This window comes from Nicotiana tabacum, chromosome 8, assembly GCF_000715075.1.
Source record: "Nicotiana tabacum cultivar K326 chromosome 8, ASM71507v2, whole genome shotgun sequence".
NCBI classification, from domain to species: domain Eukaryota; kingdom Viridiplantae; phylum Streptophyta; class Magnoliopsida; order Solanales; family Solanaceae; genus Nicotiana; species Nicotiana tabacum.
In genome coordinates, this window is record NC_134087.1 from 178,135,774 (window position 1) to 178,207,862 (window position 72,089).

General features: G+C 40.0%; 2 protein-coding genes across 3 annotated transcripts; both read left to right on the forward strand.

Annotated features, from left to right (window-relative positions):
* The first annotated feature begins 1,927 nt into the window (after positions 1-1,927).
* LOC107771009 (NAC domain-containing protein JA2) lies at positions 1,928-9,830 on the forward strand. Of its 2 annotated transcripts, none has more exons than XM_016590333.1 (3): positions 1,928-2,212; positions 8,013-8,302; positions 8,832-9,830. In XM_016590333.1, the coding sequence occupies exons 1-3, from the start codon at positions 2,032-2,034 to the stop codon at positions 9,444-9,446; spliced, it is 1,086 nt and encodes a 361-aa protein (XP_016445819.1). In that variant the 5' UTR covers positions 1,928-2,031; the 3' UTR covers positions 9,447-9,830. The 2 variants fall into 2 exon arrangements, with proteins under 2 accessions (XP_016445819.1, XP_016445820.1); XM_016590334.1 differs by having other exon boundaries at positions 8,034-8,302.
* Positions 9,831-10,821: 991 nt separating this feature from the next.
* On the forward strand, positions 10,822-36,417 carry LOC142163420 (uncharacterized). Its single transcript, XM_075220703.1, has 2 exons — positions 10,822-10,890; positions 35,722-36,417. Exons 1-2 carry the CDS (start codon positions 10,822-10,824, stop codon positions 36,415-36,417), a joined length of 765 nt encoding a protein of 254 aa, XP_075076804.1.
* Positions 36,418-72,089: the final 35,672 nt, after the last annotated feature.

Consider the following 72,089-nt stretch of genomic DNA (forward strand, 5'->3'; position numbering starts at 1 on the left):
TCTCTATAACGGATGTGTAATTAATACTGAGGAATATTCTTCATTGAATGTCATCTGGTGGTAAATATTTGTTTGACCTCATTGACAATATTCCTTTCGGGGTCTACACAATGCCAACCGAAGTTGTTGCCCTCGATCTTGGTTTCCACTTGCTTCGTCTTCCGTCTGTCCTCGATTCCACATGTCACTCTGTCATTCGAGTATTTATTGTGAACTGATTTTACCCTATACAATGACAATGCAAATTCAATTCAAATAAGCTCAAACTGGATCGAATTTTTAAGTTCGGTTTTGCATTAATTAGCTTGGATTTTGACTTTTTGGTTTTGAGCCTATAAGTTGAGCTGCTTTTTTTTTTTCCTATGAAAATGGATATCCAAATGAAATATTCATATTACGTTGCTTAACAATTTTTTATTCTCACCACAATTATCCAAATAAAGCATTCATACAAATAATGAAATATTATCAAGAAAATACAACACCAACACTAATAAGGCCGGTGAGAATTAACAATAGTAAAACCTTGTCAAAAAAGATAGTACTCTAACAATTACTTAGTATTAGTATTGAATATATGAGCTAATGTTATATGTATGGTATTAGACTTATTAGTATCAAACATATCTATAATGGACTAATGCCTAATGAATAGCACCAAATATAAGGTATAAATATTTTGAATTTTCAAATACCAAATCCAATGTTCGATCCAAATTACACAAATAAATTCAATTCGTAATCTGAAAATTCAAATTAAAAATTTAATAAATTTCGGATTTGTCCAAACTTTGGCAACCCAACCGACGATGGAAAAAATCGAATAAGAAAATAAAATAATAGAAGCAAAACCCGACAAGCCAAATACACAAAAGACAAAATGAAAGAAATACACAAAAGAAATATGTCAAAAAGAAGGACCAAAGTGCCTTTTTAAAAAGAATGCAAACGTGTCATCCATAGATGACATATTTACAAGACTTTTCTTCTACACTCGCTTTCGCATCCCAATTATTATAAAAACGGTATCACCCAACTCCAAAAAACGCTAGCCCCCTTTCTCTTCTCCACGTATTTGCACGTGTCCCACACTCCATCCTCCTTCTTTGCCTACAAACTCCCAAAAAAAAGATTTAATTCAAAATACTTAAAAAGAATTTGAGAAAGTTGCTATAAAAGAAAAAAGATGTCCATAATGTATAAAATTTCAAGATCAGAATTAAAGCATCTTTTGCATCGTTAAAAATTGTGATGGGATAAATAAAATACTTGCAATTAGAAATGTATCTCGAAGAAATATTATGAGTTCGCCTGAACTCATAGTTTCGGCTCAAATTCTTTATATTTGTCCGAAAATTCAATAAATATATATAAATAATAAAATTTGAACACATTCAATTACATAAAATGTGAGAGAATTTAGAATCTAAACTCAAAAATTTAAATTTTGAATTCGCTTTTGCTTTCGATCTTAACTCAAAAATTTTAAATTCCACGTGAATTCAGATTATTTAAACTTTATGATAGATATCGAATATTGGACATCAAATGAAAAAAAAAAAATCCTTCACTTTTTTCTCTTATTTTTCTTCCAAACAGTGGTTTTAATCTCAGGTGAAAACTGCAGACAAAAAAACAAAGATTCAATCTTCTAGAAATTACGTGAGAGAGTGCCACGTTGTAGGGGACCTCAAATGACTTATTGAGGTATTTTTTTTTAACTCTTTTGCTTGGGTTCATGCATTTGCTCCAAGTCTTTACTGCTTAGATAAGGTCGGCTGCTAAATGCCTAACTTTCTCTACGTGTCACATTTTGGAACTGTCAAGACTTTATTGGGGTCCTTAGAAAAGGACAACCGTACTTATCTCTATTCTACTTTCGTCCATATATAAATCCCCAACATTTCTCGTTCTCAAAAGAAAAAGAAGTTTAGAGAATTAGTTTTATTATTCTCACCATATTGATTTCCTCGGTTATTCTCTAAGCTTCTTAATTTCTTTTACTGAAAAAGAAAAATCTAAATTTTGAAGATGGGTGTTCAAGAAAAAGATCCTCTTTTGCAATTAAGTTTGCCACCAGGGTTTCGTTTTTATCCTACTGACGAAGAGCTTTTAGTTCAATATTTATGCAAGAAAGTTGCAGGACATGACTTCTCTATGCAAATCATTGGGGATATTGATTTGTACAAATTTGACCCTTGGGTTCTTCCAAGTAAATTTCTAATTTATACAATCTACTCCTTTTTCAATGAACATGTTTAAAGGGCACTATCTTGCTTTTAATTTTGTGTTAAAGCATCCTGTCTTCAAAGTATCTTGCATTCACTTCAGTTTATAAAGTATCTTGTGTTCAAGCCGGATCCAGCAGGATCCGGGTTGTGATCTAGACAACCCATCTAATACAAGAATTGGCAGGATCCGGGGTGTGATCTAGGCAGCCCATCTAATACAAGAATTGACGATTATTTTTAATGTTCAAACCCGTGACCTATAACAATTTTATTGTTTCATTGAACATGTTTAATTAATTAAAATGAAATTTAACAAAAGAAGGATAGACTCTATAAAAGATTACGATCTTAAATATACCATGATATTATTGTTAATTGTTGATTTTGATGATGTCCATCTCATTGAAGAAGTATTAGGCATGTGCCTAATAAGAGTTTTCTTTGGTTTGGTAGCCAACCTTGTTGACTTGGTTTGGTTGGTAGCCAACCTTGTTGAATTAGTTTGGTTTGGTAGCCAACCTTGTTGAATTTCTTTGGTTTGGTAGCCAACTTTGTTGAATTGTGAAAAGTGTGTGTAAATTGTCAAATATGGTAGGCTTTAGAGAGTGAAACTTTGGCTATAAAAGGAGAGCTTCAACTCTCATTTCTTCACACCAACAAAGAGAGAAAGAAAGAGTAAGGTTTCACAGACAAGGTATAAGAAAATAGTCTGTGAGGAAAATAGAGAGTGAGCGATATTGTAGTGAGGTGGGAATATCAAAAGAGGGTTATTTCTTTTGAGTGTTGTAGTGGTCTTTGGAGTATTTACCTCCGACCTACAAAGTTGTAAAATTCCTTACTATAGTGATATCAGTTGCTCCTCTCGGGGTCGTGGTTTTTTTTCCCTTATTCAGAAGGGTTTTCCACGTAAAAATTTTGGTGTCATTGTTACTCTTTTATTCTTGTTAATTACCGTATCTCGGTGCTACATTATTATTCCGCTTTATTACCGTGAATATTATTTTGGTAAGGGGTTTATTCCCAACAACTGGTATCAGAGCACAGGTTCTGCTCGTTCACTGAAATACTATTCACTGTCGGTAGTACTATACTTGGTGAAAAATAAAAATGTCTGGAGTAAAGTACGAGGTAGCAAAATTCAATGGAGATAACGGTTTCTCAACATGGCAAAGAAGGATGAGAGATCTGCTCATCCAACAAGGATTACACAAGGTTCTAGATGTTGATTCCAAAAAGCCTGATACCATGAAAGCTGAGGATTGGGCTGACTTGGATGAAAGAGCTGCTAGTGCAATCAGGTTGCACTTATCAGATGATGTGGTAAATAACATCATTGATGAAGACACTGCACGTGGAATTTGGACAAGGTTGGAAAGCCTATACATGTCCAAAACGCTGACAAATAAATTGTACCTGAAGAAGCAGTTATACGCCCTACACATGAGTGAAGGTACGAATTTTTTGTCACATTTAAATGTGTTTAACGGACTAATCACACAGCTTGCCAACCTCGGAGTGAAAATCGAGGAAGAAGATAAAGCCATCTTGCTATTGAACTCGTTGCCATCTTCGTACGATAATTTGGCAACAACCATCCTGCACGGTAAGACTACTATTGAGTTGAAAGATGTCACATCGGCTCTTCTACTCAATGAGAAGATGAGAAAGAAGCCTGAAAATCAAGGACAGGCTCTCATCACAGAAGGTAGAGGCAGGAGTTATCAAAGGAGTTCGAACAACTATGGTAGATCCGGAGCTCGTGGGAAGTCAAAGAACCGATCCAAATCAAGAGTCAGAAATTGCTACAACTGTAATCAACCAGGTCACTTCAAAAGAGATTGCCCAAATCCAAGGAAGGGCAAAGGTGAAACCAGTGGCCAGAAGAATGACGACAACACAGCCGCCATGGTGCAAAATAATGATAATGTTGTCCTCTTTATAAATGAGGAAGAGGAATGCATGCACCTGTCAGGTTCAGAGTCGGAATGGGTGGTTGACACAGCGGCATCTCACCATGCCACACCGGTAAGAGATCTTTTTTGCAGATATGTAGCAGGTGATTTCGGCACAGTGAAAATGGGTAACACAAGTTACTCAAAGATTGCGGGGATTGGTGACATTTGTATCAAGACAAATGTCGGATGCACATTGGTTCTAAAGGATGTGCGGCATGTACCTGATTTGCGGATGAACTTGATCTCTGGAATTGCTTTAGACCGAGATGGATACGAGAGTTATTTTGCAAATCAAAAGTGGAGACTCACTAAGGGATCATTGGTGATTGCAAAGGGAGTTGCTCGTGGCACGTTGTACAGGACAAATGCAGAAATATGCCAAGGTGAATTGAACGCGGCACAGGATGAGATTTCTGTAGATTTATGGCACAAAAGAATGGGTCATATGAGCGAGAAAGGATTGCAGATTCTTGCCAAGAAATCACTCATTTCTTATGCCAAAGGTACAACTGTAAAACCTTGTGACTACTGTTTATTTGGTAAGCAGCATAGAGTCTCATTTCAGACATCGTCTGAAAGAAAATTGAATATACTTGATTTAGTATATTCTGATGTTTGCGGCCCAATGGAAATTGAATCAATGGGCGGTAACAAATATTTTGTTACTTTTATTGATGATGCTTCACGAAAATTATGGGTTTATATTTTGAAAACCAAAGATCAGGTGTTTCAAGTTTTCCAGAAGTTTCATGCTCTAGTAGAAAGGGAGACGGGTCGAAAGCTAAAACGTCTCCGAAGTGACAATGGAGGTGAGTACACTTCAAGGGAATTTGAAGAGTATTGTTCAAGTCATGGGATCAGACATGAAAAGACAGTTCCTGGAACCCCACAGCACAATGGCGTAGCCGAGAGGATGAACCGCACCATTGTGGAGAAGGTGAGAAGCATGCTCAGAATGGCTAAACTGCCTAAGTCATTCTGGGGTGAAGCAGTTCAGACAGCCTGTTACCTGATCAATAGGAGTCCATCAGTTCCGTTGGCGTTTGAAATCCCAGAGAGAGTCTGGACCAACAAGGAGGTGTCCTACTCGCATCTGAAGGTGTTCGGTTGCAGAGCTTTTGCACATGTACCAAAAGAGCAGAGAACAAAGCTGGATGATAAATCTATTCTCTGCATATTTATCGGATATGGAGATGAAGAGTTCGGGTACAGACTGTGGGATCCTGTAAAGAAGAAGGTCATCAGAAGTAGAGATGTAGTCTTCCGAGAAAGTGAAGTTGGAACTGCTGCTGATATGTCAGAAAAGGCGAAGAATGGTATAATTCCTAACTTTGTTACTATTCCTTCTACTTCTAACAATCCCACAAGTGCAGAAAGTACGACCGACGAGGTTGCCGAGCAGGGGGAGCAACCTGGTGAGGTTATTGAGCAGGGGGAGCAACTTGATAAAGGTGTCGAGGAAGTGGAGCACCCCACTCAGGGAGAAGAACAACCTCAACCTCTGAGGAGATCAGAGAGGCCAAGGGTAGAGTCACGCAGGTACCCTTCCACAGAGTATGTCCTCATCAGTGATGAGGGGGAGCCAGAAAGTCTTAAGGAGGTGTTGTCCCATCCAGAAAAGAACCAGTGGATGAAAGCTATGCAAGAAGAGATGGAATCTCTCCAGAAAAATGGCACATACAAGCTGGTTGAACTTCCAAAGGGTAAAAGACCACTCAAATGCAAATGGGTCTTTAAACTCAAGAAAGATGGAGATGGCAAGCTGGTCAGATACAAAGCTCGATTGGTGGTTAAAGGCTTCGAACAGAAGAAAGGTATTGATTTTGACGAAATTTTCTCCCCCGTTGTTAAAATGACTTCTATTCGAACAATTTTGAGCTTAGCAGCTAGCCTAGATCTTGAAGTGGAGCAGTTGGATGTGAAAACTGCATTTCTTCATGGAGATTTGGAAGAGGAGATTTATATGGAGCAACCAGAAGGATTTGAAGTAGCTGGAAAGAAACACATGGTGTGCAAATTGAATAAGAGTCTTTATGGATTGAAGCAGGCACCAAGGCAGTGGTACATGAAGTTTGATTCATTCATGAAAAGTCAAACATACCTAAAGACCTATTCTGATCCATGTGTATACTTCAAAAGATTTTCTGAGAATAACTTTATTATATTGTTGTTGTATGTGGATGACATGTTAATTGTAGGAAAAGACAAGGGGTTGATAGCAAAGTTGAAAGGAGATCTGTCCAAGTCATTTGATATGAAGGACTTGGGCCCAGCACAACAAATTCTAGGGATGAAGATAGTTCGAGAGAGAACAAGTAGAAAGTTGTGGCTATCTCAGGAGAAGTACATTGAACGTGTACTAGAACGCTTCAACATGAAGAATGCTAAGCCAGTCAGCACACCTCTTGCTGGTCATCTAAAGTTGAGTAAGAAGATGTGTCCTACAACAGTGGAGGAGAAAGGGAACATGGCTAAAGTTCCTTATGCTTCAGCAGTCGGAAGCTTGATGTATGCAATGGTATGTACTAGACCTGATATTGCTCACGCAGTTGGTGTTGTCAGCAGGTTTCTTGAAAATCCTGGAAAGGAACATTGGGAAGCAGTCAAGTGGATACTCAGGTACCTGAGAGGTACCACGGGAGATTGTTTGTGCTTTGGAGGATCTGATCCAATCTTGAAGGGCTATACAGATGCTGATATGGCAGGTGATATTGACAACAGAAAATCTACTACTGGATATTTATTTACATTTTCAGGGGGAGCTATATCATGGCAGTCTAAGTTGCAGAAGTGCGTTGCACTTTCAACAACTGAAGCAGAGTACATTGCCGCTACAGAAACTGGCAAGGAGATGATATGGCTCAAGCGATTCCTTCAAGAGCTTGGATTGCATCAGAAGGAGTATGTCGTCTATTGTGACAGTCAAAGTGCAATAGACCTTAGCAAGAACTCTATGTACCATGCAAGGACCAAACACATTGATGTGAGATATCATTGGATTCGAGAAATGGTAGATGATGAATCTCTAAAAGTCTTGAAGATTTCTACAAGTGAGAATCCCGCAGATATGCTGACCAAGGTGGTACCAAGGAACAAGTTCGAGCTATGCAAAGAACTTGTCGGCATGCATTCAAACTAGAAGACAGTGCTACCTCCTCTGGATGAATGAGACTGGAGGGGAGATTGATGATGTCCATCTCATTGAAGAAGTATTAGGCATGTGCCTAATAAGAGTTTTCTTTGGTTTGGTAGCCAACCTTGTTGACTTGGTTTGGTTGGTAGCCAACCTTGTTGAATTAGTTTGGTTTGGTAGCCAACCTTGTTGAATTTCTTTGGTTTGGTAGCCAACTTTGTTGAATTGTGAAAAGTGTGTGTAAATTGTCAAATATGGTAGGCTTTAGAGAGTGAAACTTTGGCTATAAAAGGAGAGCTTCAACTCTCATTTCTTCACACCAACAAAGAGAGAAAGAAAGAGTAAGGTTTCACAGACAAGGTATAAGAAAATAGTCTGTGAGGAAAATAGAGAGTGAGCGATATTGTAGTGAGGTGGGAATATCAAAAGAGGGTTATTTCTTTTGAGTGTTGTAGTGGTCTTTGGAGTATTTACCTCCGACCTACAAAGTTGTAAAATTCCTTACTATAGTGATATCAGTTGCTCCTCTCGGGGTCGTGGTTTTTTTTCCCTTATTCAGAAGGGTTTTCCACGTAAAAATTTTGGTGTCATTGTTACTCTTTTATTCTTGTTAATTACCGTATCTCGGTGCTACATTATTATTCCGCTTTATTACCGTGAATATTATTTTGGTAAGGGGTTTATTCCCAACAGATTTCTTATTGATTTGTACAGGTAAGGCCCTATTTGGTGAAAAAGAATGGTATTTTTTTAGTCCAAGAGATAGGAAGTATCCAAATGGATCTCGACCAAATAGAGTAGCTGGAACTGGTTATTGGAAAGCAACTGGAACTGATAAGGTCATAACATCACAAGGAAGAAAAGTTGGAATTAAGAAAGCACTTGTGTTTTATGTGGGTAAAGCACCAAAAGGAACTAAGACCAATTGGATTATGCATGAATATAGACTCTTTGAACCTTCAAGGAAAAATGGAAGTACAAAGGTAAATTCACATATCCCTTTTTTTTTTTGAATAATAAAAAGAAATTTGTGCCTTTAGACCTTTGAATATTGAATTGTGCGCTTAAACAAGTTAATTACTCATGTATTATGATGAATGGACTATTACCCTTTTTTTTAAAAGGAAAATGATAATGTATAGCCGTTCTCAAACTAATAGTCATTTTGTATGTATATATACATTCTATATGTTATATATAAAATTATACAAATTTTATATATTTTTTCGGATACAAATGTAAATAGTTTTTGGTGCGGGCTAAAAGTGGATAAAGTCCATGTTTTAAAGGTAGTATGGTTCCAAGAGTAGTTTAAATATAACACAATTTCCCTATAAAAGGATAGAAGATATGTGTTTTATTAGTTGAAGGTTCAATGTGCTTATTCAAATATCGCAAGGGTCAAATTAGAATTTACAAATAATTGGAGAACCAAAGTGCAACTATATATCCTTTTTAGGTCAAGTATCTTTAGGCATTTGTTAATGAGTTTTTGTTATGTATATTTTTCAGCTAGATGAATGGGTCCTCTGTCGAATTTATAAGAAGAATTCAAGTGGACAAAAGCCTCATATGTCCGGTTTGAACAGCAAAGAATACAGCCATGGTTCTTCAACTTCATCGTCGTCCCAATTCGATGATATGCTCGATTCGTTACCTGAGATGGACCACAAGTTTTCTAACTTGCCGAGATTGAACTCACTCAAGAATTTCCAACAAGGCGAAAAGTTTAATCTTGAACGCCTGGATTCTGCCAACTTTGATTGGGCAATCCTTGCGGGGCTCAAACCAATGCCAGAATTGGGCCCCGCAAATCAAGCTCCAGGCGTTCAACCTCAACCTCAGGGGCATGTTAACAACCACATACACAACCATAACAACAACAACAACTATATGAATTTTCTAAATGATGGGTATGTCCAGCCTACGAATATCCGAGGTAATGCCAAGGTAGAAAGAGTGAATCTGGATGAAGAAGTTGAAAGCGGGATTAGAAATCAAGGGATTGATAAATCAGGATTCTTCCAACAGAATATAAATGGATTTTCTCAAACCTATACGAATACTGTCGACCAGTTTGGGATTCAGTGTCCTAACCAGACATTAAATCTGGGATTCAGGCAGTAGATATTGAAAAGTAAAAAGATTGTAATTTGTCATAGCAAAAGATATGGAAAAGGATGAAATATGTATGCCTGTGGGTATGTCAGAAATATGGAATTTTTAGTGCTGTTTACTGATCAGTTGTGACACTGAATTCCAAGAAGAGGATGGAGAACCCTAGAGGCAGAGTGTATTCATTCCTTTGGGGGCAATGGCAAAGAGAAATTCACCTAGGTTCTGTTTTTGAGCGACTTCACATATTCGATACTGTACACACACAAAATATATAGGGGAATGTACATTCTTATAGGAATTGGGCTTATAGTTTGTACGATACATTTCCAGATGTAGTTGTATTCTGTAGTTCTTTCATTTATGTAGCAAGTCAATACATAGAAGTTACTTTTACGCGTTGTTTGTCCAATGCTCATGTCTTAGGATAATAACAAACAAAGCTATGATAAATAGAACTCAATATAATAAAAAGACGGAAAATGGTCAAATTTGTTTATGTACTGTTTGAAATTGTTCAGTTTCGCTTCCGTTGCACTATTAAGCATTTGTGCTTAGTCAAATGCTTAGTAAATCGTTTCCTATTTCCCCTAAGTGCTTCATGAGTTCGAATTTTCGAATTAAAGAAGGTGTAAATTTACTTCTCAATTTTTGACTATAATTTATTAATAACTTCATACCAGAGCGTTTTAGGGGTTCAAAGATACAAACAAATTGTTTCCTCACACCGATTAACATTTGACCAACAGAGGACAAACTAGCTCAATTTCAAATATGACCGAGGCAAATTGGCCTTTTCCCCATAAAAAACTTAACTCTATAATGTTTCGCGTGATTATTGATGGTTGTACGAGACAATGTTTCGCATGATTAATATTTGTACAGTCAACTCTGTTTATAATAGTCTTATTTGTTTCGATATATATATATTTTGACTTTTATAGCGAATGATTGTTATACACCTATAATCACATTTGACGTTTATATTGGAATATATAGTTAAGTTTATAAGATATGGGACCTAAATCTACATAGTAGAAGTTGGGGGTGTGTTAGAGTTATTTTAGTTACTTAGTAACTAATTGTTAATTAAGAGGTGTATATAGTCGGCAGTCTTGTACTCAATTAGCTCATTGAGCTATTCTTCAATTCCAGAATTCTCTTCTCCAAGCTTCCTCTACTAACATGGTATCAAAGCTGTGGAGAACGATTCATGGATGCAAATGCTCAATTCAGTAAAATCTCTTACTAATATCTCCTAAATTGATGTTCATAGTTGTGTTCTTCATTTCCCAGCAGATCGATAAAATTTCTACAAAATTAGCTCGATTTTGTCACTGTTTTTTCTTTGATTGTACGATTTGACTAAGTTTAAAGTCACGCGTCAATGGCGGAGATGACGAAGATCGATTATACTCATCCTTTGTTCCTGCAACCTTCTGACACCCCTGGACTGGTATTGATTCCAATTCAACTTACAGGATCTGAAAATACGTCCTGTGGAGTAGATTTATGTGTTGTCACGACCCGGAATTTCCACCGTCGGGATCGTGATGGCGCCTACTCGTGAAAGCTAGGCAAACCAACGGATACATTGTAACGCATTAATGATTAACCCAAACAACAATAAATAGTAAATAAAGCAAAGCAGATATAAAATGCGAAAGTTTTATAACAGCTCAAGTTCTAAAATAAGGCTACCCAACGATCTGGTGTCACAATTTCACGAACATCTACGAATTTCTATAAACACTAGTTTAGAAAGAAAAAAAAAGATACAACTGTTCTCAAAATGAAATGAGACAGGAAATCTAAAACATAATGAAGGGGACTCCAGGGTCTGCGAACGCCAGCAGATCTACGTCGGGTCTCATGTGGACTGAAGGCAGCCACCCAAACTCTACTCACGAGGTCCGTCACCGTAATCTACATAAAAAGTGTAGAGTGCAGTATCAATACAACCGACCCCATGTACTGGTAAGTGTCGAGCCTAACCTCGGCGAAGTAGTGACGAGGCTAGGACACGACAACCATATAAACCTGTAGAGTTAAATCATATACGAGATTTTATTGACGAAATTTTCAATGAAAGCTCAGATGGGGTAAGTGTGAAGAGTCACTATTGCCCTACTTTTCTTATTTCTTAGAAGAATGGCCCCGGTATACTCCTAAAAAGGGGATCCTCGCTCTACCGAATCGAAAGAATGACTTCTTCTATTTTTTGATATTTTAGCCTAACTTATTGATTATTAATTAAGAGACTTAGTGAATTTATTTAGTAACAAAAACCCCTCTTGGCGAAAAGTCAAGAAATCCTCCTAGTTTTCCATTGCATTGAGGAACGTGATGTCCTACGGTCAAGTCAAACAGAATCTTTGTTAGAAATATTATCACATAAGTATTTGTAAATGAAGAAAGGATTTTAGATTGTTGAAAGAAGAACCCTAAGGCTAGAGTGAGAAGAGTTATGACCCGATAGCTCTACGCCTACGGTTCCTTGTTAGGGGTTCATATAACATCTAAAACTAAAGAGTTTTATAACAGATTGAACAGATAAAGACGGAAAATGAAACATGCTGAGGGGAATATCAAATTCTGACAGTAATAAAGTAGAGAAGCAAAGTAAATATCAACTTTGAACCAACAGAAATGATAGCACGGTAACAAGTATACGACATCACCCTTCGTGCTTTTACTCTCGTCCTCACCATAGAAATCAACAGAAGCGTCACGGCATCACCCTTCGTGCTTTAACTCTCGCATAACCATGACACGAAATCACACTTCATGCATTAACACTCACAGAAATATGGCACGGCATCACCCTTCGTGCATTAACACTCACTGAATATGGCACGACATCACCCTTCATGCATTTACACTCTCACAATATCGTGCACGACATCACTCTTCGTGCTTTACACTCTTCCTCACCCAAACAATAAAAACAATAACATCCCGGCAAAGGAATCAGCTATAGCCAATCTCGTTTCAACATTTAACTTCACAAAATAAGTATCAACTTGAGTCAATACTCAACAATGATCAAATACCAAGAAAATGTCATAGGACTTGTCCAACTTGGATTATCATCAATTTAAACATGAACAGTACATAACAAGAGTCACAACAGTCATAGTATAAGACTCACTTGCATGCTCGACACCAACGTATAGATACTCGTCACCACACCTATACGTCGTACTTAACACTAACACGTAGCAAATAAGACACAACACCTACACGTAGCAAATAAGACACAACACCTATTCTCTTAAGCTAAGGTTAGACCAAACACTTACCTTGATCCCACGACCAAAAATCAAGCCTCAATTACCGCTTTTCCTTTGATTTCAACTTCCAAACTGCCCAAATCTATGCATAATTAACTAATTAATATCAATTAACGCTAAATAAACCAATTCTAATGCATGAGATATATTTCCCAATGTTTTTTCCAAAAGTCAAAAATCAACCCCAGGCTCGCTTGGTCAAAACTCAAAGTTCGAACAAAAATCCGACTACCCATTCACCCACGAACCCAAATTTGCAATTAGTTTTGAAATCCGACCTCAATTTGAGGTCCAAATCTCCAAATTTCGAAATTTCTAAATTCTACCCAAGAACACACAATTTCCCATGAAAAACCCTAAATTTTGAGATGAAATCATGTAAAAAGATGAAATTGATTGAAGAAAATGAGTTAGAAATTATTTACCTATGATATGGGGAAGAACTCTCCTTTGAAAAATCGCCTATGGGAGCTTAGGGGTTGAAAATTTGAGAAATGAGTTCAAAATCCCATCCAAGTCCCAACTTAACTGCTGCAGATGTTGCAATTGCGACTGGGGCTTTGCATTTGCGAGGCTCAGAAATGCGAGAAAGGCATCACAATTGCGAACCTTCCACATTTCTGCTGCAATCGCAAATGCGACCTTTTGGTCGCAAATGCGAAGTCCCCCTGCCTTGTTCCCTTCGCAAATGCGAACATGCCCAGGCCCAGCTTTCTTTGCATTTGTGATGGAAGCCTCGCGATTTCCAAGCCTTCAAAGCTCGCAAATGCGAAGCCTGATCTCGCAATTGCGAGATCAGAGGCCTGCAACTCTGCTGAAGCATACCAACAAATTCCCTAAGTTCAAAATCACTCCGTAGCCTATCCAAAACTCACCTGAGCCCTCGGGGATCCAAACCAAACATGCACACAAGTCTAAAAATATCATACGAACTTATTCATACGATCAAATCGCCATAATAACATCATAAACAACGAATTTAACACCAAAAATCATGAAATTCTCAAGATAGTTCAAAATTTCTATTTTCTCGACCAAGGATCCGAATTATTTCAAATCTCTTCCATTTTTCACAGATACGACTTAAATACTATATCAAACCTATATCGGATCCGGAACCAAAATACGGGCTCGATACCAATGAGATTGCACACTATTTCATTTCCAAAATTCTTATATTTTACATCAAATAATTTTCTTCAAAAAATCCATATCTCGGGCTAGGGACCTCGGAATTCGATTCTGGGCATACTCCCAAGTCCCATATTATACTACGGACCCTACAGGACTTCAGAATTTGGATTCGAATTCTAAAACATAAGATGACCCTTTGGGTCATCATATTCTCCACCTCTAAAATAACCGTTCGTTCTCGAACGGACATAGAAAAGTTCCCGAGTTGGAGAAAAGATGGTGATATCGGCTCCGCATATCGGACTCGGACTCCCAGGTAGTTGCCTCAACAGGCTGACCTCTCCACTGAACACGAACCGAAGGATAACTCTTCGATCTCAACTGACGAACCTGCCGGTCTAGGATAGCTACAGGATCCTCCTCATAGGTAAAAACTCTGTCCAACTGGACAGTGCTGAAGTCTAACACGTGGGATGGATCGCCATGATACTTCTGAAGCATGGACACATGAAACACTAGATGCACTGCTGATAAACCTGGTGGCAACGCAAGCTCGTAAGCCAACTCCCCCACTCTCCGAAGAATCTCAAAAGGCCCAATGAACCTAAGCCTTAACTTGCCCTTCTTCCCAAATCTCATCACGCCCTTCATAGGCGACACCCGAAGCAATACTCGCTCTCCGACCATGAATGCCACATCACGAACCTTAAGGTTGGCATAACTCTTTTGCCTGGATTGAACTGTACAAAGTCTATCCTGAATGATCTTAACCTTATCCAAGGCGTCCTGCACTAAATCTGTACCCAACAATCGAGCCTCTCCCAGTTCAAACCATCCAATCGACGACCGACACCGTCTACCATATAATACCTCATAGGGAGCCATCTGGATGCTCGACTGATGACTATTGCTGTAGGCAAACTCCGCTAATGGCAAGAACTAATCCCAAGAACCTCCAAAGTCAATAATACATGCGCGGAGCATATCCTCCAAAATCTAAATAGTACGCTCGGACTGTCCTTCCATCTGAGGATGAAATGTTGTGCTCAGCTCGACCCGCGTACCTAACTCACGCTGAACTGCCCTCCAAAAATGCGAGGTAAACTGCGTACCCCGATCGAAAATGATAGACACGGGCATACTATGAAGAAGAACAATCTCCCGGATGTAGATTTCAGCTAATCACTCTGAAGAATAGGAAATTGCCACAGGAATGAAATGTACTGACTTGGTCAACCTATCCAGAATAACCCATACGACATCGAACTTTTTCTGAGTCCGTGGGAGTCAAACAACAAAATCCATAGTGATACATTCCCACTTCCACTTAGGATCTCAATCTTCTAGAACAGACTACCAGGTCTCTGATGCTCGTACTTTACCTGCTAACAATTCAAACACCGGGCCACATATGCAACATTATCCTTCTTCATCCTCCTCTACCAATAATGATGCCGCAAGTCCTGATACATCTTAGCGGCTCCCGGATGAATAGAGTACTGGGAACTATGGGTCTCCTCTAGAATTAAATCACGAAGTCCATCCACATTAGGCATATAAATACGACCCTGCATCCGCAAAACTCCATCATCTCCCACTGTAACCTGCTTGGCACCTCCGTGCAACACTGTGTCTCTAAGGACAAGCAAATGAGGATCATCATATTGCCGATCTCTGATACGCTCAAATAATGAAGAACGGGCGACTGTGCATGCCAGAACATGGCTGGGCTTAGAAACATCCAACCTCACGAAATGATTGGCTAAAGCCTGAACATCCAAAGCAAGCGGTCTCTCACCGACTGGAATATATGCAAGGCTGCCCATACTAGCTGACTTCCTACTTAAAGCATCATCCACTACATTGGCCTTTCCAAGATGATACAAGATGGTGATATCATAGTCTTTCAATAGCTCCAATCACCTTCTCTACCTCAAATTTAGCTCCTTTTGCTTGAACAAGTATTGGAAACTCTTGTGATCCGTGAACACCTCACACGACACACCATATAAATAATGCCTACAAATCTTCAGCGCGTGAACAATGGCTGCTAGCTCCAAATCATGAACTGGATAATTCTTCTCGTGGATCTTCAATTGTCGCAAAGAATATGCAATAACCTTGACATTCTACATCAACACCGCATCAAGTCCAATACAAGATGCATCACAATATACTATATATGGCCCTGAACCTGTGGCAATACCAACACCGGCGCCGTAGTCAAAGTAGCCTTGAGCTTTTGAAAGCTTGCCTTACACTCATCCAACTACCTGAACCGGGCACCCTTCTAGGTCAACCTGGTCATCGGGGCTGCTATAGATGAAAACCCCTCCACAAACCGACGGTAATAACCCGCCAAACCCAAGAAACTCCGGATCTTTGTAGCTGATTGTCACGCCCCAAAATCCGAGGAGTGCGACCGGCGCTCAATCGAGTAAACCTGACTGAGCAAGCCTGTTAGGTTTCATACTACCCGAATTCGTCTTTGAATAAAGAGGAAATGTACACCATTAATCAAATTCTATAAACATGTCATTAACAAGTCCATTTCATTTCCATTAACAACTTCGTTCACAATTTTGAAGATATTACAAGTTTTATACATCATTGCCAAACATCAATATTTCTACTTTAATTTCAATACCCGACACTACCCACAACCTGTCTATGAAGCCTCTAAATACAATTGAAGAATAATATGGAAATGCCGGCAACAAGGCTCCGTCTATACCTCAAATACAAAGTATATGATAAACAGATGAAACAGAACCCCGAAACAAAGTGGGCTCACCAAGTCAGCTGAAAGGATGATGCGGCACTAGCTGCGACCATATCTGCCTGCTATAGAAACACTTACATCCATTTAAAGATGTAGCGCCCCCGGCAAAAGGGGCGTTAGTGCCATCGATTATGTATAACTAAACACCATCTCATTAGAAAGAATAACCATACAAGAGTAAAAGAAATCATAAGGACAACAAAGCTTCAAATAAGCATCACATCAATAATATAAGAGGTTCACATAGTTTTCACATAATTTCTGAAATTTTTGGTTGGGGCATTCCTTATCGTTGCATCATCATCCACATTACCACAGTTTCCTTGAGCGGAGTCCAATCATGTTCCGATCGGCTAAGCCGTCTTACCAAGGCGTTACTCTTATTTCATTTTCACTTTTCAGTTTCAATTATCAATACAGTACCGCCATATGTGTATAACATGGCGTCCGATCACGGCCCGGCCGATCGGCTAAGCCGTCTTACCAAGACGTTACTCTTATTTCATTCTCACTTCTCAGTTTCAATTGTCATTGCATTACCACCATGTGTGTATAACATGGTGTCCGATCACGACCCGATCAGCTAAGCCGTCTTACAAGATGTTACCCTTTTCCGTTAATCATCTCACTTCAATCTTTGGATTCACATGAATTAGTTTCTCGGCACTTGGGGCCACAATTACCACATTCCATAACTCACATTTCACATTTTTCCCATTTTCAACATTTATCTTGCCATTTAGGATCATAGGCACATACAAAAGTAATTTAAGTTATAAACATAGAGAGAAATTCATCTAGTTCGGCATATTAATCACAACGTAACCTTGACTTGACATTTAGGCATTTAGCATATAGCTCATGTTTTTCCACACATCCTCAATTTACAAAGAATAACACACTAAACACATAGAGAAGTATCTTCCACATACATTTTCACAACATCAATTCATTTGACATAACAAGTACCACATCAATCGAATTTCGGGTTTACAATATTTGCACGGGCACCATGGGAGCTCAATTTCTAAGAAGAGGGGGTTTTAGACATACATACCTTGTTTAAGCATTCCTTAAGTTACTACGACGTTCCAGAAATTCTATCAATCCCAATCTATTTGAGACATAACAAAATTGAACACAAATTACGAAGGTATTCATGGTTTCAGCTCATTTGAGCATTTTATTAAATACTAGTTGAGCATCTTGATTTCAATCTCTTTTACAAGATTTACTTCATTCCCCAACCTAATCTTTACTTATTTATGTTCAAAAATCTTCCCACAAATTCCTAATTTGTACATGCATGTATACATAATACTATTACACCCAAAAATTATACCTTAATAACCCATCCTACAATCTCTACAACACTAACACAACCTAGGTTAGACACCTATGGCTTCCAATCACCATCCCATGAGTTCTAATGTATATATCATACATAAATAATCACCATAGAGTATTTAGAGATGATAAACATACTTCTTGTAGTAAGAATCTTGAGAATCCCCACTTGTAGTGTTCTTGATCAATTTTGGGATTTGAATGGGAATCTATGGATTTTCAAGATCAATTCTTGTTAATATAAGTGTTTAGGAGTAGTAATCAACTCAAAATACTCCAAAACATTACCTTGGATCGCGATGTGCTTGTCCAAAGTGAGGTCTTGTGCGTACTCATTTACAACTTTAGTCTATTATGAAATTTTTCAACTTGGCTTAGACTTAGACCTCTCCTTAGACCCCAAATCACTTATAATATGACTTATACGCTTATTAACATATCCAATTGATATCCATTATATCATGAATCCTCATTTGCACGTGAGATAAAATAATTAGCCTATCTTGGCACCACGAAATCTTAAATTACTTAGCAAAAATTTTTGGGGCTTTACATTCTCCCCCGCTTAAGATCATTCGTCGTCAAATAAGGATCAAGGTTCATTCATTAGCCATCCTTATGTAACTTCAGATTTTTCACATCATGAAATATATCAACTGCCCCGAATTTGGCTAACTCCTTAAATTTCTAAAAATTTCGCCAGAGTTTCCTTTGTAACTAGGCCTATCCACCTGTCAGAGGGCCCCAGATACATATCCTAACAGCATATACATGTTCCATAGACATAACATAACTTGTACAACACCAACCATGGCCGCATAGGCAACATATATAACCAAAATGGAATAGTTTAACATAGATCAAATCAAAAGATAAGAGTTCATAGGAACCAAATGCATAAGAGCTATTACATGATTATTCAGAAAAATGTGGGTACTTCTTTCTCATTTTTTCCTCGGCTTCCCAAGTGGCTTCCTCAACCTGCTGGTTCCGCCATAACACTTTTACGGAGGCAATTTCCTTATTTCTCAATTTTCGGACTTGCCTATCATGAATGGCAACTGGAATTTCTTCATAATATAGTTTTTCATTAACCTAAATAGCTTCATTTGGCACAATAGTGGACGGATCTCCCACTACCTTCTTCAACATAGACACATGGAAGACCGGATGTACCAATGACATCTTGGGTGGAAGCTCGAGCTTGTATGCCACCTGACCAATCCTATGAATGATTCTGTACGGTCCGACATACCTCGAACTTAATTTCCCTTTCTTCCCGAATCGCATGATGCCCTTCATGGGGGAAACATTCAAAAATACCCAATCATCTTCTTTGAACTCCAAATCTCTTCGACGAATGTCCGAATAAGACTTTTGGCGACTCTGAGTAGTTTTCAACCTCTCCTTAATAATCTTGACTTTCTCCATGGCCTGATGCACGAGGTCCGGCCCTATCATTTCTGCTCCTCCAACCTCGAACCACCCAATGGGAGACCTACGTCTCCTTCCATACAGTGCCTCGAATGGTGCCATCTGGATACTAGCATGGAAGCTGTTGTTATAAGCAAACTCTATAAGTGGCAAATGATCATCCCAGATACCTTTAAAATCAAGAACGCAAGCACGCAACATATCCTCAAGCATCTGAATAGTTCGCTCTACTTGCCCGTTGATCTGAGGATGAAAAGCTGTACTAAGATTTACCTGCGTACCCAAGCCTTGCTGAAATTTCTTCCAAAAGTTGGCCATGAACTAAGCCCCTTGATCTGAAAAGATTGAGACCGGAGTGCCCTAAAACCTGACTATTTCTTTGATATACAACTGAGAATACTGTTCCGCTGTGTTGGTAGATTTGACTGGCAAGAAGTATGCTGATTTTGTGAGTCGATCCATAATTACCCAAATTGAGTCAAACTTGCACGGAGTGCGCGGTAACCCTACCACAAAATTCACATTTCCCATTTCCCATTTCCACATTGGGAATTCTACGGTTTGTGCCAATCCACCAGGCCTTTGATGTTCGCCCTTCACTTGCTGACAGTTTAGACATCTAGCCACAAAGTCCGCCACATCCCTTTTCATGTCATTCCACCAATAAAATTCCCTAAAATCATGATACATTTTCGTCGAACCTGGGTGCATGGAATACCTGGAAGTGTGAGCTTCTTCCATGATCCTATTTCGAAGACTGTCAATATCCGGAACACATAGGCGGACTTGGAACCGTAGGGTACTATCATCCATGCCAAAGGAAAAATCTGTGGTCTTGTGTTTATAAATCCCCTCTTTCAGTTGTGCTAACAATGGATCGTTGAATTGCTTCTCTTTCACTTCCGTCACAAGTGATGATTCAACCCTATTCTGCACAATCACTCCTCCTTCATTAGAGTCTGCCGGGTGAACTCCCAAACTAGACAACTGGTGAACCTCCCTGGCCAACGGCCTCTGATACGCCTCCAAATGAGCCAAGCTCCCCATAGATTTTCGACTAAGAACATCCGTTACAACATTAGCCTTTCCCGGGTGATAAAGAATATCAATGTCATAGTCCTTGAGTAACTGTAACCATATTCTTTGTCTTAGATTCAACTCCTTTTGCATGAAAATATATTGAAGGCTCTTGTGGTTCGTAAATACATCCACGTGGACCACGTACAAATAATGTCACCAAATCTTTAATGCAAACACCACTACCGCAATCTCTAAGTCATGTGTTGCATAGTTCTTTCCATGATTCTTGAGTTGCCTAGAGGGATAAACTATCACCTTAACATGTTGCATCATTAGTGGAACATCTTTATCATTTTTCTCTTACATAGGACCTCCCACGAATAGAGTTTTACAATAATTTCCCTAATATGGTTACAATCTCCTGTGAATACTTGCAACTAACTCTTCCAAATTCTCAACAAAAGACATTACTGAATGAGTTTTTTTAGGACCTTTTTATTTCACAGGAATAACATCTTCTAGCATGCGCACATACCTTAATATCCTCAACCTGCATGACATTGCATCAAATGTAATGTAACATTGTGCTCAGACCTTTCTTAGCCAACCTCTTCTTCCCATAGAATATTCTCACGATCCCTATTTATGGTTAAACACCGCCCAAAACACATATCAAATAACACCCTTTATATGTATACAATTTAGGATGAGTCACTGGCCCGAGAAGGGCATTCTCTGAAACTTGATATCCTCCTCAATTCTTCAACAACAACTTTTGATTTTTACTCTTAAGTGTAAGACTTAGTCCACTTGATTCTATCCTCGATGAGTAACTCACCTCATTCCCCGTATTGTATCTACCAATAGAGTTCCCTGATATTGCGGTTTAAGAGTTACTATGTTAAATATGTTTGGTCTGTAACAAGTGTTCATCCTCTTTCAATCTATTTTGAACCATTCATTTGCCCTTTGGGTAGATTGTGTTGTCTTTCCCCTTTCTTTTTATCGCCCTTTGGCCTGGACAATATGTTGGTACCATCTTTTCCTTCTAACTGGAACATTCATTCCCATTCTATTTTGCTCATAGTGCATAATTGATAGCCTTATTGTGCCACACCCTTGTCTACCTCCTGTGAACTTGTAATATCGTTGTGCCTGGTTTAGTGAGTTTATCATACCACAACTTCACCTCTAATAGTCTCACTTTCCATTGTATGTACGATTAGTCCTTTATAACTTTTATTAACACTTATGCTCTAAGCGAGTCCACCATTATGATACAAGATATTTTATGATAACCATGACCATCTCAATTTATAGGTTTTCTCCCCATCTCTTCTCACCTCATTCTTCCTAGCTAGGAAATAGCCATGCACTCTTCAATATGCTACGTGGTCTTTTCCCTTAGTTATTTCATCATGCTTACCTCATAACTCTTATGAGGATATCCGTGGGGAAGTGTGTTCATCCGCATATCACTTAACACTTATTTGCTCTCCATCAAGCCCAAATACCCTCTTGGGTTATTATAGCATCATATTTATTTCTCCCACTCATTCCTCCTTTCTTAACGTCTTGGAACTTTGGTTAAATCACAAATCTATGATTAACCCATTCTAAAAACTCGCAACCTTCCATATTTGACCTATAGTACTTCCTTAGGTTCCTATGTTCCTGACCCTCTAAAAAGTATAAAATCCCTTTACAAACATACTCTTAGTTTCTAGGATCGTTGACCCTATCATTTACATTGCCATGTATGAAGAATTTACCTTCCTTAACCTTCCACCTTTTTGGGGGTACTAGTCTATCATTATCATATCCTTTCAGATAATCACGTTATCCATTATCACTTTTCTAGACTACGCATGTCTTCAACAAAATATTCAAACATCATAGCTACATGGTCTTACTCTTGTTTCATTATATTTAAGTGGCCTCACTATAGCTTTCCTCCCCCACTTGGGGCGAATGTCCCGGATTTCGACACAAGTCTTAAATTTTGGCAACTTTAGGGACATATGTCTCATATCTCTATCCCTCATATATATGTTCGACTATTAGGGAGATTTAAGTCACCATGGTATTAATCTCTTAAGTTCTCTTCTCTTATTCAAACACACGGGCTTGGGATTCCAATTCCTCATGTCAATATCCGTTAAGAGTGTAATATCACTTCATACACTTCTGGATTTTTATAAAGTTCGTAGTAGAGGGGTCTTCTCATCGTGGGTTCAATTGACTCTCCTTTCATAACTTCTTGTCTCCTAGGAGAGACTTGCACTCTCATCATTAATCTCCTGGTCACGTCTCTCATATATCGCGTGCTTATATAACTAATTTTCTTTCACACCTTAGGTTCATTTACATGCTTCTCACACTACCCACATGTGCTATTCAAGCTTACATATCACTTTTCAATTCAATGTTTCTTTAGAGGTGGTAATCATTTTTAACACTTTTCTCGAATAAATTATGCTCATGGTACGATGTACTTATCCTATATGCCCATACCATTCGTTCAACAAGATACATGTTCCATCTCCTTAATATTGATGCCTTTTCCTATTGGTCATGCCATATGACAACATTACTTGAAATAGACGAAAGAGCGTTTAAACTTACGTTGAATCTCAACGCACGAGTTAGAAAATAATCTTAGTCAAGCTTTATCGCACGATCTGGAGTGTTGAAGAAGGGTAACATTCCTACATCCATTTAAAGACGTAGCACCCCCTGGCAAAAGGGACGTTAGTGCCATCGAATAGCACTAGTATGTATAACTAAACACCATCTCATTAGAAAGAACAACCATACAAGAGTAAAAGAAATCATAAGGACAACAAAGCTTCAAATAAGCATCACATCAATAATATAAGAGGTTCACATAGTTTTGACATAATTTCTGAAATTTTTGGTTGGGGCATTCCTTATTGTTGCATCACGGTCCGATCAGCTAAGCCGTATTACTAAGACATTACTCTTATTTTATTCTCACTTTTCAGTTTCAATTATCAATACAATACCACCATGTGTGTATAACATGGCGTCCGATCACGGCCCAATCGGCTAAGCCGTCTTACCAAGATGTTACTCTTATTTCGTTCTCACTTTTCAGTTTCAATTATCGTTGCATTACTACCATGTGTGTATAACATGGTATCCGATCACGACCGATCGGCTAAGCCGTCTTACAAGACGTTACCCTTTTCCGTCAATCATCTCACTTCAATCTTTGGATTCACATGAATTAGTTTCTCGGCACTTGGGGCCACAATTACCACATTCCATAACTTAAATTTTGCATTATTCCCATTTTCAACATTTATCTTGCCATTTAGGATCATAGGCACATACAAAAGTAATTTAAGTTATAAACATAGAGAGAAATTCATCTAGTTCGGCATATTAATCACAATGTAACCTTGACTTAACATTTAGGCATTTAGCACATAGCTCATGTTTTTTCACACATCCTCAATTTACAAAGAATAACACACTAAACACATGGAGAAGCATCTTCCACATACATTTTCACAACATCATTTTATTTGACATAACAAGTACCACATCAATCGAATTCCGGGCTTACAACATTTGCACTGGCACCATGGGAGCTCAATTTTTAAGAAGAGGGGGTTTTAGCCATACATACCTTGTTTAAGCTTTCCTTAAGTTACTACGACGTTCCGGAAATTCTAGCAATTTCAATCTACTGGAGACATAACAAAATTGATCACAAATTAGGAAGGTATTCATGGTTTCAGCTCATTTGAGCATTTTATCAAATACTAGTTGAGCATCTTAATTTCAAATCGTTTTACAAGATTTCCTTCATTCCCCAACCCAATCTTTACTTATTTATGTTCAACAATCTTCCCACAAATTCCTAATTTGTACATGCATGTATACATAATATTATTACACCAAAAAATCATACCTTAATAACCCGTCTCACAATATCTACAACACCAACACAACCTAGGTTAGGTACCTATGGCTTCGAATCACCATCCCATGAGTTCTAACGTATATATCATACATAAATAATCACCATAGAGTTGTTAGAGATGATAAACATACCTCTTGTAGTAAGAATCTTGAGAATCCCCACTTGTAGTGTTCTTGATCAATTTAGGGATTTGAATGGGAATTTATGGATATCAATCCTTGTTATTATAAGTGTTTAGGAGTAGTAATCAACTCAAAATACTCCAAAAACATTACCTTGGATCATAGGAGGGAAGTATGGGACGGATTCCCCTTGATAGAGCAAGCCCTAGCTCAAAACAATGACTTAGAGACTCTCCATACCCGGTCTTGGAGTATATATAGGGCTGCCAGGCGCGCGACCACGGTCAAACCGCGCCTGGGACGCGCTGGCCGTGCTCAGGCCGCGTCGGAGGCAGAAACTTTCAGTTTTCCCGCGGCCGCGCCGCGGACGCGCGTGTGACACAGGTCCGGTAAAATAGTCATAACTTTCTGTATACACCTTGAAATGACGAACGGTTTGATGTGTTGGAAACTAGAGTCAAAGGAATTTAATATTATAGGTTGTGCATCACAAAATACCTTATATAAGTGGAGATATGCTTGTCCAAAGTGAGGTCTTGTGCGTAGTCATTTACAACTTTAGTCTATTATGAAATTTTCCAACTTGGCTTAGACTTAGGCCTCTTCTTAGACCCCAAATCACTTATAATATGACTTATACGCTAATTAACATATCCAATTGATATCCATTATATCATGAATACTCATTTGCATGTGAGATAAAATAATTAGCCTATCTTGGCACCACGAAATCTTAAATTACTCAGCAAAATTTTCTGGGGCTTTACATTCTCCCCCGCTTAAGATCATTCGTCCTCGAATGAGGATCAAGATTAATTCATTAGCCATCCTTATGTAACTTCAGCTTTTTCACATCATGAAATATGTCAACAACCCCGAATTTGGCTAACTCCTTAAATTTCCGAAAGTTTCGCCAGAGTTTCCTTTGTAACTAGGCCTATCCACCTGTCAGAGGGCCCCAGATACATATCCTGACAGCATATACATGTTCCATAGACATAACATAACTTGTACAACACCAACCATGGCCGCATATGCAACATATATAACCAAAATAGAATAGTTTAACATAGATCAAATCAAAAGATAAGAGTTCATACGAATCAAATGCATAAGAGCTATTACATGACTATTCAAACAAATGTGGGTACTTCTTTCTCATTTCTTCCTCGGCTTCCCAAGTGGCTTCCTCAACCTGCTGGTTCCGCCATAACACCTTTACGGAGGCAATTTCATTATTTCTCAATTTCCGGACTTGCCTATCAAGAATGGCAACTGGAATTTCTTCATAAGATAGTTCTTCATTAACCTCAATAGCTTCAATTGGCACAATAGTGGACGGATCTCTCACTACCTTCTTCAACATAGACACATGGAAGACCGGATATACCAACGACATCTCGGGTGGAAGCTCGAGCTTGTATGCCACCTGACAAATCCTCTGAATGATTCTGTACGGTCTGACATACCTCGGACTTAATTTCCCTTTCTTCCCGAATTGCATGATGCCCTTAATGGGGGAAACCTTCAAAAATACCCAATTATCTTCTTTGAACTCCAAATCTCTTTGAGGAATGTCCGAATAAGACTTTTGGCGACTATGAGCAGTTTTCAACCTCTCCTTAATAATCTTGACTTTCTCCATGGCCTGATGCACGAGGTCCGGCCCTATCAATTCTGCTCCTCCAACCTCGAACCACCCAATGGGGGAACTACATCTCCTACCATACAGTGCCTCGAATGATGCCATCTGGATACTAGCATGGAAGTTGTTGTTATAAGCAAACTCTATAAGTGGCAAATAATCATCCCAGCTACCTTTGAAATCTAGAACACAAGCACGCAACATGCACTCAAGCGTCTGAATAGTCCGCTCTACTTGCCCGTCGATCTGAGGATGAAAAGTTGTACTAAGATTTACCTGCGTACCCAAGCCTAGCTGAAATTTCTTCCAATAGTTGGAAGTGAACTAAGCCCTTCGATCTGAAATGATTGAGACTGGAGTGCCCTACAACCTGACTATTTCTTTGATATACAATTGAGCATACTATTCCGCTGTGTCGGTAGATTTGACTAGCAAGAAGTGCGCTGATTTCGTGAGTCGATCCACGATTACCCAAATTGAGTCAAACTTGCGTGGAGTGCGTGGTAACCCTACCACAAAATTCATATTGATCATTTCCCATTTCCACATTGGGACTTCTACGCTTTTTGCCAATCCACCAGGCCTTTGATGTTCGGCCTTCACTTGCTGACAGTTCTGACATCTAGCCACAAAGTCCGCCACATCTCTTTTCATGTCATTCCACCAATAAAATTCCCTGAAATCATGATACATTTTTGTAGAACCTGGGTGCATGGAATACCTGGAAGTGTGAGCTTCTGCCATGATCCTTTTTCGAAGACCGTCAATATCTGGAACACATAGGCGGCCTTGGTACCATAGGGTACCATCATCCATGCCAATGGAAAAAGCTGTGGTCTTGTGTTTATGAATCCCCTCTTTTAGTTGTGCTAACAATTGATCATTGAATTGCTTTTCTTTCACTTCCATCACAAGTGATGATTCAACCCTATTCTGCACAATCACTCCTCCTTCATTAGAGTCCGCCAGGAGAACTCCCTAACTAGCCAACTGGTGAACCTCCCTGGACAACAGCCTCTAATGCGCCTCTAAATGAGCCAAGCTCCTGATAGATTTTCGACTAAGAGCATCCGCTACAACATTAGCCTTTCCCGGGTGATAGAGAATATCAATGTCATAGTCCTTGAGTAACTCTAGCCATTTTCTTTATCTCAGATTCAACTCCTTCTACATGAAAATATATTGAAGGCTCTTGTGGTCCGTAAATACATCCACGTGGACCCCATACCAAAAATGTCGCCAAATCTTTAGTGCAAACACCACTGCCGCAAGCTCTAAGTCATATGCTGCATAGTTTTTTCCATGATTCTTGAGTTTCCTAGAGGCATAAACTATCACCTTAACATGTTGCATCATTAGTGGAACATCTTTATCATATTTCTCTTACATAGGACCTCCCACGAATTGAGTTCTACAATAATTTCCCTAATATGGTTACAATCTCCTGTGAATACTTAAAACTAACTCTTCCAAATTCTCAACAAAAGACATTACTGAATGAGTTTTTTTAGGACCTTTTTATTTCACAGGAATAACATTTTCTAGCCTGTGCACATACCTTACTATCCTCAACCTGCATGACATTGCATCAAATGTAATGTAACATTGTGCTCAGACCTTTCTTAGCCCACCTCTTCTCCCCATATGTGCCTTATAGAATTTAAGAAACCACACTACTTCCCCTGTGAATATTCTCACGATCCCTCTTTACGGTTAAACACCGCCCAAAACACATATCAACCAACACCCTTTATATGTATACAATTTAGGAAGAGTCACTGGCCCGAGAAGGGCATTCTCTGAAACTTGAGATCCTCCTCAATTCTTCAACAACAACTTTTGATTTTTACTCTTAAGTGTAAGACTTAGTCCACCTGATTCTATCCTCTATGAGTAACTCACCTCATCCCCGTATTGTAGCTACCAATAGAGTTCCCTGATATTGCAGTTTAAGAGTTACCATGTTAAACATGTCTGGTCTGTAACAAGTGTTCAAGATGTTATGAGTTCAGAATGTGTGTACAACATGGCGTCCGATCACAGCCCGATCGGCTAAGCCGTCTTACCGAGACGTTACTCTTATTTTGTTCTCACTTTTCAGTTTCAATTATCATTGCATTACCACCATGTGTGTATAACATGGCGTCTGATTACGGCCCGATCGGCTAAGCCATCTTACAAGACGTTACCCTTTTCCGTTAATCATCTCACTTTAATCTTTGGATTCACATGAATTATTTTCTCGGCACTTGGGGCCATAATTACCACATTCCATAACTCACATTTCGCATTGTTCCCATTTTCAACATTTATCTTGCCATTTAGGATCATAGGCACATACAAAAGTAATTTAAGTTATAAACATAGAGAGAAATTCATCTAGTTCGGCATATTAATCACAATGTAACCTTGACTTGACATATAGGCATTTAGCACATAGCTCATGTTTTTCCACACATCCTCAATTTACAAAGAATAACACACTAAACACATGGAGAAGCATCTTCCACATACATTTTCACAACATCAATTTATTTGACATAACAAGTAACACATCAATCGAATTCCGGGCTTACAACATTTGCACGGGCACCATGGGAGCTCAATTTATAAGAAGAGGGGGTTTTAGCCATACATACCTTGTTTAAGTTTTTCTTAAGTTACTACGACGTTCCAGAAATTCTAGCAATCCCAATCTACTTGAGACAAAAAAATATTGAACACAAATTAGGAAGATATTCATGGTTTCAGCTCATTTGAGCATTTTATCAAATACTAGTTGAACATCTTGATTTCAAATCTCTTTTACAAGATTTCTTTCATTCCCCAACCCAATCTTTACTTATTTTTGTTCAGCAATCTTCCCACAAACCTAATTTGTACATGCATGTATATATAATACTATTACACCCAAAAATCATACCTTAATAACCCATCTCACAGTCTCTACAACACCAACACAACCTAGGTTAGGCACCTATGGCTTCCAATCACCATCCCATGAGTTCTAACATATATATCATACATAAATAATCACTATAGAGTAGTTAGAGATGATAGACATACCTCTTGTAGTAAGAATCTTGAGAATCCCTACTTGTAGTGTTCTTGATCAATTTAGGGATTTAAATGGGAATCTATGGATTTTTCAAGATCAGTCCTTGTTAATATAAGTGTTTAGGAGTAGTAATCAACTCACAATACTCCAAAAACATTACCTTGAATCATAGGAGGGAAGTATGGGACGGATTTTCCTTGATAGAGCAAGCCCTAGCTCAAATAATGACTTAGAGACTCTCCATACCCAGTCTTAGGCTATTTATAGGGCTGCTAGGTGCGCGACGGCGGTCAAACTGCGCCTGGGATGTGGTGGCCACGCTCGCACCGTGCTCGGAGGCAAAAACTTTCAGTTTTCCAGGGCCGCGCCGCGGAAGCGCGTCTGACACTGGTCCGGTAAAATGGTCATAACTTTCTGTATATACCTCCAAATGACAAACAGTTTGATGCGTTGGAAACTAGACTCAAAGGGATTTAATTTGATATCATCGCACAAAACCTTATATAAATTGAGATATGCTTGTCCAAAGTGAGGTCTTGTGCATACTCATTTACAACTTTAGTCTATTATGAAATTTTCCAACTTGGCTTAGACTTAGGCCTCTCCTTAGACCCCAAATCACTTATAATATGACTTATATTCTTATTAACATATCCAATTGATATCCATTATATCATGAATCCTCATTTACGTGTGAGATAAAATAATTAGCCTATCTTGGCACCACGAAATCTTAAATTACTTAGCAAAATTTTTTGGGGCTTTACACTGATGTGGGTCTAGGCCAGTCCTTGACTGCCTCAATCTTAGGATCCACCTGAATGCCCTCTGCTGATACAACGTGACCCAAGAATACAACTGAACTCAACCAAAACTCACATTTCGAAAACTTAGCATATAACTAGCTTTCTCTCAAAGTCTGAAGAACAAATCGAAGATGCTGGTCATGCTCCTCTCGACTGCGGGAGTAGATCAAGATATCATTAATGAAAAAAATCACAAAGGAATCCAGATATGGCTTGAACACTCGGTTCATCAAATCCATAAAAGCTGCTGGGGCATTTGTCAACCCAAATGACATCACTAGAAACTCATAATGGCCGTACCGAGTGCGAAATACTGCACATCCTCATCGACCCATCCTTCTTCTTAACAAACAACACCAGTGCACCTCAGGGTGAGACACTAGGTCTAATAAAGCCCTTATCAAGCAAATCTTGCAATTCCTCCTTCAATTATTTCAACTCTGGCGGGGCCATATGGTATGGAGGGATAGAAATGGGCTGAATGCCATGAGCCAAATTGATGCAAAAGTCAATATCCCTGTCAGGTGGCATCCTCGGCTGGTTTGCAGGAAATACCTCTGGAAACTCACGAACAAATGGTATGGAGTCCATGGAAGGAACCTCTACACTGGAATCTCGAACATAAGCCAAATAAGCTAAACACCCCTTCTCGACCATACACCGAGCATTCATATAAGAAATGACCCTACTAGTAGAATGACCAGGAGTCCCTTTCCATTCCAATAGAGGCAACCCCGACAAGGCAAAGGTCACAGTCTTGGCGTGATAGTCCAATATGGCATGATAAGGTGACAACCAATCCATCCCCAAAATGACATCAAAATCGACCATATCAAGAAGTAAGAGATCTACACGGGTCTCAAGACCCCCAATAATAACCACACACGAGCGATACACACGATTTACGACAATAGAATCACCCACTGGTGTGGACACATATATAGGATAACTCAAAGAATCATGAGGCACAACCAAATACGTAGCAAAATAAGATGACACATAGGAGTATGTAGACCCTGGATCAAATAGAACTGAAGCATCTCTACTGCAAACTGAAACTGTACTTGTGATAATGGCATTGGATGCCTCAGCCTCAGGCTTGGCTAGGAAAGCATAACATCGGGGCTGGGCCCCACCACTCTGAACTACATCCCTAAGATGACCTCTTGTTGGCTGGCCTCCACCTCTAGCGGCCCGACCTCCACCTCTAATATCTTGACCTCCACCTCTAGCTGCCTGACCCCTACCTCTAGCTGGATGAGCGGGCGGTGGAACACCCGGTTCCAGAACCACCGCACGAGAACCCTGATACTGAGAATTGCTCGATGCTCGAGGGAAAAATCTATCAATGTGCCTTGGATAACCACATGTATAACAAGACCTCGGCTGCTGAGACTGTTGACCCTGAAACTGACCCTGACGGCCTGAGTAACCACCATGATAACTTTGGAGCAGAGGTGCATTGATAGGAGTTAGTGGTGCACTGTAGGGTAGTTGATCAAAATACTGCATATGAGAACCACGACCACTTGGATCACCGTGAGAAGTCTGAAGTGCTGAATGAAACAGTCTAGGAGAATGGCCCCTACCAAAAGAATCCCTGCCTCCAGATGAGGCACCACTAAACCTCCAAAATGACGAGGCCTCTTGTCAGACCCCTAACCACTCTCCTGTGATAGAACCATCTCAACTCACCTGGCCATATTAGCTGCATCCTGGAAAGAAATCTCACTCCTTGTCTCCTTAGCCATCTGCAACCTGATAGGCCGAGCAAGTCCCTCAATAAACCTCCCCACCCTCTCTCTCTCGGTGGGAAGTATAAGAAGAGCATGACGGGCCAAGTCAATAAATCTGGTCTCGTACTGAGTGACAGTCATAGAACCCTACAGGAGATGCTCAAACTGCCTCCAATAGTCATCCCTCTGAGTGGTAGGAAGAAAGTTATCCAGAAACAGCTGAAAGAACTGATCCCAAGTCAAAGTAGGCGACCCAGCTGGCCTGGCCAAACAATAATCCCTCTACCAATTCTTGGCAGAACTTGACAGATGAAAAATAGCAAAGTCGACCCCATTGGTCTCCACTATCCCCATGTTCCGTAGAACCTCATGACATTTATCCAAATATTCCTAGGAATCCTTTGAAGATGTACTGCCATAGGTAGTAGTGAAAAGCTTGGTAAATCTGTCCAATCTCCACAAAGCATCTGAAGACATAGCTGCTCTATTACCGGTACGAGCTACAACACTCCACTGAACTACCCCAATTGGCTGAGATGCTAGAGTCTGAAACTGAGGAGCCATTTGCTCCGGAGTGTGTGTAGCGGGAGTGTGTGTAGCGGGAGTCTGTGCTCCTCCCCTAGCCTGAGAGATGGCTGGTGCTACAGGAAGTATGCAAGCCTGAGTGACACTCTCCATAAGGCCCACTAGATGGACCAGAGCATCTCGGACTACCGGGGTAGCGATGAACCCCTCTGGAACCTGAGCTGGCCCTGCTGGAATGGTCTGGGATGGAGCATCATCATCAAACTCTACTTGAGGCCCCACCGCTGGTGCTGCTACTCTGGGCTGAGCCTTGCCCCTGCCTCGGCCTCGTCCTCTGCCCCTCGTAGGAGCTGCCATTTTGGGGGCTAAGGCTGCTGATATATAAAGCCATACGTTTCTCTCCATTTGGGTAAGAATAGAGTAGAAGTTTAATTAGTATTGAGAAATCAAACTCACGACAGAGAGGAATAGAAGTGAAGTTGTTCCTAAACTCTGTAGCCTGTGGGGGATAAGCACAGATGTCTCCGTACCGATCCCTCGGACTCTACCTAGCTTATTTGTGAATTGGGAGACCTAGGCAACCTAGTTCTCTGATACCAATTTGTCACGACCCGGATTTCACACCGTCGGGATCATGATGACGCCTACTCGTGAAAGCTAGGCAATCCAACGGATACATTCTAACGCATTGATGATTAACCCAAACAACAATAAATAGTAAATAAAACTAAGCAGATATAAAATGTGGAAGTTTTATAGTAGCTCAAGTTCTAAAACAAGTCTACCCAACGATCTAGTGTCACAATTTCACGAACATCTACGAATTTCAACAAACACTGGTTTAGAAAAAAAAGATACAATTGTTCTTGAAATAAAATGAGATAGGAAATCTAAAACATAAGGAAGGGTACTCCAGGGTTTGCGAACACCGGCAGATCTACCTCGGGTCTCCTATGAACTGAAGGTAGCCACCCAAACTCTACTCACGATGTCTGTCACCGTAATCTGTATAAAAAGTGCAGAGTGCAGTATCGGTACAACCGACCCCATGTACTAGTAAGTGTCGAGCCTAACCTCGGCGAAGTAGTGACAAGAGTAGGACACGACAATCATATAAACCTGTGTAGTTAAATCATATACGAGAAACAATAATAACAGAATTGAACAGATAAAGACGGGAAAGGAAAACATGCTGAGGGGAATATCAAATTCTGACAGTAATAAAGTAGAGAAGCAAAGTAAATATCAACTTTTAACCAACAGAAATGATAGCATAGTAACAAGTGCACGACATCACCCTTCGTGCTTTTACTCTCGTCCTCACCATAGAAATCAACAGAAATGGCACGACATCACCCTTCGTGCTTTTACTCTCTCATAATCATGGCACGACATCATACTTCGTGCATTAACACTCAAAGAAATATGGCACAACATTACCCGTCGTGCATTAACACTCACTGAATATGGCACGACATCACCCTTCGTGCATTAACACTCTCTCACAATATCGTGAACGACATCACCGTTCATGCTTTGCACTCTTCCTCACCCAAATAATAGAAATAATAACATCCCGGCAAGGGAATCAACTATAGCCAATATCGTTTCAACAATTAACTTCACAAAATAAGTCTCAACTTGAGTAAATACTCAACAATGATCAAATACTAAGAAAATATCATAGGACTTGTCCAACATGGATAATCATCAATTTAAACATGAACAGAACATAACAAGAGTCACAACAGTCACAGTATAAGACTCACTTGCATGCTCGACACCAACGTATAGATACTAGTCACCACACCTATACGTCATACTCAACACTAACACATAGAAAATAAGACACAATACTTATTCCCTCAAGCTGAAGTTAGACCAAACACTTATCTCGATCCCACAGCCTAAAATCAAGCCTCAATTACCGCTTTTCCTTTGATTTCCCCTTCCAAACCGCTCGAATCTATGCATAATTAGCATCAATTAACGCTAAATAAACCAATTCTAATGCATGAGTATAGACTTCCCAATGTTTTCCACAAAAAGTCAAAAATCGACCCCAAGCCCACTTGGTCAAAACTTGAAGTTCGAACCAAAACCCGACTACTCGTTCACCCACGAACCCAAATATGCAATTGATTTTGAAATCCGACCTCAATTGGAGATCCAAATCCCCAAATCTCGAAATTTCTAAATTCTACCCAAGAATACCCAATTTGACATAAAACCCCTATATTTTGAGATGAAATCATGTAAAAAGATGAAATTGATTGAAGAAAATGAGTTAGAAATCGTTTACCTATGATTTGGGGAAGAACTCTCCTTTGGAAAATCGCCTATGGGAGCTTAGGGCTTGAAAATTTGAGAAATGAGTTCAAAATCCTGGCCAATTCCCAACTTAACTGCTGCAGATGTCGCAATTGCGACTAAAGCTTCGCATTTGCGAAGCTCGCAAATGCGAGAAAGGCATCGCAATTGCGAACCTTCCGCATTTCTGCTGCAATCACAAATGCGACCTTTTGGTTGCAAATGCAAAGTTCTCCCTGCACTGTTCCCTTCGAAAATGCGAATAAAAGTTCGCAATTGTGAACATGCCCATGCCCAGCTTCTTTCACATTTGCTATGGAAGCCTCACAAATTCTAAGCCTGCAAATCGCGCAAATGCGAAGCCTGATCTCGCAATTGCGAGATCAGAGGCCTGTAACTCTGCTGAAGCATACCAGTAAATTCCCTAAGTTCAAAATCACTCTATAGCCTATCCAAAACTCATTCGAGCCCTCAGGGCTCCAAACCAAATATGCACACAAGTCTACAAATATCATATGGACTTGCTCGTGCGATCAAATCGCCAAAAATAACATCTTAAACAACGAATTTAACTCCAAAACTCCTGAAATTCTCAAGATAGTTCAAAATTTCTATTTTCTCGACCAAGGGTTCAAATTATATCAAACACTTCCGTTTTTTCACAAAATTTCACAGATATGACTTAAATACTATATTAAACCTGTACCGGGCTCCGGAACAAAAATACGGGCCCGATACCAATGAGATTATACAGTATTCCATTTTCAAAAATCCTTATATTTTTCAGGAAATAATTTTCTTCAAAAAGTTTATTTCTCGGGCTACGGACCTCGAAATTCGATTCCAGGCATACGCCCAAGTCCCATATTATACTACGGGACCGTTAAATCACAGGTCCGGGCCCGTTTACCAAAAATATTGATCGAAGTCAACTTTAATTAATTTTAAAGGCAAATTTCAATATTTTTCTTAAATTTTATATAAAAACTTTTTGAAAATGCGCCCGGGCTGCGCAGGCAAATAGAGGAGAAATAAAATGAAGTTTTCAAGGCTTCAAAACCTGGATTCGGATTCTTAAACAAAAGATGACCATTTGGGTCATCACATGCGCGTTGTTCTATAGGCAAAGCGCGAGTTAGGATTCATTACTAGAACGTGCATTAAAGCTTCATTTGAAGATAAATGGCATGAGGAATGGGAGACATGCAATGAAATAGCGCATTCATGGATTATGAACTCAGTTTCGAAGGATCTACTAAGTGGAATAATTTATACATCAGATGCGCATGTAGTGTGGGAAGATCTTAAGAGGCAATTTGATAAGGTGAATCGAGTGAGGATCTTTCAAATGCATAGAGGAATTTCGAGGTTATCACAAGGATCTGACTCTGTTGTTGTGTACTTCACAAAGCTGAAAGAGCTATGGGCTGAATATGATGTACTTGTACCGAATTGTGGATGTGTGAAATTAAAGGAATATGTTATACATCTGCATCAACAGAGGTTGATGCAATTTTTGGATGGTCTGAATGACACTTATGACCAAGCTCGAAGACAGATTTTGATGAAGATGACTGAACCTACACTCAACCAAGCATATGCTATGATCACACAAGATGAAAGCCAACAGTTTATGGGAGGTAGTGCAATGGAAGAAAAGATGGATCCTATGGCAATGCAAGTTGGAAGAGGTCAAGATTTTCGAGGGAAGAAACAATTTCTGCAGTGTGAGCATTGCTATATGAAGGGCCACACTAAGGAGAATTTCTTCAAAATCATTGGTTACCCTGATGATTTCAAAAGGAAGAAAAATTATTAGACTAGAGAATATAGGACTAAGGGACCTTTCACTGCAGTCAACAATATGGAAGGACCAGCATCTTCCAACTCACAAGGAGCAACACAGCAGAAAGGAGATTACTTCTTTACTGAAGCACAGTACCAGCAGATACTTCACTTGCTCAACAAGGATTCAAATATTGATAATCAGACACAAGAAAACATAGTGGCAGGTAATATTATATCTTTTGTCTCAAGTGTCTCTAATGACAATTAGATAGTGGACTCAGGGGCCACACATCACATAGCATCTTTACTAGAATTACTACAAGATGTCAAGAATGTATCTACTTAATAAAGGGAAAATGTGAGATTACCAAATGGAACATAATGGTAGTACACAGATTTTAGCAGATACTAAACTGGAAAATATGTTGTAAGTTCTTGACTTTAAGTTTAACTTATCATCAATTTCAAACTTAACCAGGGACTTACAATGTGGTGCTCTATTCCTGCCCAAAATATGTGTCTTTCAGGACCTTTACAGTGGCAGGGTGAAGAGGATTGGCAAGGAAACTGGTGGCCTTTATTTGATAAGAGGTAGAAGAACAGAACAAATATCTACTCATATCATTTCAGTGGAGAGGAAAAAAGATACAGGAGAACTTTGGCGATTAGGACAAACTTCAATGCCAGTAATGCAGCATGTTTCTTTTTTTCATAATAAATTAGATAGAGCAATACACAATAAATGTTCTGTTTGTCCATTGGCTAAGCAACATAGGTTAAACTTCTCTATTAGTGAGCACCTAAGTACTAAGCCTTTTCAGCTTGTTCACATGGATGTATGGGGACCTTATAAGATAGCTACTCATGATAATAAGCATTACTTTCTTACAGTTGTTGATGATTATACTAGAGCAACCTGGATTTTTCTCATGCAGTTGAAAAGTGAAACAATCATATTTCTCAAACAGTTCTTTTGCATAGTACAAAAAAAATTTGGTGTTTGTGTTAAGACAGTTAGGACAGACAATGGTAAAGAATTCTATAATGATCAGTGGAATGTTTTCTTGCAAAATCATGAAGTAATTCACTAAAGTAGCTGTGTGCACACTCCACAACAAAATGGAGTGGCTAAAAAAACATAGACACATCTTAGATACAACAAGAGCACTGAAGTTTCAGGCTGGAATACCAAGTAAGTTTGGGGGGAATGTGTGCAAACAACTATTTATCTTATAAACAGACTACCTGCTAGAGTACTAGGTAGTAAAAGTCCTTTTGAGTTACTACATGGCAGACAACCCTCACTAACACATCTGAAAACTTTGGATGTTTGTGTTATGCTACAAATGTGGTGAAGGAGGACAAATTTGGCCCTAGAGCTAGCAAAGTTGTTCCAATGGGGTATTCCACTACTCAAAAGGGATATAGACTGTTTGACAGAAAGACTAACTCTTTCTTTGTGAGCAGGGATGTCATATTCAGGGAATCAACATTTCCTTTTCTTATCTCACAACACCAATAGTCTGTTCCTACTAATCATTTCCCAAGTCACATAGATGATGTCTTTGAAACAATGTAAAGGGAGAAGATGATCACCATGGATCCAGAACTCTCAAATTCAACAAGCGTGGAATTCAATCACATATGTTCAGATGCAGATGCAGCTCATGATGCAGATGACAATAATGGTGATGTAGCGGAACAAACAGATACCACAGATGTAGCTGATCATGATATAGCTGATCATACAGATACACCTAGAAATGTAGAATCACATATGTCAACTAAAGTGGCCCCAACTGAACTTCCCATAGCACCTACTGCTCCTACTCCTATTGCTCTCCCTAGACAGTCAAGTAGAATAAATAACCCTCCTATTTGGATGCATGATTATCTAGTTGGTGGAAAGAAGAATTCTCAATACCCTTATCCAATATCAAACTTCCTATCTTACGACAATGTCACACATAAATACAGGGATTACATCATGGCTTTCTCAACAATCACAGAACCACATAGTTTCAGGGAAGCAGTAAAAGATGACAGATGGATACAAGCCATAAAATAGGAGATTGAAGCTCTAAAGGACAATAAAACTTGGGTGGTGGTGGACCTGCCACCTAAAAAATCCTCTATAGGATCAAAATAAGTCTACAAAATCAAGTACAAAGCAAATGGAGAGGTGGAGAAATTTAAGGCTCGACTTGTTGCCAAAGTATATAATCAACAAGAAGACCTAGATTACCATGAGACTTTCTTACCATTTGCAAAAATAGTGACAGTTCGATCAGTCATAGAACTAGCTGCCTCCAAAGACTGTTCCCTCTATCAAATGGATGTCTTCAATGCTTTCCTACAAGGAGACCTAGAGGAAGAAGTTTATATGGACTTACCACAAGGTTTTCAAAGATAGGGGGAGAACAAGGTTTGTATACTATTGAAGTCTCTCTATGGACTTAAACAAGCATCAAGGCAGTGGAATCTTAAGCTCACAGAAGTCTTGCTTAGTGCATGCTTCAGTCAGAGTGCCTATGACTACTCCTTATTCACTAAAAGGTCTGGAAGTGAGATAATGATCATCCTAATCTATGTGGATGATCTATTGCTAATAGGAAGTAGCATAGAACTCATTAATGAAGCCAAGTCAGTATTGCATCAGAAGTTTAAGGTGACGGATTTAGGTGAGTTAAGATATTTTTTGGGGATTGAAGTCTTGAGGTCTCAAAAGGGGATTCTTCTTAATCAAAGAAAGTATACTCTAGAACTCATTTTAGAGATGGGCTTAAGTGGAGCTAAACCTGCTGTTATACCTTTAGAACTCAATCAGAAGCTAACTTCTATTGAGTATGATAAGGGGATTGGCAGTCAAGGCCTTGACCCTTTGATAGATGCAACAAGTTACCGGAAATTGATTGGAAAACTCTTGTATCTTACAGTCACTAGACCAGACATTAGCTATGTAGTATAAGTCTTGAGTCAATTCATGCAAGATCCAAAAAGATCTCACATAGATACTGCTACTCGTGTGGTGAGATACCTCAAATAGGAGCCAGGCATGGAGAGATCATGCGAAGACAACAAGCCGATGTCTTGGTTGGATTCTATGACTCAAATAAGACAACATACCCAATGAGTCGAAGATCAGTCAGTGATTACTTTGTAAAGCTTTGAGATTCCTTAATCTCTTAGAGGTCAAAGAAGCAACACACATTCTCTCGTAGTAGTGCTAAAGCTGAATACAGGAGTATGGCAACTGCACTAGCTGAGATTATGTGGTTGAGGGGACTGTTTGCAGAACGCAGGACACCAATCCATCAACCAGTTCTCCTATTCTCAGATAGTAAGGTAGCAATTCAACTAGTTGGTAATTCCATCTTTCATGAACGAACAAAGAATATTGAAATAGATTGTAATTTCATTAGGGAGAAGCTCAAGCATAGGATACTACAAACACAATATGTATCTGTTTACCTAAAAAATGATAATTACAATTAAATTTAATTTCGTGGTTCTAAAAATACGTGATTTATTTTTATACTAGTTGTTAGGCAAAAGATGCTAAGTGTAAGATTAAAAAGTAAGATAAGAGTTTGAAAGTAGTATGTTAAGCAAACCAAGGGACTGAGAATCGGAGCCATGAGCTGGCCTATACGGGGCCTCGAGGTCGCTCTAGGTTCCAAGCTGTGGACGGCCGATGAAGGGCTAACAATATTGAGAACTTTGATGAAGGCTTTTTATGACCAATAATGAGCAATAAATGAAGAACAATCAATAGAACACAATAAATGTAAATGATAGAATTAAGAAAGAAAGTGTTAGAGAGCAGAGAATGTTCTTGTATATTCAATGTTGTAAGTGATATTATGTTTGTTACAAAATGACAAAGGTCCCTTTTTTATTTGAGAGGGAATCCCAATATAGTACAAATGTATTTATTACAAAGGTATATGGCTGGTACAACCATTTAATGCCACGGTACGGGCTCATGCTAGCCTTATAGACTACGGTCAGCTTTAATCATGTGCCTTGGGAACTTCCCGATTATCCATCATAGCCTTTGATTAGCACTGACTCGGGGTCGATCATTGAGAACCCTCGGGGTCGAACCCTGAGCTGAACTTCGAGCCTTCTAGGGGCGATCTTTATGAGGTGCTTCAACAATCATAAAATCGGACCCTCTAACTTTTACCGTATACAGATAGTCTAGCATTTCTTAGAATGAAAATGATAAGAAACGATCTTGAATTCTTGATACTACCATTATGACATCAGTCCATCAGTGCATTAAATGCCATGACTCAAAGGACTGCGCAGGAGTTGCTATCAAATGCGACTATCGAGAAACCCATGAACCGCTATTGGTTTGACTTTTCTGCTTCCCAAACGCTGCCTATATGGCTCCTATAAATACCCCAACCGTTTTGCTATTCACACTTTCACAGCATCTTCAATTTTATAGAGTTGAATTCACCGTCTTCTACAATCTTCTCCCTTCTGCGCTTGTCTTCTTACTTTCTTTCTCAGAAACCTATTTTATAGTCATGGCTAGGACCTCCAGAACGGTTCCTCAGAAAGAGGGCATTGCTTTTTCGTCTCGCCCATCCAGGGGTAAACCAAAAGTACCCCCAACTGTCGAGCAATGTACCCCTACAAAATTCGATATTGTGTCTAATTTCTCCATCGAGAATCCTCCTTCTATGCCAGGTTGATATGAGCACGTGTCTCGGTACATCAGCATGGTGACCGATACACACAGAGTGAAGGAAGACTGTCGATGGGGGGAGGGAGGCAGCGTTGGTAAAAATCCCTAATTCCGAGGAAAGCATAGTGGACCATAAAGCTGGATTCCTCAGCGTGTATACATACCCGTTTACTTTAGGCCCCATAGATTCTTCAGATCCTTCTTCCCCATTGGTAGATCCGGTAATTCTCGATTTCTGCCATGAGTACCGAGTGATGCTCGGTCAGATCTATCCTTCTTTATGGAGGATAGTTCATATCCTCCGATACTTTTCCAATAAGGTCAGGGTTATGACCTTCACCCTCAATTATTTGATCAGACTATATAGCCCTCGTCTCTTCTGGGGTTTGATCAAACTTCATCCTCGATCTGCAAGGCCGTTCTTTTCGAGCATAGATAAGGAGAAGGATCGGGAGTGGATGAGCTGATTAGTCCGAGTGAGGACCTCAGACATTATCCTGGATAATAGGATGCCATTCCTGGAGGAAGGGAATATGAACTGTAAGTGCCCTTACCTCTAGCATATTTTATTGTCTTTTCATCCTCTTTTGAAAAAAATGATCTTATTTTGATTATGCAGCCACCATTTGGTACCCTGGCGCGGTTCAAGATCTATTGGGATGGATCAGACAATTGGATTCCACCTTCCCTTATCTCGATCGTTCTTGGCGTGATTTTGCCAAAACGCATTGGCAAGCCAAGAACCACGGTACGCTCTTTACTGCTCTCTTCATCATGCTTCCTTTTTCTTTTTTGCAGCAATCCCGTGGATTCCACACAAGGTTTCCGACCTGGATGATTGGTCTCGAAAACTGGCAGCTTGCTCGACTTATGATGATCGCAAGTGGCAAGATCTGGCCAAGGGTAGATGGGAGGCGAAACATCATAGTACGTGGTGTGTGGCTTGCTTTCTTGGAAAGGTACTTTCTTTTATGTATACTAACTCCGTCACCGCAGGCATTGGAGATTTTTCTGAGATGAGGTTATACCCCCTCAAGGAGGAGGAAGAATCGTCGGCTTTGGGTTCGAGGACCGATAATAAAAGGAAGGAGCCCTCGAAGGACGATGGTGCTTATTGCGAGGCAGTCCCTGCTCAAAGGCTTAAAGGATGTGTATCTGCTGAGCCTGCGACATCTAAGGCTTCTAGTCTCGAAAAGGTGGTTCCTCTCTTGACGTCTCCATTTCCCGCCGAAGGTACTTTGGGGGATAAAGGTGTTCAACCATCGTCCTCTCCCCCCATCGAAGGTACTTCAATGGATGTTCGAGACTAGGGACTGCCTAAATCAAGCGGGGTCTCGAGCAACCATGTCCCCATTGAGATCGGTTCAACTAGGGCCGGTAAGACCAGGATAGTAGATACACGCTCAACCTTTGAGGAGGCTCAGCGTCTTTGTTCGGTGGTGAGCTTGGGTTGACTTCGTTGATATTTTGATTTGATCATTTTCATTTTCTCATTGTGCTTCAATTTCATAGGTCTTTGACAAGCTCAAGTCCAAGTTGTTCCACTGTGAATCTCGGTTAAGGAAAGCCTTGGATGGGGAGAAATACCTCAGGATTCTTTGTGATAAAAGGGGAAAAGAATTGAGGCACCTTCGGTACGAGGCGAATCGAAGACTGAACTATAAAAGCTACCTCTACAAATAGGTAACCTTTGCTCCGAGGGAATGCATGCTTCTTCTTCTTTCCTCAGAGATTAACATTTTGATACTTCAGTTACAGAGCAAGACAAAGGATCTGGGATACCTTTGGGGCGAGGTTGGCTAGGCCAAGCATGAGTGTGACGAGCTAATGGCTCAGATGGATTCCCATATTGCGGCCAATAAGAATGCTTTGGCCAAGGTTTCTTCCCTCGGGGTACAACTTCATAATGACCATGAAAATAGCTCGGGTCAGACAAGAAAGATTGCAAGTCTCGAGTCTCATCTTTTGAAGATGAAGGCCGAGGTTGTGGATGCACGGGCTGAAGCTGAAAAGATTCAGGATAAGGCCAATAAGAAAGTGGCCGTCTATTTAAAAGCCTCTGCTGATGCCCGAGTTAAGTTGAGAGGGGCTTCTGATTGAGAGAGCGGAAGCAACGAATATGTCTAGTGCAACCCTCAAAGAGATTCATGCTAAGGGCTTCAATCTCTCGGAAGAGATAGCACAAGCCAAGGCGGATGAATATGATGCCAAGTTTCTTTTATCTGATGCCGAAGATAATGAGGAAGGGGCCGATAGGCCACAGTCCCCGAGGCGGATGTATACTTGGCCTTTTCTTTTTGATTCTTTATACAGGGTTCTTAGAGAGCATTTGCAAATGTAGCCTTGCATTGTTTCATATGTGCATATATAAAGAAGCCTTTCGGTTTTCTCTTCCATGAATTTCTATTTGCTTGTGTATGCCTCTCTTTGCTTTGAGCTTTGACGTTTTGTTAATGATTAACCAGACGAATTGGCCTTTGAGTAAAAACCGTTAGGTTTATAATTCGGCCATGGGGCTTGTTAGGCTGGCTCGTAGGCTCTTACGCATTCGCCCTTAGGCGTATTTAGTTAATTGTTTCGGGCTTAGTCTCCGAGTCGGATTTTGACTCGAGCTCATTGACCCTCAAGTTTTTGAATTTTAAGCTGGCTCCTAGGCTCTTACGCATAGGGTCGGTATGACCTTTTAATATAGGCTGGCGACAGTGGCTCTTACGCGTTGGGTCGGTAAGACCTCTTAATATAGGCTGGCGATAGTGGATCTTACGCGTTGGGTCCTTTTAATATAGGCTGGCGATAATGACTCTTATGCATTGGGTCGGTACGACCTCTTAATATAGGCTGGCAATAGTGGCTCTTACACGTTGGGTCAGTACGACCTCTTAATATAGGCTTTTATTTTTCCCTCGCTAAAGGCTTTTTAAAGTTTTTGTGTTCGCCTGACTCTTCGACGGCTTGATAAGAGCCTTGATTGTGAGCCGTTATGTAACGATAAATGAGCACCTCGGGAGGTTTCGCTCGATGGTTGAATTGTTTCGAAGCCTATTGTTTGGAGCTGATGTGATCGAAGCTCTTTTGATTATGCCGAGGGTAGCTTGATTAATCGGTTCTTTTCAAAGTATTTTTGAAGTAATTTGAAGTCTTATGATTTTATAGTGATGGTCGGGCGTCCCCGAGTCACGTGAGTTTGGCTGGTACAGCCTTGTGACCGTAGTCATTGAATTTGTCCGTAGCCTTTTAATCCCTGAATGAAGTAGTTTCGGTTCTACATCGAGGGTATGCTTTTTTAGGGGTCTTACAAGTTTGAATGTATAGCCTTAACTTTAAGATCGGGATTTATGCCTTTTGTAAGGTCTTACAAATTTGAGCATGCCTTGCTTGAGGTCTTACAGATAAATTACTTGGTAAAAGCATAATTCTTGCCTGGCTTGAGGTCTTATAGATAAGTTACTTGGTACAAGTATAATTCATGCCTAGATTGAGGTCTTACAGATTCGGTATTTCCTTATGAAGGTCTTATGAGCTCGAGGTTGCCCGCATGTGGTCTTATAGCCTCGAGTTTTCGACAAATCGATGGAGGTGATAGTCGGCGGCAGTCCCCCAGTCATTAAAAGTTTCTTGTCTCTGGAGCCGTTCCTTGTAAACTTGGTATTGCCTCATTGAGGGCTTACGAGTTCAAAGTTTCCGACCCGGAGGTCATGTGGCCTTGTGTTCGGAGAGTTTCTGGCTTTGGGGCCGTTTCTTGTAAAATTGGCATTTCTTTGAAGCGCAAAGCATTTTGATGGAGAGGAAATATTCTTCGATTACTTGGTACAAGTATACATTATTTTGCCGTCAAGGGCTCAATTATTCTATGCGGTCACGATTCATTCGACTGTTTGGCCTGATACATCATTTTCCTGTTGAGACCCTTTTTGGCTCGTCTTGACTTCTTCGAGAAGGTGATCTCCTAGGGGATGCCCCCTAGTATTCGAGGTTGATTGAAGAGAAGCCTTGAATACTCATTGAGTTTTCCTTAGGTAGAATATGGATGTTGCCTCGTTAAAAACCTTGTCGGTAAAACCCTTCTTGGGATAAAACCTGATCGAAGGAAAAGAGTTCAACGTATGCTTTGAAACCATAATATCTTCGAGTTGGATAGCGCTTCGACTGTTCTGATCAGACATCTGCACAAAGGTTAATGTAAGATGTAAATAAAAGGGGAGATGGTTATAACTTAGTGGCGATGGAGCTTTGAACCTCGATATGCTTCCAACATTTCTCCGAGGACGCGGCATGATCCTTTGCTTGTATTATTTGGGTATAGCCGAGAGTGTGTCTCGTGATTGCAATTTTACTGTTTGCTTGTCTTTTGGCTCCTTCGATGTCGGAGGCGTCGATGTCGGTGCTACGTCGTGCACCGCGAACATCTCTCTTGTTGTGTGCTGTTCTCTGTACACAATTTTTATTCCGTCCTTTGTTGGAAACTTCATCATTTGATTAAGGGTTTATGGTACTGCTCTCATGTAGTGTATCCATGGCCTTCCAATCATTGTACCTCATGTCTCCATCGATGACATGGGATTTAGCATTTTGTGTTACTCTGGTCACGTTGACCGGGAGGGTGATTTCGCCTTTGGTTGTCTCACTTGCCACATTGAATCTATTGAGGACTCGAGAGGCGGGCACGATCTGGTCGAGCAGTCCGAGCTTCTCCATGACCCTTGACCTAATAATGTTAGCCGAGCTACCTGGATCCACAAGTACACGTTTAATTTGAAATGTGTTCACAAGAAAAGAAATTACCAGTGTGTCTTTATGAGGCTGAGATAGGGTCTCGATGTCCTCGTCGCTGAATGTGAGAGCGTCCTCGGGTATGTAACCTCGAGTTCGCTTTTCCCTTGTAATGGATATTTTTGTTCTTCTGATAGTGGGTTCATGTGGGATGTCGACTCCCCCAACAATGATGTGGATGGCATGTTGTGGTTCATTTGTTTCATTTTTTCTGTTCGCCTCTTTTTCCTAGAATTGATTTTTGGCATGATCACTAAGGAACTCTCGAAGATGCCCTTTGCTGAGTAGTCGAGCCACTTCTTCTCGGAGCTGTCTGCAATATTCGGTCCTGTGACCTTGTGTGTCGTGACATTTGCACCACATGTTAGGGTTCCTCTGTGACGGATCTGATTGTATGGGTCTTGGCCACCTGGTGTCTTTGATTTTACTTGTGGCTGACACGATGTCCGAAACATCAACGTTGAAGTTATACTCGAACAACCGGGGTGCCTCTATTAGCCCTGTGTATCTGTCGAATACGGCTCTGTTTATGAGTCCCCAAGGATTTTGACCTCGATCTGTCCTTCGATCATTTCGGGGGATGTTGTGCCATGGGGCGTTTCTCCTATCTTAGGTGTATGGTTGGTACCTTTCTTTGTTTGGCTATGGCTCCTTTTCCAGGAGTCTGCTTGGATATACCAAGCCGAGGGGGATCCCAGTTGGTCATCCTCGACCCTAATCTTTGACTGATACCGGTTGTGAACATCCGACAAAGTCACGGCAGGATATTCAACCAAATTCTGCTTCAGCTGCTTCGAAGCCAGCAAGCTTCATTTGTTTAAGCCTTGGATGAAGGGTTATACTTCCCAGTCACTGAAGACTGGTGGTAACTCCATTCTCTCCATTTGAAAGTGAGATACGAACTCCCGCAGCATCTCATTTTCTCTTTGTTTGATTTTGAAGATGTCGGATTTTCTTGTAGCCACCTTGATGGCACTGTCATGTGCCTTTATGAAAGAATCTGCCAGCATGACAAATGAGTTTATTGAATTCGTAGCTAGGATGTGATACCACATCCTGGCCCCTTTCGAGAATGTTTCCCCAAACCTTTTTAGCAGGACGGATTCGATCTCATCGTCCTTCAGGTCATTGCCCTTCACCGCACAAGTTTAGGTAGTGACGTGCTCGTTGGGGTATGAGGTTCCGTTGTACTTCGGAAGATGGGGCATTTTCAATTTCTTCGGGATGGGCTTTGGAGCGGCATTTGATGGGAATGTCTTTTTTACGAATTTATTTGAATCAACTTCCTTCAGGATCGGGGATGCGCCCGGGATATGGTTGACCCTTGAAATGTAGGTCTCTACCTTTTTTTCGTTAGCTTCTATCATTTTTTTGCCCGATTCAATCCTCTTTGTGAGGTCCTCGAGCATCTTCATAATAGTAGGGTTGGCTCCTGACCCATTGTTACTCGATCTTTCCGGTACCTATTCGGCTCGAGGGGCCGTTTCCGATGCTGTTGTGCTTGGAGTTTTTTGGTGGCTTTGCAGTTGAGAAATCACCATCTGTTGTGCTTGTAACATCTCAAAAATAACGTGAAGTCTAACCTCTTGTTCCTCCCGAGCTAGGGTTTTCTGAGCTTTTTGTTGGTCTCCTTGGCGTACGCTCCTGGTAGTGTGGGAGCTTATATCTACGTGTTGGGCATCGCATGAGACCATATCCATAGGGATTGGTTTTGATGCATCCTCAGGGTTTCGTGGTGGTACACCAATACCTAGAACAGCTACACCATTCTCTCCATGGTCCTCAAGACCGTTGTTTTCATGTGCGTTTACTGAGTTAGATATTTTGATCTGAAATCAAAGATTCTTGGACAAGAAAAAGTATGAAAGATAACTTGCATTATGTAGTGAACCAGCAAGAAAACAATCACTATTATTTTTATCCCCACGGTGGGCGCCAAATTGTTTGCCTTGAAAATGGTAATTATAATTAAATTTGATTTTGTGGTTCTAAAAATACATAATTTATATTTATGCTAGTTGTTAGTCAATAGATGCTAAGTGTGAGATTAGAAAATAAGAGAAAAGTTTGAAATTAGTATGTTAAACAAACCGAGGGACTGAGAATCGGGGCCTTGAGCTGGTCTATACGGGGCCTCGACGGCGCTCTAGGTTCCAAGCAGTGGATGGCCGATGAAGGGCTAACAGTATTGAGAGCTTTGATGAAATCTTTTTATGACCAACAATGAGCAATAAATGAAGAACAGTCAATAGAACACAATAAATGTAATGATAGAATTAAGAGAGGAAGTGTTAGAGAGCTGAGAATGTTCTTGTATATTCAATGTTGTAAGTGATATTATGTTTGTTACAAAATGACAAGGGTCCCCTTTTTATTTGAGATGGAATCCCAACATAGTACAAATGTATTTATTACAAAGGTATATGGCTGGTACAACCATTTAATGTCACGGTACGAGCTCATGCTAGCCTAATAGACTAAGGTCAGCTTTAATCACGTGCCTTGGGAACTTCCCGTTTGTCCATCATAGCCTTTGATTTGCACTTCCACGGGGTTGATCGTTGAGAACCCTCGGGGTCGAATCCCGAGCTGAACTTCGAGACTTTTAGGGGCAGTCTTTACGAGGTGCTTCAACGATCATAAAATCGGACCCTCTGATTTTTACCGTATACAGTATCTACACTCTAAAGCACTTAAAATGAATTATTTTAAGATTAATGAAAGAACTTTGTAATTGTAGCTTGTTTCGTAAATTTCATTCTCTTACTAGCGATATAACACTTGAATTGACAAAGATTTATATCCAAATTTTCAGCAAAAAGGTATCCAATAGCTTTTACTTGAAGACAATCTAAGAGCTTAACAATTAAATATTCTATCTAAATATTTTTTGGTATTTGTCCAATGGAAGATTTCTTATGCAAAATAAAAAGTTTGTGCAATGGAAGATTGTGTGCATATTTTTGAATTATTATTAGCAACCTTAAAGATTCTATATGGCTATTATAGATGGGTACTTTTACAAAGAGTGTTCTACTATAAACATGACTGTTGCTCTTACATGTGAAAAGCTATTATAGAGATGTAAAATATAACTTAAAAAATCAGTTCTGAGAAAAACTTGGCTTTTATAGTGAATGGTTGTTATATAGGGATATTGTTATTAAGAGGTCTGACTGTACGAGAAAATGTTTTGTTAATTAAAAGCTAAAATTAACTCCTGTGTTATTTTACTTCATATAATCGAGAGGATTCGAAATTCGAAATATTTTTGTTGCTTATATACAATGTAGAAAAATGATTGTATTTATTGAAACATAATGCTACGCCTGGTGCATCAATGATGGAGCCCCATGCCATGAAATAGTTTGTTTGGAATTTGGCGCTGAGATGTCCTCGATGTGCTGCAAATATAAATAAGCGGGATACTTATAGTCTTTTTAATTTCTATTTTAGGAGGTAGCAACGGAAAAAATTTAGCGGCTCATATTTCAAATAAAGATTGCCGCATGAAAACTCTATTTTTTGGGAGTTGTCTTTCACTTCAAACTTGAAAGTTGAAAGGTACCAACGTTAGTATAGTACACTGTACACCAGTATGATTGAAACCTATGATCGATTTTTTTGTCTTCCCATTGTCTTTTCAAATGCTCAGCTTGATTTTAAAGGATTGCATTTTTATGGTAGCTTCCTTTTGATAAATACAGTGGTCAGCGACATTGTAAAAAAGAAAATAAGAAAAAGCTTATAAGGAAAAAAACATCTTTTTTGCGATGTTGCTTGATGCAAACGAGTCTACAAAGAGATAAGTTGCGTTAAGCTTTCCAAAATTATAATAGTGAAAAAAAAAGTAGTCAAGATATTTCAGTTGTTAGAATATACTATTGGGTTTAGACCCATCCATAAAGGGTGTTGATCGATTTTTTGGCCATCAGTTAATACTACACCTAAACCCTAATTAGTTGTCTATAAATGTGCCAATGTTATGAACAATAAAAGACGAAGAAGAATATTGCAGAGAAAAGTAGGAGGAGAAAATTCTTATTGATTTGGAATGAATTACAATGGAATATGATCCCTCTATTTATAGGGAAAGAGTGACTTAGTCACTAAGTAAAATCCCTATCTCTAAAATATAGACATTCACCTTAAATAGAATTCTATTTATAACACTCCCCCTTAAATGTCTATTCAACAAATAATGTACCTCGTTAAAACCTTAACTAAAATAAAACCTAGTGGAAAAAAATTCTAGAGAAGAAAAAAGAGTACACATATCTAACAATCCGCCTTTTGGTTGCCTCATAAAAAACCTTGCAAGGAAAACCTAGTGGGACAAAGCCTTGTGAGGGAAAAAGAGTATAACGCGTATTAACCCCCCCTGATGAGAGCATCAATTTACATCTTTGAGTCTTCACATCCCAATTGTAACGAACCGACCAGTCATTTTGCTTTTTGGAACCCCGTTCCCCCAAATAAACTTCCCGCGTTTGCTTTATCTGATTTACGACCTATGGGGATGGTTTGTTCGGGTTTTGGAAGAGTTTGGATTGAAATAGGCTCACTTGATTCCATAAGATTTTCTTAAAAGGCTAAGTTTGACTTTGGTCAACATTTTTAGCAAACGGACCTGGATTTGTGTTTTGACTGTCCAGAGGGTCCCTAGGAAAATATAGGACCTGCACGTATGCCCAAAATCGAATTCCGAGGTCCCTAGACCGAGTAATGAATTTTTATTTGGAAATTGTTAAACTAAAATTCTAAGAATTTAAAGAAACTAAATAATGATTTATCACATTTGTATCGGGCTCGTATGTTGGTTCCGAAGCCTGGTACAAGTCCAATATAGCATTTAAGACTTGCCCGCAAAATTTAGTGTCAATCCGAGTAGTTTAAGTGCAGTTCGGCTCGTTAAGGTGAATTAAGAACTTGACGTTCATAAGTTTGATTCAATTGGTTTTAGGGTATGATTCTTAGATTTACCGTTGTTTCGGGCATTCCGAAGGTTCGAGTAGGTCCGTTTTATGATTTCAGACTTGTCGGTATGTTCGAACGGGGCCTGGGAGCTCCGACCGTCAATTGGACGAGGCTCGAATGAAGTTGGAAAAATTGGAGAAGTGCTGAAGCTTCAATTGATGTCATAACCGTACCTGCGTTTGGCCAGCCGCAGGTGCGAGACCGCAGAAGTGGTCCATTTCACGCAGATGCGGCCAAGCCAGGCCAGGCCCAAAGCCACAAAAGCGGCTGGCAACTCGCAGATGCGGCCTAGCGGCCCAAGTGAAATTCCGCAAAAGTGGGCTCTCTTCCGCAGATGCGGTGGCCCAGGTGTGGCCCAAGACCGCAGATGCGGAAATCTCTGAAGCAGTGAGCTTCATTTAATAGTGGTTCTAAGTTCTTTTTGCCATTTTTCACTCCTCCATTGGGCGATTTTGGAGCTTTTGAGAGAAGACTTCCACCTAGCATCTTGAGGTAAATTTATCCCACCTATTCCCTAGTTTAATATTTATGTCTTAGGTAGATTAAACACTAAGATGAAGGTAAAATTATGGCGTTAGAGCAAAACTTAGGGTTTTGATAAAACTAAGATTTTTCCACGAAATTGATTATGAAGTGGAGTAGAAATCACATATTATTGATCCTTAGGTTATAGAGAACAATTTTCTTCGAAAAATTTCGGAATCCCGGCACGTGGGCCCGGGGTCGAATTTTAGGAAACTTGTCTTTAAGGTTGGAAAATTGCTTTAATAGTTAGAATATGATCATGTGAGCTGGTATTGACTACTTCTTACCCCATTTAACTAGTTTTGGATCGTTCGGCTCCAAATTGAGAGTTCGGGCTCGTTTTTGGTATTGGAAGTGCACTTTGGAGCGAGGTGAGTCTCCTTTCTAACCTTGTAAGAGGGAATTGTCCCCATAGGAGTAATAATTGTATAATTTGCCACTAAATGCGGGGGCTATGTATGCACTAGGTAACGAGAGTCCGTACGTATCTACTATCATGATTAATTGTCCGGGTAGTTTAGGACCCGTATCATGCTATATTTACAAATGTTATATGTCTTCTTGCTAATGTGATCATTTAGGATATGCTAGAGAATTGGAAATGAACATAAGGGAACATATGTTGTGTTGAGCACTTGTATGAGTTTATTTGAATATAAATGCACCTTCTTGTATTTTTATATTGATAATTTATATTTGTGGATCGGTCCGATCGCCTCGGTAGAAATAGATGCATCTATGGTTCGCGCCATTCGACCCTCTGGCATTACACATTTTCTTTTATGGTTCATCAGGCCGTCGACCTCAGCATAATGTGCGCATGATATTTATGTGAATCGTTATTGATGACTTGCCTGATACATGGTTTGAAATGTAAAGGATTAACTGTGATATTAAATGACATGACTTAGAAATCCTTATTTCAATTGTTATATAATTGTGACCATCATGCCTGGCATAACATCATATTATATTATTTGACCCTAGAAGGTATCAAGTCGACCTCTCGTCTCTATTTCTTCGAGATTAGACGGGATACTTACTGGGTACATATTGTTTATGTACTAATACTACGCTTTTGTACTTAATTGTACAGGCTATGAGGCAGGTACATCTGGCTATTAGATCGGTACGCGTCCCCAATCATAGTCCGAGGCTTCCACGGTAAGCTTCTCCCCTTCCTGTGCCGATCAGCAGCTTGATGGAGTCTCTCTTACTTTTGACTGTCTATTCTGTTTTAGACAGTAGGATATATCTATTATTTTGTATATTCTACTAGTTGCCCACAGCTTATGACACCAGGTCTTGGCACACACATTAGTAGACAGTTCTTTTGGGTTGTATAACTATTATTGAATATTTTTTATTATCACCTATTTTAATTGCAAATTAAGAAAAGTGTTGTAGCTGCTTTTGGTAAGTAAAATAAGAATTCACTAATATTTCCGCTTTGGCTTGCCTGACAACGGTGTTGGGCGCCATCACGACCTGAGGTGAAATTGGATCGTGACAACATGGTATCAGAGCACTAGGTTCACGTAGGTCTCACAAGTCATGGGCAAACCTAATAGAGTCTTACAGATCGGTACAGAAACGTTTGTATTTATCTTCGAGAGGCTATAGGGTGTTAGGTAACTACTCTTTATTCATTTCCTATCGTGTAGTGGATGGTACACTAAATTTCTCTCTTCTATTCTCTTATAGATGGTGAGGACACACACAACAGATGTTCCCAACTTGGGAGGGGCTTCTCCCGCCGTTTCTAGAGGCCAAGGCAGAGGCCAGGGGAGGGCACCAGCCCGATGTAGGGGACAAGGGCATCCCAGAGCTGTTCTAGTAGCACCGCCAGCAGATCCAGTGGGAGATCCTATTATTGAGGAGCAGGGCGAGGTGCCCGCAGCTGAGCCTACCCCGACGAACTTTATGGAAACACTGGGATTCCAGAAGGTCATGGGCCGTATGCTACGATTCATGGACACCATGACTCGGGCTGGTTTATTTCCAGCGGATCCAGCTACATCACAGGTAGGAGGGGAAGCATAGACCCCTACTTCTTAGGCTCATGGTCATGCAGTTGCAGTGTATCAGACTCTAAGTGCACTACACGCAGATGGGGCTCAGCCAGTTGCTACAGTGATACCCGAGCCCAGACCAGCTGCAGATGGTGACCCACAAAAGTTGTTGGATAGATGGACTAGACTTCACCCTCCTGTCTTTGGGGGTGAGCGTCATGAGGATTCCCTAGGACTTCATTGATAGGTGCAGGGACAGACTGTACAATATGAGTATATTAAAGTCCCATGGGGTAGATTTCACTACTTTCCAGTTGGAGGGAAGGGCCCGTAGATGGTGGCAGTCACATCTTCTCGGCAGACCAGTAGGTTCTCCTCCTATGACTTGGATTCAGTTCACGCAGTTATTTCTGGACATGTATATTCCACCCTCTTAGAGGGAAGAGCTGTGGTATCAGTTTGAGCAGCTTGAGCAGGGTCAGATGTCCATGACCGATTATGGGGCGAGGTTTTCTGAGTTATCCCGCCATGCATTGATGATACTTCCTACTGAAGCAGAGAGGGTGCAGAGGTTTGCTGCAGGGTTGCATTCTGTCATCAGGGCCAATATGGCCCGAGAGGTGGAGATAGGGACTCCTTATTAGTTAGTTGTAGATATTGCTCGGAGGATTGAGGGTTACCATTTGAGGGGTAGGGAGCAAATACAGCAGGATAAGAGGGCTAGATTCTCCGGAAAGTTTAGAGGTGCCCCAGCTAGGGGCAGAGGTCAGTTTGGGAAAGGACAACCAGTAGGCCCCTATATTCAGCATTAGCACCTGCTCAAGGTGCTCCAGCACGTCCCTATTTTAGTGCCATACTAGATAGTTCTTACCGCCCACCAGCTATTCAGGTTTCCTCCAGTGGGTATTCAGGTCTTCAGAGTTCTTTTGATTCTTATTTCAGTGTTATGCTGGAGAGTTCATACCATCCACCAGCTATTCAGGCTTTTTCTAGTGGGTCTACAGGCCATCAGGGTCAGCCATCAGGGCAACAGGTCACCGCACCACGGGGTTGTTTCGAGTGCAGAGACCTTGGTCATATGAGGAGATACTGCCCCAAGCTTCGGGGAAAGGCAGTACAGCAGGGTCAACAGCCTATGATTTCAACACAGGCTGCCCCGCCACCTAGAGGTGGAGGGCAGACTAGTAGGGTCCATCCTAGAGGTGAAGGCCAGGCAGGGAGAGGTCAACCAACTACTGCTTAGTCAGGTGGAGGCCAGCCAGCCGGTGCTCCAGCCAGATTCTATGCCCTTCCGTCTAGGCCAGATGCCTTGGCCTCAGATGCCATCATCACAGGTATTATTTCCGTCTGCGGTAGAGATGCTTCGGTATTATTTGATCCAGGGTCTACCTATTCATATGTGTCATCTTTGTTTTCTCATTTTCCGGTTATTGCTCCTAAGCCCTTGGTCACTCATGTTCATGTGTCCACTCCTGTGGGACATTCTGTGGTTGTGGATCAGATCTACCGGTCCTGTGTGGTCACATTCTGTGGTTTTGAGACTAGAGAAGATCTCATGTTGCTCGATATGATCGACTTTGAGATTATCCTAGCATGGATTGGTTATCTCCATATCACGCCATCCTAGATTGCCATGCCAAGACGGTTACTTTAGCGATGGCAGGGTTGCCAGGGTTGGAGTGGAAGGGTTCCATAGTTGATACATCTAGCCGGTTTATCTCTTTCATGAAGGCTCGGCAAATAGTCAAGAAGGGGTGTTTGGCTTATTTGGCTTATGTTCGGGACACCACCACAAAGTCTCCGATGATTGATTCAGTTCCAGTAGTTCGGGTGTTCGCCGATGTGTTTCCTTCTGATATTCCTGGCATGCTATCGGATCGTGATATTGATTTCTGTATTGACTTGGCTCCAGACACCCAGCCTATATCTATCCTACCGTACCGCATAGCTCCAAAAGAGTTGAAGGAGAAGCTTGAGGAGTTGTTAGCAAAGGGGTATGTTAGGCCCAGTGTTTCACCTTGGGGTGCACCAGTGTTATTTGTGAAGAAGAAGGATGGGACTATGCGGATATGCATTGACCACCACCAGTTGAAAAAGGCTACCATCAAGAATAAGTACCCGTTGCCGCGCATTGATGATTTGTTCGACCAATTGCAGGGTGCTAGGGTGTTCTCTAAGATCGACTTGAGGTCGGGGTACCATCAGTTGAAGATTCGGGACTCGGATGTTCTAAAGACCGCATTTCGGACGAGATATGGCCATTATGAGTTTCTGGTGATGTTCTTTGGCTTGACTAATGCCCCAACAACATTTATGGACTTGATAAACAGAGTGTTCAGGCCTTATATTGATTCTTTTGTCATCGTCTTCATTGACAATATCTTGATATACTCCCGTAGCTTGGGGAGCACGAGCAGCATTTGAGGGTAGTGCTTCAAACCTTGCGAGAGTAGAAGCTATATGCTAAGTTCTCCAAGTGTGAGTTCTGGCTAGAGTCAGTGGCATTCTTAGGGCATATTTTGTCAGGAGAGGGTATTAAGGTGGATCCCAAAAAGATTAAGGCAGTTCAGAGTTGGCCACGTCCTACTTTAGCGATCGAGATCAGGAGCTTCCTGGGGTTAGCAAGCTATTACAGGCGATTCGTGCAGGGCTTTTCATCTATTGCATCACCTCTAACTAGATTGACCCAGAAGGGTGTTTCTTTCCATTGGTCCGATGATTGTGAGGCGAGCTTTTAGAAGCTCAAGACAGCCTTGACTTCAGCACCAGTTCTTGTATTGCCTTCTGGTTCAGGGATATATACAGTATATTGTGGCGCTTCACGCATTGGATTAGGGTGTGTATTGATGCAGGAGGGGCGCATTATTGCATATACTTCGCGCCAACTGAAGATTCATGAGACGAATTATCCTGTGTATGATTTAAAGTTAGCTGCGATTGTTCATGCTCTTAAGATATTGAGGCATTATTGGTATGAGGTGTCATATAAGGTTTATACTGATCATCGTAGCTTGTAGCATTTGTTCAAGCAGAGGGATCTCAATTTGAGGCAGCGTAGGTGGCTTGAGTTGCTGAAAGATTATGACATCACTATTCTATATCACCCGGGCAAGGCAAACGTGGTCGCAGATGCCTTAAGCACGAAGACAGAGAGTATGGGTAGCTTAGCATTTATTCTAGCAGGGGAGAGGCCACTAGCTTTGGACATTCGGTCCTTGGCAAATAGACTTGTGAGGCTAGATATTTCGGAGCCCAATCGATTCCTTGCGTGTGTTGTTGCTCAGTCTTCGTTATCGGGACAGATCAAGGTCCGGCAGTTCGATGATCCCCACTTGGCGATTCTTAGAGAGACAGTGTTGTAGGGTAGTGCCAAGGAGCTCTCTATTGATGAGGATGGTGTTCTACGACTCCGGGGTCGCTTATGTGTTCCTAATGTGGATGGTCTGAGGGAGAGGATACTAGAGGAGGCACACAATTCACGGTATTCCATTCATCCGGGTGCTACAAAGATGTATCGTGACTTGAGGCAGCATTATTGGTGGCGGAGGATGAAGAAAGACATAGTGGAGTATGTGGCTAGGTGTTTGAATTGCTAGCAGGTCAAGTATGAGCACCAGAGGCTGGGTGGCCTACTTCAGCAGATGCCTATACCAGAGTGGAAGTAAGAGCGCATTACCATGAATTTTGTAGTTGGGTTGCCCCGGACCTTGCGGAAGTTTGATGCAATGTGGGTCATCGTGGATAGATTGACCAAGTCGGCACACTTTATACCGGTTGTGACTACGTACACTTCAGAGAGACTGGCTCAGATTTACATTCGGGAGATAGTCCGGTTGCACGGTGTGCCTATTTCTATCATATTATATAGAGGCCTCAGTTCACTTCTCATTTCTGAAGTGCTGTTCATGGTGAGTTGGGGACCCGCGTGGAGCTTAGCACAACATTTCATCCACAAACCAACAGCCAGTCAGAGCGGACAGTTCAGATCTTAGAGGACATTCTTAGAGCATATGTGATTGACTTTGGAGGACAGTAGGATCAGTTCTTGCATTTGGCAGAGTTTGCTTACAACAACAACTACCAGTCCAGCATCGAGATGGCTCCATTTGAGGTTTTATATGGGTGGCGATATCGTTCTCCTATCGGGTGGTTTAAGCCTTGTGAGGCTAAGTTTTATGGCACAGACTTGGTGAAGGATGTCTTGGATAAGGTGAAGTTGATTCAAGAAAGGCTTCGAACGACTCAGTCTAGACAGAAGAGTTATGCGGATCAGAAGGCGCGTGATGTATCATTCATGGTTGGCGAGAAGGTCCTTTTGAAAGTCTCGCCAATGAAGGGTATTATGAGGTTCGGGAAGAACGGCAAGTTGAGCCCAAGATTCATTGGCCATTTTGAGGTGTTGAGGCGAGTTGGGGAGGTTGCCTACAAGCTTGCTCTACCCCCAGCTTATCGGGAGTTCATCCGATTTTCCACGTGTCCATGATCTGGAGGTATCATGCTGACATGTCCCATGTGTTAACTTTAGTACTATTCAGCTGGATGAGAGTTTGGGTTATGAGGAGGATCCAGTTGCCATTGTTGATAGACAGGATTTCCAGTTAAGATCCAAGAGGATTTCAGCGGTGAGGGTCCAGTACAGGGGCCAACCAGTCGAGGAGGTGACCTGGGAATCCGAGGAAGACACGCGGAGCACATATACGCACTTATTAGGCACCTCAGGTACTTTTCTATGCCCGTTCGAGGACGAACGTTTGTTTAAGATGTGGAGAATGTAATGACCCAACCGGTCGTTTTGCTTTTTAGAAACCCATTCCCCCAAATAAAACTTTCCGCGCTTGCTTTATCTGATTTATGACTGGTGGGGATGGTTGGTTCGGGTTTTGGAAGAGTTTGGATTGAAATAGGCTCAATTGATTCCTTAAAATTTTCTTAAAAGGCTAAATTTCACTTTGGTCAACATTTTTAGCAAACGGACCGGGATTTGTGTTTTGACGGTCCCGGAGGGTCCATAGGAAAATATGGGACTTGAGCGTATGTCCCGAATCAAATTTTGAGGTCCCTAGCCCGAGTAATGAATTTTTATTGGAAATTGTTAAACTAAAATTCTAAGGATTTAAAAAAACTAAATAATGATTGATCACATTGGTATCCGGGTCGTATGTTGGTTCCGGAGCCCGGTACAGGTCCAATATAGCATTTAAGACTTGCCCGCAAAATTTGGTGTCAATCCGAGTAGTTTAAGTGTGTTTTGGCTTGTTAGAGGTAAATTAAGAACTTGAAGTTCATAAGTTTGATTCAATTGATTTTAGGGGGTGATTCTTAGATTTAGCATTGTTTTGGGCATTCCGAAGGTTCGAGCAGGTCTGTTTCATGATTTCAGACTTGTCGGTATGTTCGGGCGGGGCCTGGGAGCCCCGAGCGTCAATCGGACGAGGCTCGAGTGAAGTTGGAAAAATTAGAGAAGTGATGAAGCTTCAGTTGCTGTTATACCAGCCGTAGGTGCGAGACCGCAGAAGCGGTCCATTTCATGCAGACACGGCCAAGCCAGGCCATGCCCAAAGCCGCAGAAGCGGCTATTCCCCGGCAGAAGCGAAGCCGCAAAAGCGGCTATCAACTCGCAGATGTGGCCTAGCGGCCTAGGTGAAATTCCGCAAAATCGGGCTCCCTTCCGCAGATGCAGTGGCCGCAGGTGCGGCCCAGAACCGCAGATGCAGAAATCGCTGAAGTAGTGAGCTTCATTTAATATGGGTTCTAAGTTCTTTTTGCCATTTTTCACTCCTCCATTGGGCGATTTTGGAGCTTTTGAGAGAAGACTTCCACCTAGCATCTTGAGGTAAGTTTATCCTACCTATTCCTAGTTTAATACTTGTGTCTTAGGTAGATTAAACACTAAGATTAAGGTAAAATTACGGGGTTAGAGCAAAACCTAGGGTTTTGATAAAACTTAGATTTTTCCATGAAATTGGTTATGAAGCTTAGTAGAAATCACATATTATTAATCCTTAGGTTACAAAGAACAACTTTCTTCGAAAATTTTTGGAATCCAGGCACGTGGGCCCGGGGTCGGATTTTAGGGAGCTTGTATTTAAGGTTGGGAAATTACTTTAATAGTTAGAATGTGATCATGTGAGCTTGTATTGACTAGTTCTTACCCCCATTTAACTAGTTTTGGATCGTTTGGCTACAAATTGAGAGTTCGGGCTCATTCTTGGTATTGGAAGTGCACTTTGGAGTGAGGTGAGTCTCCTTTCTAACCTTGTAAGAGGGAATTATCCACATAGGAGTAATAATTGTACAATTTGCCACTAAATTCGGGGGCTACGTATGCACTAGGTGACGAGAGTCCGTGCATAGCTACTATCATGATTAATTGTTCGGGTAGTTTAGGACCCGTATCATACTATATTTGCAAATATTATATGTCTTCTTGCTAATGTGATCATTTAGGATATGCTAGAGAATTGGAAATGAACATAAGTGAACATTTGTTGTGTTGAGCACTTGTATGAGTTTATTTGAATATAAATACGCCTTCTTATATTTTTCTGTTGATAAATAATATTTGTGGATCGAGCCGATCACCTCTGTAGAAATAGATACATCTATGGTTCTCACCATTCGACCCTCTGGCAATGCACAGTTTCTTTTATGTTGGATTAGGCCGTCGACCTCGGCACAATGTGCGCATGATATTTATGTGAATTATTATTGATGACTTGCCTGATACATGGTTTGAAATGTAAAGGATTAACTGTGATATTAAAATGACATGACTTAGAGATCCTTATTTCAACTGTTATATAATTGTGACCATCATGCCTGGCATAACATCATATTATATTATTTTACTGGGTACATATTGTTTATGTACTCATACTACGCTTTTGTACTTAATTGTACAGTCTCCAAGGGAGGTACATCTGGCTATCAGACTGGTGTGCATCCCTAATCATAGTCCGAGGCTTCCACGGTGAGCTGCTCCCCTTCCTGTGTGGATCGGCAGCGTGATGGAGTCTCTCTTACTTTTGACTGTCTATTCTGTTTCAAACAGTAGGATAGATCTATTATTTTGTATATTCTACTAGTTGCCCACAGCTTGTGACATCAGGTCTTGGCACACACATTAGTTGACAGTTCTTTTGGGTTGTATAACTATTATTGAATATTACTTATTATCACCTGTTTTAATTGCAAATTAAGAAAAGTGTTGTAATTGCTTTTGGTAAGTAAAATATGAATTCACTAATATTTCCGCGTTGGCTTGCCTGACAATGGTGTTGGGCGCCAACACGACCTGAGGTGAAATTGGATCATGACACCAATCGTGTGCATTAGCTTCTTGAAGGTTGACTTCAGTAGAGATTTGATGAATAAAATAGCCATATTAACTCCAATGAATATGTTGCACCTTGAAAATCCTCACTATCACATTATCATACTTATAATTATAGCAAGATACATATATGTGCAAATAGCACTTAGGATATCGTACTTCAGGACCAAGAATTGTATATGTTTCAACGATTTAAATCCTTCAAGGATTGTCATATAAGTTAAGTCATATAATAGACTTTAGATTTGCATCACGTTTTCATGTCATACCAGACATATAAGATACATGAAAGTAATTGCACACACCATTGACTTTATACTTTCGAGTGTTGGAACAACATATCTAAAACGACATATATTTCATATGAAACCAATTCTATTCGAATTATGTATCTTCCATTTGGCCAAAATTTTTCTTTCTGTATTCGACAGACTTAAGATCCTCATATATACTTAGCGCTATGACAGATGTTGTCGACGAACATTTTATATCGATTCCAACCTCCTTATTTTCATGAAGACATAACATAAAGATCTCTTCATTCATATATTCAGGTACCTGAATCTCTCCTGAGATTTTATGAAGTGTTATGTCATGTGATCTTTTAGATCACTTGGCTCTTTTGATCATCTTCTTTATCAAGAAGTTTATTTGAAACTGATTTGTCTATACGCTTTAAGCGTACCATAGACTTTGTCCTTCTAGGACTTAATAGGCGTATTTGCAATGAGAATATAGTTACTTTCTTTGCATCAGCAAATGCGTCTGGCATGCTTTGCAATATATTACAAATGAATTAACTTTTTATGAACTTCAAGTTCATATTATCTTATTCGAGGATCTAGATGTACACATGATAATTCATTAAATATAAATTTTTCTCGACTGTTTGTCTTGTCTCCCCCTCATGTTAGAAAAACTAACTTGTTTCCTCAACTTCGGAAACTCATATTTATGTGTTAGGGTGCTAATCAAAATACACATTGCATATTAATAATAATACGATGGAATTATTTGGTTCCTGACCCCGAAGCACTTGTGAGGGGTGAATGTAATATACTTTCGTATATAACGTATATCACATTGATATAGATAACTTTGTTCTCATAAACAATAATTTAACTATTAAGTGGAGGTACTCAATAAATCATTTTGCTAAACCAATTGTGATGTAAATCAACTTATCAAGATGAACTGTCTTGAATCGAAAATATGGAAATAATGCTCGAAATTAAATTACTAAGCAAGTTACCTCGCAAACACCGACCAGGTTGCGGGTTAATAATAATCGCACATGTAACCATCTCATAGATGCATTTTATGTTGTATACATAGCAAGTGAATGGGACCATATTCACCTTTGATATTTTTAGCATTCATGGGATTCAATCCCAATTTTAATTGGTCTATTAACTAATGAGAACAAGCAACATAATAGAATTCATAAAGAACTTTCTAGTTCTTTAATATTTATCCATGCGAATTCTCTTTTCTTTTTGCACATCATGATTAAATTAACATGGCTAAGCCAATTATGCCAACCGAATATATTATCAAAATTGATGAAGTTTAGATTTACACCATGACGTGTGCAATTATCAATAAACTTCAAGTTTATTATGATATGTGTTTTTATATCAATAAATTTCTACTTTATTTTGGCATTCTTTTGTTTGTGTAGTACAAACTGAAGAAACAAGCGAGTAGCTTTTCACATACATATTGCCCCGCTACAAGTTGTAGTAATAGAAGATATTAAATTATTCCTTTATTTATAGTCTCAATATAAGCAACCTCTTTCGCGAATACCTTAGAAACTCAATAAGTTTCTTTGAGACTTACTACGGCACCATACCTTATTGATAATCAATTTTACTTCTCCAAAATAGTAGTAATTGGCCTTTTCAGAGCTCTCAATTAATTTTGTACTACCACATTCATCAACATCTATATGGCCAATAAACTTTTAAGGAGAAAGTTATACCATTATGGTCATGGTCAAAATTATATGCAAGATCTGTTTCTTGCATCACTGTTGTCCTTTAATAATCACATTGCAAAAATATTTTGGCGTACAATAGGTACGTGACTAGTGATACATGCCATAATAATGATATTATTTTCTTATTTCCTCCCAAACCTCCTTCTAGAGGTGAGTGTAGTATATTTACTACCACTAGCACGTTTTATTCTTTCAAGAATAAATATGTATTCATAAATACATGTTGTCACATTCACATCATGAATAGACCATAATCATCTATATATGTTTCACAAAATTTCATGTCAAATCGATGACAAACATTACTTTCACAGGGTGGAGGATTATTTTGAGAATTCCTATTATTCTCATTAATACAATGATGACGATTATAGTTTCATCTATTGCCACGTCCACATCTATTGATACCTTGTAATAATTTTGTCTTCTTTCAGACTTATTATATATTGCTACATTCTCTAAAGGGAATGAGAATTAAGCAAGTCAAATGGGATGGGTTTTCACTTTTTTTGCTTACAATCATACATGAATTTGATCATGGCAAGATAAATATTTTATCTTTTCGAGTGGTTATAATTTTTACAAACTCTATTAGAGTTATAATCAAGCTTTGTCGTCTTTGCGTGTATATAAAATCAACAACAACAACGGCCCAGTATAATCCCACAAGTGGGGTCTGGGGAGGGTAATATGTAGCAGACCTTACCCTTACCCCGAGGGGCAGAAAGGCTGTTTCCAGGAGACCCTCGGCTCAAGAAAGCAAATTATAGAATTTCAAAAACTTAAAAGAGAAAAATAAGGTAAAATACTTACTTTAAATCCAGAATTTAATCATGAAGGAAGTTTATGGAACAATTGACAATCATTATTCTCAATCCCAAAACTTCTACTCAATTGGTTAGAGTCTCGTGCTGATAATGTGTTACGAACAATAAAAGAAGAAGAAGAATATTGCAGAGAAAAGTAGGGGGAAAGAATTCTTATTGATTTGGAATGAATTATAATGGAATATGATCGCTCTATTTATAGGGAAAAAGAGTGACTTAGCCACTAAGTAAAATCCCTAAAATCTCTCTAAAATATAGACATTCATTTTAAATAGATTTCTATTTTTAACAGCCAAAATGTTCAAAAATAACTTTTTTCATTGAGAGAGAAACGGATATGGTTTTGGAGTTAAAAAAGATACTTTAGTATTTAGAGAAAATTTCATATGTACTCAAGTTGTGGTCGTGACACATCCGCATGAGAAATCTGTAAGTCTTCTAAATTTGTTTATATTAAAATACTTCACTAGTCTTAAAGACATTTTTATAATTTATGTACACATTTTTTAAAATTTATCTAATATTATATGCTAGCACCAATCCTCCAAAAGGTCTAAATGGTTCACTTAGTTAATGTTGAGTTATTTATTTAGAGGTGCAAGGATTAATTCTCACTTAATACTTTTCTTTTTCCCTTTCTTTAATGGTGCACCCATGTTATAAAAATCCTAACATGAACCACCAATTATTCAGAGTGTCACACCTCCTTTTTACCACCCGAGGGTGTATGGGAGTTTTTCCAATTAAAATGACATAATTCGAAATGGAATTATTTTATTTATTTCAGAGTCGCCACTTGGAATAATTTATTTTTGTGTCCCAAGTCACCGATTTATTTTGAAAATCCCAATTCGAAGAAATTTGACTTTATTTAAAGTCTGCAAACCAGAAATTCTAGATAAGGAATTCTGTTAAGCCGGGAGAAGGTGTTAGGCATTCCCGGGTTCCGTGGTTCTAGCACGGTCGCTTAGACTATTAGAATTGGTCTATTATTCGATTTATTACATGTTTTAGCCTATGGTGCATTTTTAGCTTTAGAACCACTTTTAATTAATTTAAAACCACTTTTAGGAAGATTCAATGTTATTTAAAATACGTCCTAATCCACTCTACATGAAATGCAACCACGGTTCGCGACACGTTCTTTTTAACATAGTGGAGAATTTGAAATTGCGTCACATGAAATGTACACCCGGAATTAAAGTCACAACATGTCATGGGAACCTTACCCGTGGCCATGATTGAATTAATTAAAGAATCGTGACTAAAGTAATTACGAAGGTTCAAATTAATAACAACATTTGTGAGGGCCATGGAAGATTTAATTGATAGCACACCTCGATTTTTAAAGGTTTGAATTAATTTCATGAGGGCCATGGGTTATTAAAGGAAAATGGTGCACCTCAAATTTTCTACAAGAGTTAGCTAATTATATAAGGGCCATGGGCTTAAGAGTTTTATTTGGAATGACACACCTCAAAAGATTTTAAAAGAAAAGTAATTAATTAAGGGATTCTAAGGATGTTCTATTTTTTTTAAAACTAACTTAAACTTAACAAAGAGGCTATTGATTACAAACTAGTTTTGGGGTATAGCATTTTAATCATTTTTGCACAAAGGGAAATGGCCGGCAGTGGCTTATTGAAGGATCAGCTTGAAAGCTGTTTCTGGGTTCATTATTTGGCCCAGCAATCAAGAGGCCTCAGAACATATTGTTGAACCTGAAGCAAACAGCCCACACTGGGCTTAAATCTTAGGCGGACCCAGATGTTAGAGGCGTTCCATTTGGGCCTATCTACCTCTAAAATTAACAGGAACTAAATATCAGTTTTATTGCTTAATTAAAACTAAAATCAAGGTATGGAAATCAAATTGCCATCCAGCTTTAAAACACTAACCACATGATTTTCAAGGCATGAGAAGTATATACTTGAAACATGATTAAAAGAAAAATAGAAACATCTGGATTTGGGCTCAAGACCCAGGCCCAATGGCCTAGGTCCAATGTTCTTTTCGTTGGTCAGCATTTAATTTGGGTCTCATGTTCAGTCCCTTTTTACCCTTGCGGATTGGAGCTCTCAACCTAGCCCATTGTACTACTACAATTATGAATACTATTATGGGTTATTCATACAAAATTGAAGTCTTACTTATTACAGCACTTCATACAAAATCAAAATTAAAATAAAATCTATGAATATTACATGATACCCTATTAGATATATATAATGCTATTTTGATTACTAATCTGCTATAATGCTTGTTTCATTGATGAACCAATAGATAGCCTGCCTCTCTTGGACATTGTTTATCCATCAAAGATGGGCCTCTCACATAAAACAACTGAAATTTCAGTAAATTCAAACAATGAAATTTTTTAAAACTTTTAACCTTGAAACCTACTGATTTGAGTCAACTAGTGACTCAAATCTTTAATAGTTGGTTAGTGGTTTGCAAATAGAGCCTCAAATGACCTCAAGACACAATATCAATCAGAAAGAGGACAATAACAGCAATGAGTTAAACACAGTACTACTGGAACTTTCAATTCTTATCCCTTTAACTCGATGATTTGGATAACTAGTAACCAAACTCACAGATTACAGCTCATAAATAAACAATACAATTTCAGGTGACATCAAGTAAACAAGTTATACATTTAACTTAAAGAAAAGAAAGGGGAAGACAAAATGAGCAAACTATGAGGGATTTTTGCCCGTTTGAAACTCCATGAGAAGCCTTTTGAAAAAGCCTGACCGAACCTTGCTTCAGAGGTTGCCTACATATCCTTGGCTATAAAGGAATCAGGTCAGTGTAGTTCTGGAAGTTTTGGTAGTTGGGTCTACCAGAAAACTGTGATTTCACTGCTGTTGCTGCTGTTTCTACTTGTTGAACTCCTTATTACACCAAAATGAAAGAGGAAAAGCTAAACTAGCTAAGCCTATCAACTACAAGTTACAAGATTTCCATCTATAACCTTCTAAATCTTGATCTTACATCTTGGCTGGTTCTTCCTACAGACTCTGATCTGAATATTGATGCTCGCTAGCTGCAACCGCTAGTTCACTTTTCTTCCATTTTTTGGATCAAGGCGGGACATGCGAAGCTTGTGACTTCAGTCAAATTTTGAGTAGTTCGCATCTTTTCTCCGCTTCTGCATCTTGGGTTCAACTTCTTTTCTTGTTTCTTCTTTTCTTTTATTTGGGTTGAGACTTCTTCTTTTGGTCATCTCAAACCTTGTGCCTCACGGTGAAAAACCTATTTAGGCACCAAAGCAAACAAACGAAGGAAATTTTTCTGCCCCAGTTTTCACTAGAAAAAATTTCGTGAGTTATTGTAACAAAATCTAAACTATTTCTTTATTGAAAGCAACAAAATCAAGATTGTGTATCCTTGGAAAAAAGAGATTAGGGAGGTGGACCCTTTACCTAAAAATAAAATAAACTAGGGAGTGGAGACCCTATGTTAGAAAAGCGACTAGGGAGTGGAGACCCTATGTCTAAAAATAAACTGAACTAGGGAGTGGAGACCCTATGTCTAAAAATAAACTGAACTAGGGAGTGGAGACCCTATGTCTAAAATAAACTCAACTAGGGAGTAGAGATCTTATGTTGGAAAGGATACTAGGGAGTGGAGACCCTATGTCTAAAAATAAACTCAACTAGGGAGTGGAGACCCTGTGTTGGAAAGATGACTAGGGATTGGAGACCCTATGTCTAAAATAAACTCAACTAGGGAGTGGAGACCCTATGTTGGAAAGGCGACTAGGGAGTGGAGACCCTATGTCTAAAAATAAACTCAACTAGGGAGTAGATACAATATGTTGGAAAGGCGACTAAAGAGTGGAGACCATATGTCTAAAATAAACTCAATTAGGGAGTGGAGACCCTATGTTTGAAAGGCGACTAGAGAGTGGAGACCCTATGTCTAAAAATAAACTCAACTAGGGAGTGGAGACCCTATGTTGGAAAGGCGACTAGGGAATGGAGACCCTATGATGGAAAGGCGACTAAGGAGTGGAGACCCTATGTCTAAAAAAATAAACTAAACTAGGGAGTGGAGACTCTATGTTGGAAAGGCGACTAGGGAGTGGAGACCCTATGTCTAAAAATAAACTCAACTAGGGAGTGGAGACCCTATGTCTAAAAATAAACTCAAATAGGGAATGGAGACCCTATGTTGGAAAGGCGACTAGGGAGTGGAGACCCTATGTCTAGAAATAAACTCAACTAGGGAGTGGAGACCCTATGTTGGAAAGGCGACTAGGGAGTGGAGACCCTATGTCTCAAAATAAACTCAACTAAGGAGCGGAGACCCTATGTTGGAAAAACGTAACTAGAGATTGGGGACCCTAGGCTACCATTTTTTTTTTAATTCTTTTTCTTATCTCTTTTTATTTTGTTTCTTCCTCTTTTCTTCTTTTTTCTTCTTTTTTTTTAATCAAATGAGTGAATGCGGGAAAGAATTTTTTAGGGGACTTCCCTTTTTATGGATTTTTGCTGCAAATTTGTTTCTAGCCCTTGCGCACTTTCTTTTTGGTTGCAGCCGCTTCTTGCTAGGTTGCTTTGGATTGCACCTATTTTATGTTTTCAAACAAAGAACAATTATTAGTTTGAAACGGTGGTTGGTTTTGTGGTCTTGATTGGTCTCGTTCCAACTCTTTCGATGAACATCTCTATTTCTTGTTGGCTTTTTGGAGATCGATCTCTCTTCTAAAACCAAGGGCCTTAACTTTTCAAAAATTTCACATGACGGTTCACCCGTATAGGACTTTGGCCTTTTCATCTTATTCTGCCTTTATGGGCACTTTGCTTTTGATTTCTTTTATTTTCAATAATTGTTTACTCTGGAGCATCGGCCATCATGGCCAGTCAAGGCCGACTTGATGCACCCGCTGAGGCTGCATGCCTTTTCCTGAACTTTGCTTTTGCTAAGCAGAACCCTGTAAACCAATCTTGCCACCTTTTCTTTGTATTAGTCTCGGAGAAGAATTAAACCGAAAGTGATTCAAAGAAAAGTAAAAAAAGGACAGGAAAAGGAATTTAAAGAGAAGTGTCCCTTTCGGGGAAGGAAAGAAGGACTTATCTGGGGTGCATGCAGACTTCAATAGACATGACATGCCTCTTGGACTGGATACCCGATCTGTGCAACTAACCAACTTCTCATAAACCCATTATGACCCGTGTTTTAAAAATGAAAAATCTTGCCAAGACTCTTCTAGTGTCAATGGTTGTAAGATATTCTTCCTTTTCAATCAACGACGCCTTTTTTGGGTTTTTATCAATTGACCTCTCTCATTTCCCTTCTCACCGTCTTCTTATAGTTCTCTTTACGAGTTTTCACTAACAAGACTCTCTCATTTTTTTTCTCTCATCTCGATTGCATCAGATCTAAATAGTTGCGTTCTCCGACTCTTGGACATTCTTACTGATTGATCGGAAGGACTTGAACAGGGTCCGGGGTAAAAAGAATTTGGATCGAATTACAACTTTGGAACCATTCCGGCGGGATCATCGCCGAACCATTACAACATCTGCCCCAGTTTCACTTTTGGGGAAAATTGGATTTTTGATTTGGTGTGACTGAATAGCATTTTCCATAATGGTAGTTGCAGGAATACCGAAACGGCAGATGATATTGGAGTGCACGAAGTCTACCACAGCTTTCTTAGTGACAGCTTTGAGAGTAATTGCTTCAACCCACTTTGTGAAGTAGTCGATGGCGACCAATATGAATCTATGCCCATTTGATGTTTTTAGCTCGATCGGCCCAATAATGTCCATAACCCAAGCAACGAACGGCCACGGTGCTGACATAGGATGCAGTTCTGTAGGCGGCGCATGAATCAGGTCACCGTGTACCTGACACTGATGACATTTCCGGACAAAACTGAAGCAATCTTTTTCCATAGTCATCCAGTAACAGCCTGTTTGGAGGATTTTCTTTGCTAAGACGCACCCATTTATCTGGGGTCCATACACTCCTACGTGCACTTCATATATGATTCTTCCAGCCTCTTCGGCGTCAACACATCTTAACAAGTTGAGATCTGGAGTCCTTTTGTACAGGACCTCACCGCTCAAGAAGAAACCGCTTGCAAGCCGTCTAATGGTTCTCTTTTGATCTCCACTGGCTTGATTGGGATATTCTTTAGTTTTCAGAAATGTCTTGATATCATGATACCATGGCTGAACATCCAGTCCTGTCTCAACCGTATTGCAGTAATCGTGCCTTTCTCAGATTTATATTTCTAACGGGTCAATATGGAGATTGTCTAGATACGACAACATCGAGGCCAAAGTAGCGAGTACATCGGCCAATTCATTGTGAAAACGAGGGGTGTACCTAAACTCGACTGACTTGAACCGCTTGCTAAGATCTTCCACATGTTGTCTGTATGGAATAAGCTTGACATCCCAAGTTTCCCATTCGCCCTGAGCTTGTCGGACAATCAAGTTTGAATCCCCCATGATTAATAGTTCTTCAACATCTTGGTCGATTGCCATATTCATACCCATAATGCAGGCTTCATACTCGGCGGTGTTGTTTGTGCAGAAAAACTGAAGCCAGGCTGTGGTTGGATATTGTTGACCAGTGGGTGAGATTAAAATTGCCCCAATCCGGCACCTTTTGCGTTCACAACTCCATCGAAGAACATTTTCCAAGCATTGGTGTCTTCTGATGTTACCTCAACTGAATTCACCTCCTCGTCCGAGAAGTAAGTATTCAAGGGCTGATATTCGTCATCAATAGGGTTTTCAGCTAGGTAATCCACTAGAGCCTGGGCTTTTATTGTCGTGCGGGTGACATAGACTATGTCAAATTCAGTGAGCAGGATCTGCCATTTTGCTAACCTCCCTATGGGCATCGGCTTCTGGAATATATACTTCAGAGGGTCCAACCTGGTGATGAGATAGGTGGTGTAGGCCAACAAGTAATGCCTAAGCTTCTGAGCAATCCAAGTTAAAGCGCAGCAGTCCTTTCCAACAAAGTGTATTTCGCTTCATAACTGGTAAACTTCTTGCTCGGATAGTAGATTGCCTGCTCTCTCCTTACGATCACATCATGTTGCCCGAGGACGCATCCTAAGGAATTCTACAAGACTGTCAAATACAGAAACAAAGGCCTCCCAAGTTCAGGTGGGACCAAGACTGGTGGGTTCGACAGATATTCTTTGATTTTGTCAAAGGCTTCTTGACACTCATCCATCCATTTAATTGTTGCATCTTTATTTAACAGCTTGAAGATGGGTTCACATGTGGAAGTCAACTAAGCCATGAATCGGCTAATGTAGTTCAACCTTCCCAGCAGTTTCATAACCTCTTTCTTGGTTCTTGGAGAAGGAAAATCCCAAATAGACTTTATCTTTGTTAGGTCTAGCTCGATGCCCCTCCGACTGACTATAAATCCCAAGAGTTTGCCAGACGAAACCCCAAATGCACATTTAGCCGGATTTAGCTTCAAATCATACCTATTCAGCCGCTCAAAGAACTTTCTCAAGTCCCAAACATGGTCGTCCTATGTTCTGGATTTGATGATCATATCGTCCACATACACCTCGATCTCTTGGTGTATCATGTCATGAAAGATGGCAGTCATGGCCCTCATATAAGTTGCCCCGGCATTCTTCAAACCAAAAGGCATGACCCTGTAGCAATAAGTGCCCCAGGGTATGGTGAAGGCCATCTTTTCTGCATCCTGTTCATCCATCAACACCTGATGATATCTTGCATAACAATCCACGAAAGATTGTATCTCATGTTTGGCGCAGTTGTCAACAAGGATGTGGATGTTCGAAAAAGGGAAGTTGTCCTTGGGACTTGCTTTGTTCAGATCTCGGTAGTCAACACACACTCGAGTCTTCCCATCTTTCTTTGGTACGGGAACCACATTAGCCAGCATGTGGTGTATCGGACCACTCGGATCACTCCCGCCTTTAACTGTTTTGTGACCTCTTTCTTGATCTTATCACTGATATCAATTTTGAACTTCCTTTATTTTTTATGGACAGGGGGTAATTGGGGTAAGTCGGCAACTTGTGGACCACCGAATCAACACTTAGGCCTGGCATATCATCATAGGACCAATAAAACACATCTTTGAATTCGAACAGAAGTTGGATCAATGCATCTCTGGTTCTTTCATCCGTATGAATTCTTATCATGGTTTCTTAGACCTCTTCAGAACTACCCAAATTAACCAGCTCGGTTTTATTTAGATTTGGCTTAGGCTTATTCTCAAATTGTTCCAATTCTCGATTTATTTTCCTAAAAGCCTCTTTTTCATCGTATTCCGGTTCTTGGTTCATTATTTCACAATTAGACAGCGTGTTTGGATCTGGTCATGAAGTCCGCAAGTATGTCTTATTATTTAAAGCCGCATTATTAGAACTGAAAGAATAAATAAAAAAAAGTGACAAAAATCAGAAAGAATAAAGAGAGATGAACGATGAAATATTGATTTCATTTCATTGAATTTTGAAGATAACAGGTTATACATTGGAATTTAAAGACAATAAAATAAAAGAAACATCCGAGTTACACCTTGAAATAACT

Excerpts from the sequence above, each read along its gene's own strand:
- LOC107771009 (XM_016590333.1), top strand. The coding sequence starts at position 2,032 with ATGGGTGTTCAAGAAAAAGATCCTCTTTTGCAATTAAGTTTGCCACCA. Across the intron at positions 2,213-8,012 it reads TGACCCTTGGGTTCTTCCAA|ATTTCTTATTGATTTGTACA; the intron begins GTAAATTTCTAA and ends TATTCCCAACAG. Across the intron at positions 8,303-8,831 it reads GGAAAAATGGAAGTACAAAG|CTAGATGAATGGGTCCTCTG; the intron begins GTAAATTCACAT and ends TATATTTTTCAG.
- LOC142163420 (XM_075220703.1), top strand. The coding sequence starts at position 10,822 with ATGGCGGAGATGACGAAGATCGATTATACTCATCCTTTGTTCCTGCAA. Across the intron at positions 10,891-35,721 it reads CTTCTGACACCCCTGGACTG|GCAAAGCGCGAGTTAGGATT; the intron begins GTATTGATTCCA and ends GTTGTTCTATAG.